The sequence below is a fragment of the Artemia franciscana genome, chromosome 13 (assembly GCF_032884065.1).
Source record: "Artemia franciscana chromosome 13, ASM3288406v1, whole genome shotgun sequence".
In the NCBI taxonomy this organism is placed as follows: domain Eukaryota; kingdom Metazoa; phylum Arthropoda; class Branchiopoda; order Anostraca; family Artemiidae; genus Artemia; species Artemia franciscana.
In genome coordinates, this window is record NC_088875.1 from 15933649 (window position 1) to 16005737 (window position 72089).

At 35.3% G+C, this 72089-nt stretch overlaps 1 protein-coding gene across 1 annotated transcript; it reads right to left on the reverse strand.

Moving 5' to 3' along the window:
* Window positions 1-1896: 1896 nt before the first annotated feature.
* On the reverse strand, window positions 1897-51858 carry LOC136035042 (glutamate receptor-interacting protein 2-like). Its single transcript, XM_065716641.1, has 11 exons — window positions 51762-51858; window positions 50593-50729; window positions 46667-46772; window positions 45160-45273; window positions 42177-42381; window positions 38783-39009; window positions 30014-30235; window positions 21242-21367; window positions 16757-16918; window positions 6037-6098; window positions 1897-2615 (listed from the first exon to the last, which is right to left on the reverse strand). Exons 1-11 carry the CDS (start codon window positions 51856-51858, stop codon window positions 2484-2486), a joined length of 1590 nt encoding a protein of 529 aa, XP_065572713.1. The 3' UTR covers window positions 1897-2483.
* Window positions 51859-72089: the final 20231 nt, after the last annotated feature.

The following is a 72089-nucleotide window of genomic DNA, read 5'->3' on the forward strand; positions in this document are numbered from 1 at the left end:
ACGATTTTGTCAACATATTTTTTAAATCCCTCCTTCAAACTCAAATTCTCGCTGTGGTCCTGTATCCAGTGTGACTAGCATAAATTCATTAAAAATCTTACGTTTCTTTCAATCAGATTTTCATGTATTTGAGTTTATGTAACTAAACCTTCTTCTTTGATGATTTTTTTTTATTGTTTCTCAGTTCCATAAATATCCATGGTCTTTTTTTGTTCACTCAAAAGCTTTTGATCAGAAAAGTTAATAAAAATCAACCGATCTTTGTAAATGGCGAAATTTTTGGAATCCAGAGCGAATTATTGAGGCTGCTCTTTGGTGTGTAATAGCCCAGGGAGACACATGTGAGTATGAATGTGGGCAGAAAATGGGGGTTTTAAACTTTAAGTAAGATTTTTTTTCAGAAGAGATTTTATCAACAAATTATATCTAATTTTAACCTGTGTGAGCGTGGTTCGCTACCACATGTTTTGTCGTTTCTATATGGTTGGTGGTTGATTTATATTATCCAGAGTCTGTTTACCGCCAAGTTTTCTGGGTAATAGCTTATTCAACACCGATTTACAAGAGTACTATAGCTAAAAGATGGCATGTCATCAGGTGGCAGTTTATTTAACGTTAATTTCTACGAGTACCAATTTACATCCTGACTCCAACTCAAAAACCCGACTTTCTGACAACTTTGACACTGGTTCTAAAATCTTGATAAATACAGTTCTAAGACTGTTTTTCTCACAGAAAATATTATTTATATAGTGCCCAAGCTTAGATTTTGGGGACAACCAAGGCAGGACTCTTGATTTTCAACATTTGTTTGTAGCAGCTAAAATACTAATTTAGGGTGGCATTTGTGACTCAGTCGGCCTTTGTGATTCAGGGGTCATTTTCAAGGAATTGGGATAAAATTTAAGCTTTATTGTAAAGAGCGAGGTATCGACGAGGGGTAAGTCCCCTCATATATGCAATAAAAAGATATGAATATAGAAGTTCGCTACGTAAGTTAATTTGTAAGTTACGTATATTTTTTACTTATGAAAACGTTAGTAAAAAATTAAAAGTTATAGTTGCCTTTTTAAGCAATCAAAAACTGGAGGGTAACTAGGCCTCTTCTCTCGCTCCTTTTTTTCTCAAAATCTTCCGACTAAAACTATGAAAAAGCCATTTAGCCCAAAAAATTAATATGCAAATTTTGTTTTAATTATTTATGCGCGGAGAGCCAAGATAAAAAAAAAATGCATTAATTCAAAAAAAAACATCCTATGAAAAACTATGAAAAAACATCCTGAAATTAAACAAAAAAAAAACAAGTTTTTTTAAATGAAAGTAAGGAGCGACATTAAAACTTAAAACAAACAGAAATTACTCCGTTTATGAAAGGTGCTTTTCCTCCTCAACGCCCTGCTTTTACGCAAAAGTTTGACTCTTTTTCTTAACTCTACATTTTAAAACAGTAAAAAATTTTAGTGTAAAGAGCGGGGCGTTGAGGAGGAAAAGCCCCTTTCATAAACGGAGTACTTTCTGTTCGTTTTAAGGTCGCAAGCTCGTAACTTTTGACAGGGAAGACTAATCTTGATGAAACTTATATATAATTAAAATCAGCATTAAAATGCAATTCTTTTGATGTAACTATTGGGATCAAAATTCCATTTTTCAGAGTTTCGATTACTATTGAGCCGGGTCGCTCCTTACTACAGTTCGTTACCACGAACTGTTTGATACTAGTCAAACAGCACTGCTTAATGCCATCTAGTTCAGTTCTCTCTTTTTAAGTATAGAAATCGCATTACGGTTTCTCCAGTTTAGACATCAGAAACAGTAAAATTCTGATGTGAAAAATAAGAAATGAATAGATGAAATATGAATTCTATTGTAAATATAATAAAAATAAAAGTATAGTACTTGAAAATGTAGATATTTATTAGCAACTCGCACATAAATATATAAACAGACCTTACATTGAGAAACAAAACTATACAATACAATGTAAGACACAAAACAACTCCGTGGAATTTTTATCAAACAAAAAGTGCGTCCCCCTCCCATCAAATTTCCGCCATACAGCTCCTTCTTCGCTGAGAATCCTCTCTCCCTTTGAAATTGTTTATGGACGGTTCAGCCTGAAAATTTTTCTTAGCGTTCTTTCATTTGAGTAATGCTTAGTCTCTAATCGGTTTCTCGATCCCCCAGAAACACCCACTTTCGTGGAAACTATTTCCAGGAAAACAAAACAGGCGGAATAAAAGCCCCTGCATAATTCCCCAAAAGATCTTAACATGAAAAGTTTGGCAAAGAGTATGTGAGAAAAGTAAAAATAATTTCGTATAGTGATTGTGTCAATTTTTCCAGGGTAGCTTATCCCCTGGAATATCCCCCCCAGAAATGTCCCTCCCCAAGAAAGATCCCCCCATAGACGTCCACCCAAAGCACTTTTGATTGGTATGACTAGACTTAATGAAAGTGATTGATTTACATTATAGAACATTACATTACATTATAGAACACATTGAAAAATTAGTTGTATTTGGTGGAAAACCATTCACTGAAACCTTGAAGCAATTTATTTCCTTGATGCAATTGCTTTCTTTGCATATACCCGATTTCCGAATAAACTTGGCAACCTTTAAAGAAAGAAAAGCTGATAAAGAACGAAAAAAAAAACAAGATAAGAGTACTTCGCATTCATTTCGCAAATCATTTGCATTTTGCTTAAATAAAGAACTGTGAATAGTTAGTTATCTATAGGTACCTTTTGATATTCCAGATACCAGAGTACTCAATACTTCACATTTAGCTAAAATAAAGAAATTTAACTGGTTAAATTTAGTAACATAAGCAACTTTTGATACTCCACAGACCAGAGTACTCTAGATACTTTTCATATACATACTTTAAACATAATTAAAAAGATGTGCAAATATTTTTTTTCACATTTATTTTGATGATCATCATCGCCCTTGATGATTATTAAAATTTCTCTCAAAAGCCCTGGTCTGTTGCTCTGTGATGTTTTGTTTTGCTCCCTCAAATTTTTACCCTCGTCATCCTTGATCTCTTAAATATCGTTGTTTATCTCTTTCATATTGCATTTAGGAAACAACTTGGTAGCTATGTTTATGTGTGCTCAAACTCTGTCCCCTTCAGCAGCTTTTTTTTATCTCTTTTCAATGTGCATCTCTTGTATTCTGGGATGCTATCTCTATTTCTTCTGTATTGCTGATTTCTTGAACTAGACAATTTCGGTTGCTCGGCTCCTATAGTTTTTTGAGTTTTTCTCCCGTTTAGCTCACTCGCATGAAATCATGACCAATCACTGAATAATACTGGTTATGCAATGAAAACCTAACACCTATGTATATCCTAATGGTGTAACGTAGTGTTGTAACAGGTAAAATTGGTCACTGAAAAATTGGGTATTTTGCGTGTTTTACTGTAATTTGACTCCCATAAAGTCTGCATTTTACCTATTTTATACAATTTACCTGTTTTACGTAATTTATGTATTTTACCAATTTTACTGGTTTTTTACGTATTTTACCGATATTTTGCAAATTTTACTGTCATATTTTATGACCCCTTGCAATTTTTACAGCCTAAAAGCACAAACAGGCGGGCAGAAACTGGCTTGGATGTCAATTTGCTTTGTGTATAACTGTATTACCTGGTTTAACAGGCCGTCTGTCTGACTCCAGTCTCTTATTATCAGAACAATAAAGTGTAATGTACAGGTAATAATAATTTTAAAATGTTGAGATTTTTCCTGAAATAAAATTATATTAATTCTGTGAGCTGTTAAAGACATAAAGAACTGCAAGCAGAATTGACATGTGACAAATAGGAAAAAAAAAATTAAAAATGAGGGCAATGTCAGCCAGTGGACTGAAAAGAAGCAAAAAAGACAGAAGTGGATATTTTGTTCGGAACTTTTGCCCAGCCGTCTCAGTGCTCAAAAGAAAAAAAGAAAGAAGGAAAACTAACCTTTTGAAGGGACTTTGAACAGAATAAAGACCAAAGAAAGAGGAAAGACTGAATAAAAAAAAAACTAAAATCATTGAAAGGCTATTCAACAATTAGATTGGGAGAGAATTGTCTGCTTATTGATTGACTTAGCTTGTCTACTGATCTAATTTTTATTAAAAGTGTGGTCAAATGGTCTTAATTTAAACTGAAGAAAAATGTTATTTGAATCCTTTAATTATAAGTAATTTTAAATTAGGTTTACAGGAATATCTACAGTATCTTTATTCAAAGAAAAGTATCTATTTATGGATTTTTAATTAAAATTTCCTATCTAAATGAATTTAGGAGGCTATGTGCTTCAGATGTGAGGAGCCTCAGATGCTTGACTTGCCTCATCAAACAGAACTGAATGAATGATTTTCAACAATATGGAGGGCCAAAGCAGAATCAATATCTTCACTTCTATCTTGAATTTCATATCTAAGAGAAATCTTGTGGTCATCTTGTTTTCCCTCTGGAGCCAATGAGAATACCCCCTGCGGAAAATTCTTTCTCCCCCATGGACCTACCCCCATTTCCCCTGGATAATTCTGGATCTGCATTAGAAGGGAAACTGAAATTTCTACTCTCCTGTTTAAGTAAGAGGTATTCGTATAGCATTGCCTATAGTAAAGACCCATAAGGCTTCAATGCAGAAATATTTGTCCTTTTTTTACTGCAGGAACTTAATTTAAAAGGGGTGGTCAAATAAGATTTGGAGGGGGCTCAGTGAATTAGAAATTGAAACTTCCTGTGGCCTTTTCCAAGTTTGAATAAACTTTGGAGGGGGCTCATTCAATCGGATATCAAGAGTTCTAGTGTTCTTTTCTATGATTTAGTCTTGTTTTCAACCAATTTCTACCAAATGAGTTCTTACTGACTCCAAGGACTTTAAGAAGTTCTTATGCTAGTTTAACGGGCCTTGTGTTTCAGAATGTTTGGAAAGAATCTTCAGACGAAAGATTATTTCTAAGGGAGAGACGAGGGAAGGGTGGTGGTAGAAATTGAAATATAATCCCCAGGGCCGTATCTGGAAGTTCTGTTTCAAGGGCTTCAGAAGAGGCACAGTCACCTGAATCTGAGTCGAAAGGAGACGAACTAGATTTGCCATCAGATCCTGTTGAAGACGGTCCTAATGACTAAGAAAATGACTGAACGTCATTTTCTTTGTTTTTTGGTTTTGATTATTGGTCAAAACCAAAACCAAAAAAATCCCCCTGAAAATGTCTGTTCATTTCCCAATAACCATTGCTTTATGTAAACACTGGTCAAAGTTAGTAACTTGCAGCACTTCCATGGGGATTGTGGGGGAGTGTATCGTCTACAAAGACATAGTTATTAGGTTTTTCGATTGTGTTGAATAAAATGGCTATCTCAGAATTTTGATACGGTGACTTTGGGAAAAATTGAGCGTGGGAGGGGGCCTAGGTGCCTTCCAATTTTTTGGTCACTTAAGAAGGTCACTATAAATATTAATTTACGTTAGAATGAACCCTCTTGCGACATTCTAGGACCTCTGAGTCGATACGATTGCCTCTGGAAAAAAAAAACAAACAAATAAACACGCGTCCGTGATCTGTCTTCTGGCATAAAATGCAAAATTCCACATTTTTATAGATAGGAGCTTGAGAATTCTACAATAGGATTCTCTGATACGTTGAATGTGATGGTGTGATTTTCATTAAGATTGTATGACTTTTAAGGAGTGTTTCCTCCTATTTTCTAAAATAAGGCAAATTTTCTCAGGCTCGTCAATTTTGATGGGTAAGACTAAACATGACAAATCTTTTGATGTAACTACTGGTATTAAAACTCCGTTTTTATAGCTTTCGGCTACTATTGAGCCGGGTCGCTCATTACTATAGTTCGTTACCGCGAACTGTTTGACAATCCAATCAGACTACAACTACACTATCAGAGTAGCCTAGTATAGTTCCATACTAGAATCGAAAACATGACAGCATGTTGTAAAAATTAATGATATAGAGATGTATAAAGAAATATCTGGAAACATGAAAGCAATAAAATCAAAGTTATACTTACTTTGGACATTTTGCCACCGTTGTTAGTAGTACCCAGATTAGGATCGGATATTGAGCAAGCATCTAAAACATTGAAAAATCTTATAAGTAATGATTTACTTCAACATGGGTCTTCACAGTTAAATTTGGAAGACAGAAATTCAAATATTTCTGAATTCTATTTTTACTAGTGTCCATCTAACCGATTAATTTTCAATTTTCTTGGTGAATACATATCTAATGGTGAACCAAGCTTCCAATAAGGACAATCGAATTGAAATGAATATGGACCAAAATTTTGAAATAGAAATACAGTTTTGAAGATTTTGGGAATTTATATGCTCAAAGTTCATTTTGATTTAATCAGCATCAGCTTAACTGTATGCACATAGTGTGTTTCAATTTACTCATTCAGTTTAAATATTCCCCAAGTTTTTTTTACATTAATGCCCATTGCCTTAGCAGCAGTAGAAGCTGCAGCATTGGGATGAAAATATAGTGTTTTGGTTAGTTCCACAACTTCAACAAGAAGCCCTGTAAGTTTCAACCTCACACAATAAATTGTTTCTAAGATATTACTGGTACAGCTTTTGGATGACCTACAAACAAAGAGCCTGCTTTGATTCGGTTTTCTTCCTCTCTCAATGTCCCCTGAAAATTTGATTTTCATACCCTTAGCATAATCATAATAGTAGTCACAGTAGAAACATTAGCACTAAAAATGCTCAGATTCTCATTTCAACATCATCAGCCTTGGTGACTATGCGCTAGAACTTTCAGTATAATAAAAAAAAATTATATGCCATGGGGCATAAGTTAAAATCTTTGCCCCTATCTTGGCAGGGTTGTATCAACCCTGGAGGAATGGTTATGTGATCTTTGGACTATTTTGAACAAAATGGCTACCTCAAAAACTGGAAGACAACGATTACGCTTCTTTCCACATCCATGCTTGTGACATTTGTAATCTTATGTGTGATAAAAAAAAGTTTAACATGACATTTAATGTCTTCGCCGAAATTGTACATTACATATAAAAATTAAAGAAGAGATTAGCCACTTTCCTAGAGTTCATAATAATTAACTAGCTTATAGTTAAATTAGTACTTAATTCGGAATTGAAAATTGGAAGGAACTATTTCAAATCTTCAAAAGATATACTAGTTCCGTGCCTGAAATTCCACCATCGTTTCAAAATTTCACCTTTTATTAGATTACACCCCCCCCCCCTATTACTAACCATATAGCATTCTTCTCCTGGAAAGTTTTTGTACTTCAGGTGTTCCGTAGAGTTTTATGCGTTTAACTGTTTCTTCAATTTTAAAGAGAGAAACATTTCCCTTTAGTTGCTCATCTTACCGACCCATTACTATCTCCTGCAGTTTTAGTGAAGTTCTTGAACATGAACTTTTTGTTACTAAAAACATGCTTGAGAAAAATAAAAAATTTGGATCTCGGCACGGAGCTGGTTGTCAGGCAGCATAATCGTGTATTATCTTCTTAGCTTCTTGAAAACTCTTCCAAGAGAGTATCTATCTTCGTGCTTTAGATCTATCAAAAGCAATCAATAGTGCATGTATAAGTCGGCTTTTCTCTGCTATTCATGGTTTTGGTGTTAATCTTTCGGTTATAATGCTTCTTCATTACTGGTAAATAATTTCTTAGACCACACTTATTTTCCATTTACGAAAAAATAATTGAAGAAAAAATGGGTTTAATTTTTATAAGGCAGTGAACGAAATAAAATAAAAAACTACACTTTAGCTAACAAAAATAAAAATACTCCGAATATTTCGGCCCCACGTCCGGGAGCCTTTCTCAGCGGAAAAAAACAACAAAAACAAAAAAGGAGAAAATTACAACAATTTAAGACTTTTTTAAAGACATTATAAAAATGCCACGACAACTAAACCAACATAAAAAATATAAACAATAAAATAAATAAGAAACAAAACTCATATTATAAAACAAACACTCCCGCACTTACTGTAACTTTAGAAAAACTGAAGTAATTGTTTATATTGACACTTTCCTCTGCCACAATTGGTGTAAATTAATTCAGTTTTTCTGAAGTAATTTACTACTAACAAAAATGTTTTTTTTACTGTTTTTTACAGTAATTTACAAACAAAAATGTTTGTACAAAAAACAAGAAAATCTATTTACATTTTTAAGTAACCAAAAATTGGAGGGTATCTGTGCCTCCTCCCCCGCCCGTTTTCATCAAAATCATCCGATCAAAACTATGAGAAAGCCATTTAGAAAAATAACTAATATGCAAATTTCGTTTTGATTATTCATGTGCGGTGAGCCAAAATCAAAACATGCATTAATTCAAAAACATTCAGAAATTAAATATAAAAAAACAAGTTTTTTTAACTGCAAGATAGGAGTGACATTAAAATTTAAAACGAACAATAATTTCTCTTTATATGAATTGTCCCCTCCGCAATGCCTCCCTCTTTACGGTAAACTTTTTTTATTGTTTTAAAAAGTAGAGTTGTGACAGAGTCAAACTTTAGCGTAAGGAGGGAGGTGTTGCGGAGGGGACAACCTCTTTTATATTCGGAGCAATTTCTGGTCGTTTTAAGTTTTAATGTTGCTTCTTACTTGCAGTGAAAAAAACTGTTTTTTTTTTATTTAATGCATTCTTAAATCGAGAAATTGGACAAGAAATTTTCTACAAAAAATTGCTTTTATATATCCTGACTTCTTCTGTAATATCTTCATTTAATTCGTTGTTTTAAGAAATGATAATTTCTTGTCAAACTTTTCAGAAGTGTCTAAGGTTTGCTTGCGCATTTATTTAGATGAATATGTCTTTTTATACCACTTTCTCCTAAAGTAAAGATAAATGTGAAAAATTAAAAAGTGTGAAAATTAAGGTTTGTTTTTCTTAAAAATGTTTTCATAAGCGTGCTCGCGCAACAGCAGTTTGTCAGAAGAATTAGAAACCTTATAACTGGCTCTATTTAAAAATTTTTTTTATACAATTATCCATGAAAAAAAAACAACAAAAAACAAAAAAGCACACATCCGTGACCTTACTTTTAGCAAAAAATATGAAATTCCATATTTTTGCAGATAGGAGTTTAAAACCTCGACATTTGAGGTCTCTGATACACTGAATCTGATGATTTGATTTTCATTAAGATTCTTTGATTTATGGGGGTGTTTCTCCCCCATTTTGAAAATCTTGTAGAATTTTTCAAGCTTGTATTGTTTGATGGGATACACTATACTTCATGAAACTTTATATACTTGGAATCTGCAGATGAAGCCAGTTCTTTTGATAAATTTATTGGTTTCAAAATAATATTTTTTAGAGTTTTGGTTACTATTGAGACGCGTTGCTCCGTACTTACAGATCGTTACCAGGAACTGTGTGATTTTTGCAAGGTACTTTTACAAACTAGATGCAAAAATGCTGTCACATTTTTTCTGTCATCACAGCATTATGTTAAACCCATTTTGAAGTTTTATTGAGAGTTTTTGATGATTTTCGTGATAAAAGCCACTAGTTTGTGATAATTTTCCCAGTTTAAGCTTTCGCTATGACTACCCTTGAAAGTGTAGTAAATGAGTTTGAAATTAGTCACTTCAAAATAAAAGAATATAAACAGATATAATTATCATGATAAGAAAGCTTAGCAAATTAATGCTTGGAAATGTATTCGATTTATGTAATTTATTATATTTCAGCACCATTTTCAAGAAAGATTGGAGAGCCATTTAGAATTAATGGAATCTGTGGAGGAAGTGCAGCTCATCGCTGTGGCGTAATAGCTGCTGGAGATTTGCTATTGGCTGTAAATGGCAATATGGTTAGCAATATGAATACCAAAGCATTGGAAGACATTTTGTCAGCAGCGTCGGCAGCTGAAGTGACAACCCTGCTAATACAAAAAGAAAATTCGTTGTCTGGTAAGATTTTAGCATAAAACAAGGGATGCGCAGGTGTGATAGCTATTATTTCTGTCTTCCTTTCCCCGCGTCTCTGGATTCATTACTCTTATGAGTATCTTTGTACCAGCTTTTTAGGTTGGCAATTGATGCAATTGCATCGGGCCCCGCACTAACACGACCATAATTTGTCATTGTGAAGATCTTAGACCGATACTGGAACTATAGGCAAAATACCCAGATGCCATTATTATGATGTCTACAACATTTGATGTCTACGACATCGATGCTTCAACAAAAGATGTGACTCTTCTTAGGGGAAACCGTGTCGCTGGATAGGAAGGATAGTTTAGCTCAGAAATGAGATTTACTACCAAAACAGAGGAATTTCTGTCGTGCAAAAAGAATAAATCCTATTCCGTCAATGTAGTTTCTGATTATTTACGAGGCAAAGGTTTGAGAACCGTCCAGGCTAAAGCTGATGCTGACTTGCTGATTGTGCTTACATTGGTTAAGTGCACAAATACTCGGGACACTGTAGTTATCGGTCCCGACTTGTTGGTGTTGTTATTTTATCGTTGTATTCCTCAACACCACAAGATCTATCGGGAGAATCAGCCTTAGCTAACCACTGCAGATGGAACTTGAAACATCGAAGCCATGCTTAAGGAGATTGGAACTGAAACCTGCAAACTGCTTGCTTTTCCCTGTGTAATTCTTGGCTACGACACAACTTCTCATCCACATGGACTTGGCAAAGGGTGCTCATGCTAAGGGTAGAGGGTGGGGTGTGTGTGCTAAATTGACATGGATTAGACTTCTTTTCTGCGCGAATAGTCCTGATATTTCGTATGAAAGGAGATAACTGCTTGACACAGTCAATAACTATTTGTTTGTTTTTGACTCTTGGGGTTTGTCACTTTTGTGATACGAAACATCTGTTCAAGTCAATTCATATCAATTCAGTCAGATCAATCATATTCAATCATATCAATTCAAGTCAGGCTGTAGGTACAGCCTCGCTAACTTTTTGTAATTGCTGTGACCAGCTGCTTTGAGGTAAGGGATTAGGTTTAAAATTGTTTTCCAGTGAAGTTTCCAAACACCAATGTTTAAGGTGTCAGAAAAAATTGACCTACCTAAAACTATTTTTGCAGTTTAACTTGTGAAAGGATCAACGAGCCAGACTAAGAATTCTTCCTTGAAACATGAAGACTAGATAACACTCTTACTGATTTTTTAAAAATATTTCCAAATGTTATCTGAGAAATTGAGAGTGTCTGGTTCAACCCATGTCCAGTTCAACCCCGATCTCTCCTATTGAAAACTGGGTTTCAAGTGTATTAGAGGCTGATCGCTTTATAGTATAAATTAAATAAAAAAAAACGAGTTTTTTTTAACTGCAAGTAAGGAGTGACATTAAAACTTAAAACGAAAAGAAATTATTCCATATGTGAAAGGGGCTGTCCTCTTCTCAACGTCTCGCTCTTTAAGATTAAGTTGTTTTTTTTTATAAGTAAAACTGTGACAAATAGTCAAACTTTAGTGTGAAAAAAGGGACATTGAGGAGGGGACAACTCTTTTCATATACGGAATAATTTCTGTCCGTTTTGTTTTAATGCTGCTCCTTAAATCCAGTTGAAAAAACTTTTTTTATTTATTTATTTTCTCTTTTGATGCACAGAAGTAGAAACTTCAGTTTCAGTTTTTTCTTTCACTCAGATTTTGTGTAATTGCAACACAATTATAAGATTTACACAAAAAACTTACAGCCCTTTACACTGAATGACAAAAAAAAACAAAAAAAAAAACTTTCCATATAGCAGTGATCCGTCCCTTTTTTCTCGCTTCTTTTTTTCATCTTTCGCGAGGGGCACATAGGAAACAGTGGCAAATGGGGAAGAATTGCCATTTGAATCTGATTCAGGAATAGCAACTGCTATTTTATCATCTTAAATGATAAATATTCGCTGTAAAAAAATATATGCCCCATACAGAAAATTTACAGCCCCCCCACTGAATGACAAAAAAAAGAAAAAAGTTATTGATTTGGTATCACTGGTTTGTCTAGCTTTTTTTTCTTCTTCTTCCTTTTTTTCCGCTTGTGGGTCGCTTAAACGTCATTGAGAGTTATTTAAGTGTTCATCTGAATGGAAATTATTATATCTAGTGCCTTTTTAAATAAGTCTTAAAAATATTATTAAAATAGAATGGTAATTTTTGACAAAACTAAGAAGACACTTAAAATAGCGTTTTTTTGTTTTTTTTTTGTTCTTTTACTGAAGACCATAGAAAAATTAGCTTTCCTCTTTTCTTCAAAATTATAATTCCCTTTACCCCACTCCCCCCCCCTCCCACCTCAAATAAATAATTTTCCAGAAAGTTCTTAATCAATTCTGTGGCGGAAAAGAAAATAAAGTATTCTTACTTAACTTCATGTAAATACAAATATTAGTGAGAACTGGGTTACAAAAGACTTTTCGAACCCTAGCCTTATACACAATAAAATATAGTCAGTTTTTTTTAGATAAAAAAAAAAATTATAGACTACGCTGAGAGTATCCAAAGCCAACTGAAAATGGAGCAGCAAAGACCCGGTTTCTGACGCCCGGAAAGATGAGAATTAAGGTAAATTAAATATTATTTTAGTGTTTTTAAATTAATGCTTATTTAACCTATGCGGACTGGTTGTATTCCTCATTGATGTTATTAAGAGTTTAAGGAGATGTGGTCAAACAGCTTGGAGTAACGAACGTCTAAGGAGCAACACGTCCGAAATTTCAAAAAACATAGTTTTAATGACAAAAGATATATCCTAAAAATCAAATTTTTATTCTGATACACCATTCAAAGTTCAAACTCTCAAATTTACGGAATCTTTATCTTCAAATAGCTACGAACCCATCAAAGCCCATCAGAAGCTACAAACCTGTCAAAGTTTAGGGATAACATCACAAAAACTTCAAGCAATATTATTAAGAATACGAAAACCCATCAAAAGCTACGAACCTGTTGTAGTTTAGGGATAACATCACAAAAAATTCAAGCAATATTATTAAAACTAAACCATCAAATTACCTTTATTATGGGAACAATAAACGAATTGAAATTGAAATAAACGAGATATATTCAAAATTTTCCTAGTAGGGATTAAGTCTGTGCTACGGTTTGTTGATTAAATCACAAGTTGCTATACCCTTGGGGTTCTTGACACCTGTACACTCGTTCTGTTGTTTATTTTTGGCCTTTGGCTTCCTCTGACTGTTAATGTGCTTGCTGAAAATTTTCCCAGATTCCTGCATATTGTAACAATCAAATTGCCTGAGAGTGCTTATTGCCTCCTTTTTTACCCTGCTTTGAAACTTACTGCTGTGCTTGCTTTTGATTTATTTTGCTTGCTTAATTTGATAGTGACTGAGGTCTTCCATCTCTTCTTGTAGCATATTTGTTTTATTTATTTGACAATTTACTTCTTTTTGTGATCTGATTTTCTTGTTTTATGTATTTGTTTTAACCCGTTGTGTTTTTAATTTAAATGCGATGGCTGACAGGAAAGTTAGTAGTCTTTTGACCCAAATAAGTGTAGTGTAAGGATGTTGGCTTTAGGTGTTGAAAGTTCAAATGAGACCAGTTGGCTGTTGACATTAGGTAGCCGATCAGTTATTGCAAAAAAAAACATACTGTTTGAACACCTCCAAAATCATGATTGCATGGGCCATTATGGTTCAGTGCTAGAAAGACCTTGACCAGATGGCTCAATTATCATAATAGCTGTGATCCAATCAGTAGCTACTATTATACTCTCTATTTAAGTTATAGTAGTAAATAGCTTTATGTTTAAGTCTGTGCTTGGTTCTAAGTGGTTCTAACCTGACTTTAATCAGAAACAGAAAAGGCATTGTATTCAACCCATCTGAGGATGTCACCAATCTGGAAGATTTTCCCAAGGAGGTCCAGGTTAATTATTAAATCCTACAACTGACATTGGCTTTTAAAAACACAAGCCCATCAGTTATTCCTTTAGTTTGCGCCTTCAATCGGGATGTTCAGTTCTCTCTGAAAACCTTTGTTTGGGATGCAAGGTATATAGTTAAACAGTTTATCCCCCGGGCAAGACAGTGCTTCAATTGCCAAGGTTTGGCCCCATGGCTTCAAATTGCCGCAGAGATAGAAGATGCCTAGTATATGGTGGAAAACACGCCCTTGAAGAATGTCACAAATCCAAAACACTAAAAGAAGATCAGGTCAAGAGCCTTAACTGCAATGGTAACCATGCTGTTAACTCTAAGGAGTACCCAGTATTCATGGAGAAAAAAGCAATTGTAACTTAATGTTTCACCAATGATTTCCCCATGAGGACTGCTGGTTAGGTCTTGAAGATAGAACTTCAAACACAAATAAAGCATGTCCCTAAATGTATATTCAGACTCTCTCCCTCCTATGACACCTAACTACCTTCCAGTTGAGGACTTGAAATGTTCTCTTTTCCCATTTCAGCTTCAGGAATTTAAAGACAACATTTCAAAACTCCAGCCTTGTGGAACTGGCCGTGATGGAATTCACAATTCGATTGTTGAAAAATTTTCAAGATACATTTATTGATATAGTGACAGTTATCCAACAGATCTGGCATAGAGTCATCAACACCATCTGAGTGGGATAAGGCAATATTGATCCCACTTCTCAAGGCAAGAAAAGACACTAAGCTGGTTGATTCATACCGCCTAGTGTGTTGTCACCTAGTGTATTTGTCACCTAGTGTGTTGCAAAACTAATTGAGAGGGTAATAAAACGAAGAATTTTAACCCCATTATCAGATCACATCCAAATTAAATAGCTGAACTTTCTCACTGAAAGGAGCACCACAGATGCCCTAGTTAGACAAGAGTATCTGATAAAACAAAGCTTCAAAAAGGAAAAGCAGTCCATGTAATGTTTTCAGATATGGACTCAGCATGTGGTAGAGTTGAAATAAGGTGACTAATCAGAAAATTATCTGTACTGGGTGTACCAGAGCTGCTCGTAAACTGGATTCATGAATTCTTAATGGGTAGGGACGTTCAGATTTCCCTGAGGGGCTCCTGCTCAGAGCTTAGGAAAAAAGCTTATGAAATCAGACTCCGTCAAGGTGCTGTTCTAACTTTTCACTTCTCTTTTCAATTATTTGTCATGATATAAGCCTGGAAAATGTTCTTGGAATAGAACTCTTTCTGTATGCTGATGTTATTGCTTTTGCAGCTGTGGGAAGATACCCTTTATGCTTACAGGTAGCCTCCCAAAATGCTGTAGACATTCTATCATTTCAGACAAATAGCAATAATATGGCTTTCTCAAGCCATTAGTCAGTAATTTTTCTACAAAATGCATAACCTGGCTGCTTTCAATCCTTTCGTGAAACTGACTAGACAAGCCATTGTAGTTGCAGAAGATACACACTTTCTGGGAGTTGTATTTGACCAAAAAATGATGTGGAAGCCCCATCTAAATGAGCTGATGGGCAGTCTCAAACAAAGACAAAACTCCATTAATGCTCCCTGCCTTGGAAGAATAGGAGCCCCCACAGTCTCTGCTTCAACTATTGTCAACTAGAATTTGTTAAAGGAAAGAAATTCACATTTAGCTACGTTAAAAGAAAGGCATATATCCGGAAAAAAGAGGAAACACGAGAAACAATGCTAGATAGACCAGTTTTAGTATGGCTTATATAAGCGGGTCATCAGCATGGACAAAATATGATACATCAGAAAAACCAGAAAGTTAGGTAGCTGATACATGTCTCAGAGCTCTTGAAATGCAATTTTAAATAGGGTCGGATTTAAAAATCCACCTTACCTTAAAACTTTTTTCAACTTAAGCATAGTAACTGGAGCTTATTTCAGCCTAAGAAATGAATTAGAACAGCAGTAATGAAGAAGCATTATAACCGAAAGATTAACACCAAAACCATGAATAGCAGAGAAAAGCCGACTTATACATACATAATATGAAAAAACTTCGTTTTCTTAAAGAGTTAAAGAGGCTGCGTCCCAAAGTCGAACCTTAAAACGTACAGGATTTAGGAAAGGCTGTAGGGGGGCTGCCACCCCCCAAATTCCCCGCTTTTAAAGACTCTTTTGTACAGGTTTTTTGATGAGGGGGGCTATCGCCCCCCTAACCCCCTGCTCTTGGCTTCGGAAAGGCCCTCTTTTAATTAACAAAAAAATTGAAATGAATGAATAATGGAATAACTTCGAAAAATGTTAAACACAAGAGGACAGGAGAACCATTGCGCCGAAACTAGTAATTAGTAACAATGAAGTCCCCCAACAAAAAAAACCTGTACAAAAGAGTCTTTAAAAGCGGGGGGTTTGGGGGCGGCAGCCCCCCTACTGCCTCTCCTAATTCCTGTACGTTTTAAGGTTCGACTTTGGGACGCAGCCTCTTTAACTCTTTAAGAAAACGAAGTTTTTTTCATATTATCGCAATAAGAAATCATTTCAGTTTTTAATAAATACAGCTAGTGAAATGAATGAACCTTTTTATCTTGTAAAATGTTAGCTTTTATCAGACAGTCTTGGCTGAACTTTTCGTTAAGAAGTAATGATGCCAAGGCTATTTTAAAATAAAAAATGGATTTTTAACTGAGAACTTTTATTGTAAGTGTTTTATTGTTTTTTATTTTTTCTTTGCTGAAGACGGCCCTTAAATATAGGGCCGAAATATTCAAATAGGTTTTGTTGGTTCACTGTCTTGGGAAAAAAGTCCTCATTATTCTCTCTTTTGTTGTTGCATTATGGAAAGGCAGTGTGGTCTTCGTCATCATTTATTGCTATCTATATAATTTCGGAACTTTTGCTTACTCTGTGTATTTATTTGCCTCGATATTTTTAATGTGATAATATCTGAAGCATCTTGCAACATAGCAATAGCATCAGAGAGCTTGACAGCACGAAGCGAACTGCCATTGATGGCAAGGAGACGATCACCAACATGAACTGCACCGGTCTGCTCTGATAGTCCCCCTAAAACGAAGAAGAAGACAATATGGAAACAAATAGAGTAAAGACCAATGAAAATAAGAAAATTCTAGAGAAATATAATTGAACTTTCATTACCATATATAGTACCATAAATGTAAATCAAACAGTTCGTGGTAAGGAACTGTAATAAGGAGCGACCCGGCTCAATAGTAACCGAAACTCTAAAAAACTCCGAATTTTTTTTATTGTTTTAAAATGTAGAGTTGTGACAGAGTCAAACTTTAGCGTAAAGATCGGGGAATTGCGGAGGGGACAATCCCTTTATATGCGGAATTATTTCTGTTCGTTTTAAGTTTCAATATCGCTCCTTACTTGCAGTCAAGAAACACTTGTTGTTTTTTTTTATTTAATCCCATTTAGTGTCGACTTTTTTCTTACTGAAGATCAAGAAGCTTTATATCATAATAATAATATAGCTTTAAATCATAATAATAGAAGCTTTATATCATAATATATCATATTATATTAGCTTTATATCATCAATCGTTTGAGATGCTAGATGAAGTCGGTTGAAACTGATACTTCTTGTCAAAAAGGAGAAGCTTGCTACAACAGACTTGTCCATTTTAACATACCCGCTGTATTAGCTTCCTCGCTATTGCTATTAAACATGTTCTCTGCTATGCTAGAGCCCCTCCTATGCTCTTTAGCATTTCTCTAGCAAGAACCCATAGTCAATATTTTTCCACCAAACTGGATATTCTACCACTAATTTGTTTATCATAACGAGAAACAGAATTACCTCAAAAGAGTGCCTTGTGACACATCACAGTTAATCTGTAGATTATCACAAAATTCATTCTAGTAATTAATTTTTTGCTTCCTGTTAGTAAGTAAGCTAGCAACTATTAATATCAAAAAAGGTTCAATGCAAAATTAATTGAATTGTTTCATTAGAAGGCCAATTGCAAGGTTAATTGACCGAAGCCAATTGCAATAAAGTTTAACCATATTGTCATTTCTCTAGTCTTAAATCGAGTTTAGACCTAGTTTTTTTCCAAGAGAGCCTCCTAAATCAAATCTTCCTTATCAAGAAGACCCATTATGTAATAAGCTGCGGAGAAGCGAGAAAGGCTCCTAAATCGGTCACCATCCTAGAAGGACAATTCTAGCTTTTAGCCATTTAGGACATATTGTTTATAAACTTCACAAAAATTGAGTTGGTATAGGATGGAAACCTGTAAATTAAGACACCTGCATTCTACATTCAATATATCTTTTTGTCTCATATGTTTTGCAAAAAAAAAGACAAAAAAGACAAAAAATCAAAAAAATGCAAAAAATGTGTCGAGCCTCAGGTTCTTAAAAACGTTGAAACGTGAAAAAGTGTGGAAAGAAAATAATTAAAGCTTAATTGTAACAGTCGAAGTACGTATCCTATAGTCATTTTTTCTAGACTTCTCGAAACTTTATTCTAGCTTCTGCAACCAGACCGTGCTATTTTTCAAACTGGCTGTAGTAGTATATTTAGCAATAGACTTGCAGAACAGATCAAGACCACCTACATATATATAAAACATACATTTATATCAGATTATATCATGTTTAAATATGTATATCATATTTTTACTTTTGCTCATGCTAAATCAAAGAATATTTTTCTAGTGAATGATTGAGCATCAAAATATGAAGGATGAGCTTAGCGACATTTTGTTGGTTGAAAGAAATAAATACATCAATATGAATATGTTTTACTTTATTGTTGTATAACTTTTTTATAGCTTTTTTTTTATAACTTTTTTTCAACTATTATAATTGAACAAATATACAACAAAAAAAGTTCTTAAAAACAATTGTTTTGCTCCTAACCCCTCACAAAAATATTATAATCACGACAAAAATCATCTCTCAGTAGTTTTGAAACCCCTATAGACCCACAGAATAAAACTTTTACCCTGAAGAGAATGAAAAACTCTTGTTCTGGGAGTAAAATCCCTAAGATGTAAACACTGGTTCCACCATCTTATGCTTTTTTCGCAATCCACTGGAGCAGCAAAATAGAGTCTACCAGATCCTATGTACTTACGGAAGCTCCAAAGTGGGACATATAAACCAGAAGTTAAAAATAAGATTATTACAACATCAAGATTCTATTTTTTTTTGCCTTAAAACAAAATTAAAAACTTGAAGACTAATCAGCTCCATCAGAAAACATTTTAATTTCCCAGACCATTTTATTATGTTCAAAAATGCCTCTTTGATATCTAGGGACCGGGGCTTAAAGCAAGCTTTCAGGGAAACAATTCGAATTAAGAGAACTCTATTCAAAAACCTAGGTTTAAATAGAAATGCCAGCATTAGGCTTAAGCTCAATCTATGATAATATACGACCGTCAAATAAAGTAAGATCAATTTTTCTCAATGATTTTGACCTCTGTTTACCTTATAATGAATCTTCAAATTCAAAAAAAGTCAATGAAGTGGAAACTAAGAGATCAAAGACATTTACTTCTGCAACTACGCTGAAAAAAATAAGAGCACAAAATAATGTGTAAATATTTTGTTTTGCATAAATGTCGATTCTTCATTCGTATTGTTTTAGTTTATCTGCTGAGTACGGTCACTGTGTATGTGACCGAAATATCCAGAGTTTTTTCTACTGTTTTCACTGTCTAATAAATGGACTTTTCCTATTGGACTGCTATTTGTATTTTGGGGTCATTTTAGCAACTTGGCGCCCATGTTCGTAATTTTGTTCTTCACGTCATTATTTTTCGTACAATTTTGTGCCTGTTTCCGTTGTAAATAATTTCTTAGACTACAATGCTTTTACATTTACAAGAGAGTTTAGGAGAGAAATACGCTTTTAATTTAAATAAAGCAGTGACAAACTAACTAAAAATAAAAGCAACAACAAAACATCAATTAATAAAAAAAATCCGAATATTTCGACTCCATATCCGGGAGACTTTATCAACAGAAAAAAAGGGAAAAAGAAACAAAATAGTTAAGCATATTAAATAAATAAATAAAGAAGAACACCAACAAGAGCAAAAGAAAAAAAGAGATTTAGAATTAGCTCAACTTACAATAGTTTAATAAAGGGGTAGGTAAAATTTTCTAATAGCAATAATTCACATGATAGTCCACGAATAGGTGACAACTGTGTTAGCGTAAGTCGGGATGAGGTTAATGCTGACAGGAGAGTCACGGAAGGCAGCTAAACTTGCAAATGAAAAAATTCACTCAAATTATAATGCATAAGTTCTGTTTACCTGTTTTGCCATATAGTTCAAGGATTTTAACCTGTAAATTTAATTATTGATGTTGACTTGGGTTTATCTTTTTTCAAATTAAAACAATATTTTATTTTTTATAGACCCAGTTCGACAATCCGATATTATAGAGGATCATTTTCTAAGAATTTGGGTGTCTTCTCTGTGATTACAGTACTTTGGAAGTTTTGTTAAGATGTGAGTTTTATTTATTTGTTTTGTCTGTTTTTCGTTTTTTTTTCTGTCTGTTTTTCTGTTTTTCGTATTTGTTTTCTCTGGTTTGTGTCGTTCTTTATCTTTTCTTCAAATAATTAACTATTTTTTTTTCTTTTTCCTGTTTTTTCGTTGATAAAGACTCCCGGATGTGGAGTCGAAATATTTGGATTTTTTTTATTAACTAATATTTTGTTGTTGCTTTTGTTTTTTGTACTTTTGTCACTGCTTTGTTTAAGTTAAAACCGTTTTTCTCTCTTAAACTCTTCGTTGTTTTATTTTTATTTATTACATTTTGAAACAATTGAAAACATAGAGTTATTATCGGTCAATTTTGATTCCAGAGCAACAAGGATGAAACAAATCCACCCGAGCGTAACCTTAAAGACCATTTCACTAACAAAAAAGAGGTTTTTTACTAGATTTAATGATTCTATACAGCGTCTAATATTGTTAAATCAACCCTAATCAACCCTAAAATAAAGAATAACATAACACTTTACAAGTGTAAAGAATAGAGTAGAAAACTGAACTTGTTATAAAATAAACTGAATTGGTAGACCATTGATCTTATGCTCTTGGAATTGCGTTACTATCTAGGTCTCCCCCCCCCCTCTGCCCCATCCTTCAGAAGAGCTCACATACTCTTATATAACCCGCTTTTTCTCCTACTTTCGTTCTTGTTGAAAGGATCGTCCTCAGTAGTATTAAAAGTGACTCTCAAGATCATTCAAAATAATATACGGTAAAAGAAAGAAATTCAATATAACATAGAAAGAGTCACAGGACATTAATAGCATGACTGCGCACAGCAGATATTGTGTCAATGTGTAAAACGAGTGAAAAAAAAAAAATCTAAACTGACTGATGAGCATACCTGGAGTTAATCCTGATATTAAAATCGGTTCAAAGGGGTCTTCGCTCCCGGATACTGTTATTCCAAGGGGGCCACCATGTCGAACCAACTCAACTGTGTAGACAACTGACGCACCCTCTGGAGACTCTTAAAGATAAGAATATTATTAAGCATAAAGTTGACCTAGGTAAAATTGATCTAGGCGACCTAGGTCTAACACATAATGTACATACTACACTCTAATAAAGACATTCCCCCATCCTTCAGAAAAGATCGCATACTCTTATATAACCCACTCTTCCCCCAGTTTTTTTGTCTTGTTGATAGGGTCGTCCGCAGGAGTATCAAAAGTCACTTTCAAGATCAGTCGAAATAATATGAAGTAAAATAGAGAAATTCAACATAACATAGGAAAAGTTACATAACTGTTTTTTTTTTGTTTTTTTGTTTTTTTTTAACCGGTCCGAATCAGGATAATTATCTAAAAAGAGGTAGTGTTCCAAGCCTAGTAGCATCCTTAGCTCATTGCTTTTTGTGACAGATATAAGCCAATACCACTTGTTATTTCTCAAGTTTCGATACGCCTACTAAATGTTTTCTAAGGCAAGAGCACTGTATTAATAATAATGATTTCAATAATTAAACTAAATAATAATATACAATATATAATTTTATAAATTGAAATTTATTTAATTTACTTCCTTCAAAATCAAGAAGTATAAAATATAAGTAAATAAGATTACGAAAATACTTTAACAAATCCAGACATATTGGCTACTTCTAACAGTTTATCATCTTAAATGTCGAGTCTAGTCCAGCGTTACTATTACGAATTGGAAAGCCAAATAAAAATTTGAAATAATTGAAACAACAAATACAAGTTGAACGAAATCACGACAAAGAAAGGAGTAATAAACAGCATGATGGAGGACTATTCCAATATAAAGAAAACACAAAATATCAGAACAATATAATCTACGTAGTTGTGTTATTGATCCAAATGACTTTCTAATTACTTTTTGAGTACAAACAACTAGTTTTGATTTAGTCTTAGTCTAGCGTCTCGAGTCTGAAGTGCAGTAAGACAACACAAGACAATCAGGAGCATAGAAGCCAGAAAGTGCCTCAATTGTTAATTAATTCAACATAATTATGAACATTGATAGGAAAATATTCTAACTTTTTCCACTATTAGAAAGGCTTCTATTAATAAGGGGATAGAAAGAAAATTAACATTGTTAATTAGACTAGCTTTAGAATAGCCAACAAAATAATTTCATCAACAAATACTGTAGAAGAATAGAAGTAACAACTCACCCCCTACAGATCAAGGTTGTAGAGAAAGAACAAGACACTTTGCTAAGTATGTATTAAAACTTTTAGAGGATAAAACTTAACTGGTATCTTTATATGGAGCAAGTAGTTTTGGGAAATTTTTCATACACTTTAAGACCTGTTTAGCAATTTGTCTCAAATATAACTGCCACGGGAAAACGCGCCGAAGGAGAATTTGCTGTAAAGAGTAATTTATCACATAAAACAATTTACCTTAAAAAAAACTTTTTTTACAACAAAATAATTTCATCAACAAATACTGTAGAAGAATAGAAGTAACAACTCACCCCCTACAGATCAAGGTTGTAGAGAAAGAACAAGACACTTTGCTAAGTATGTATTAAAACCTTTAGAGGATAAAACTTAACTGGTATCTTTATATGGAGCAAGGAGTAGTTTTGGGAAATTTTTCAGACACTTTAAGACCTGTTTAGCAATTTGTCTCAAATATAACTGCCACGGGAAAACGCGCCGAAGGAGAATTTGCTGTAAAGAGTAATTTATCACATAAAACAATTTACCTTAAAAAAAACTTGCTAATCGTAAAATTTATTTCATCAACCTGCTGAAAACTGTTCTTGAAAAGCATTAAATTCATAGTCGTAAAACTTGAGACAAAAGTAGAAACCTGGATTAAGGAATAAAAGCAGAAAAAAGATATATATGAATTATAATTTATGTTTTACCCCCTCCTCATTGATTCCATGATATAAATACTTAAGTAGCCTTCTGGCAAGTGGAGAGAAGAGGGGTGTGTTGTATGACAACGAATGACTATTATGAAGGGAAAGGTAGACAATACTTCCAAGACAATACTTCCAAAAAGCCCTAATTTTATACTAATTTAAAATTTCGAGAATACTAACCTCTTCTCAAATAATATGAAAAAAACTTCGTTTTCTTAAAGAGTTAAAGAGGCTGCGTCCCAAAGTTGAACCTTAAAACGTACAGGAATTAGGAGAGGCAGTTAGGGGGCTGTCGCCCCCCAAACCCCCCACTTTTAAAGACTTTTGTACAGGTTTTTTGTTGTGGGGGGCTGCTGGCCCCCTAACCCCCCGCTCTTGGCTTCGGAAAGACCCTCTTTTAATTAACAAAACAAAAAACCTGTACAAAAGAGTCTTTAAAAGCGGGAATTCCTGTACGTTTTAAGGTTCGACTTTGGGACGCAGCTTCTTTAACTCTTTAAGAAAACGAAGTTTTTTTCATGTTATTTCTGTACGTTTTTCTACAACCCATGGTGGATGTAATTTAATAATTCCTGTACTCCTCGTACAGGAATTAGGACTGCCTCTCCTAATTCCTGTACGTTTTAAGGTTAGACTTTGGGACGCAGCCTCTTTAACTCTTTAAGAAAACGAAGTTTTTTTCATATTTTGTGAAAAAAAACCGCCCGATAAGGGACTTGAACCCTTGACCTTAGGATTAAAAGTCACACGCTCTACCGACTGAGCTAACCGGGCATGTTTGAAGTCGAAATACCTGCATGTGTATAAATATAAGTTTTAAATAACTTTTAAGAATTTCAAAAATTAACATGGGCTCTTATGGAGAAATGGGTTTTTCTAAGCTAGAAAATCGGGGGGTTAAGATTTTCCGACGAAACTTTCCAGGAAAATTACGCGGAGAATTCCGCGTCGAATGAGTCTTCGTACACCCAGATCCGATTTCGGCTGTGACCTGTAGGCGTGGCGGAAAAGAAAGAACATGAACATTAAGTGGCTATGCGTGGTTTCTTGAAAACAGGGAAGGAGTTATCGGATCGAGCTGAAATTTCGCGGATAAGCTCCTGGGCCCTAGGGGACCTTAACTTGTGAATTTCAGCCCGATCGGCAAACGTTAAAGGGGTGGGGTGGGGTTGGGGGTTGAAACTTTCGGGGGGTTAAGATTTTCCGACGAAACTTTCCAGGAAAATTACTCGGAGAATTCCGCGTCGAATGAGTCTTCGTACACCCATACCCGATGTCGGCTGTAACCTGTAGGCGTCTCAGAAAAAAAAAGGAGAACATGAACATTAAGTGGCTATGCGTGGTTTCTGGAAAACAAGGAAGATGGGGCTTCCATATCATTTTTTGGTCAAATACAACTCCCAGAAAGCGTGTATCTTCTGCAACTACAATGGCTTGTCCAGTCAGTTTCACGAAATGATTGAAAGCAGCCAGGTTATTCATTTTGTAGAAAAATAACACTAACTGACTAATGGCTTGAGAAAGCCATATTATTGCTATTTGTCTGAAATGATAGAATATCTACAGCATTTTGGGAGGCTTCCTGTAAGCATAAAGGGTATCTTCTCACAGCTGCAGAAGCAACAACATCAGCATACAGAAAGAGTTCTATTCCAAGAACATTTTCCAGGCTTATATCATGACAAATAACTGAAAAGAGAAGTGGAAAGTTAGAACAGCACCTTAAAGGAGTCTGATTTCATAAGCTTTTTTCCTAAGCTCTCAGCAGGAGCCCCTCAGGGAAACCTAAACATCCCTACCCATTAAGAATTCATGAATCCAGTTTACGAGTAGGTCTGGTACACCCAGTACAGATAGTTTTCTGATTAGTCACCTTATTTTAACTCTAGCACATGCTGAGTCCATATCTAAAAACATTACATGGACTGCTTTTCCTTTTTGAAGCTTTATTTTATCAGATACTCTTGTCTAACTAGGGCATCTGTGGTGCTCCTTCCAGGGAGAAAGTCAAGCTGTTTAATTTGGATGTGATCTGATAATGGGGTTAAAATTCTTCGTTTTATTACCCTCTCAATCAGTTTTGCAACACACTAGGTGACAAATATAGGGTGGTATGAATCAACCAGCTTAGTGTCCTTTCTTGCCTTGAGAAGTGGGATCAATGTTACCTTATCCCACTCAGATGATGTTGATGACTCTATGCCAGATCTGTTGGATAACTGTCACTATATCAATAAATGTATCTTGAAAATTTTTCAACAATCGAATTGTGAATTCCATCACGGCCAGTTCCAGAAGGCTGGAGTTTTGAAATGTCGTCTTTAAATTCCTGAAGCTGAAATGGGAAAAGAGAACATTTCAAGTCCTCAACTGGAAGGTAGTTAGGTGTCATATGAGGGAGAGAGTCTGAATATACATTTAGGGACATGCTTCATTTGTGTTTGAAGTTCTATCTTCAAGACCTAACCAGCAGTCCTCATGGGGAAATCATTGGTGAAACATTAAGTTACAATGCTTTTTTCTCCATGAATACTGGGTACTCCTTAGAGTTAACAGCATGGTTACCATTGCAGTTAAGGCTCTTGACCTGATCTTTTTTTACTGTTTTGGATTTGTGACATTCTTCAAGGGCGTGTTTTCCACAATATACTAGGCATCTTCTATCTCTGTGGCAATTTGAAGCCATGTGGCCAAACCTTGGCAATTGAAGCACTGTCTTGCCCGGGGAAAAACTGTTTAACTATATACCTTGCATCCCAAACAAAGGTTTTCAGAGATAACTGAACATCCCGATTGAAGGCGCAAACTAAAGGAATAACTGATGGGCTTGTGTTTTTAAAAGCCAATGTCAGTTGTAGGATTTAATAATTAACCTGGACCTCCTTGGGAAAATCTTCCAGATTGGTGACATCCTCAGATGGGTTGAATACAATGCCTTTTCTGTTTCTGATTAAAGTCAGGTTAGAACCACTTAGAACCAAGCACAGACTTAAACATAAAGCTATTTACTACTATCACTTAAATAGAGAGTATAATAGTAGCTACTGATTGGTTCACAGCTATTATAATAATTGAGCCATCTGGTCAAGGTCTTTCTAGCACTGAACCATAATGTCCCATGCAATCATGATTTTGGGGGTGTTGAAACAGTATTTTTTTTGGCAATAACTGATCCGCTACCTAATGTCAACAGCCAACTGGTCTCATTTGAACTTTCAACACCTAAAGCCAACATCCTTACACTAGACTTATTTGGGTCAAAAGACTACTAACTGTCCTGTCAGCCATCGCATTTAAATTAAAAACACAATGGGTTGAAACAGATACATAAAACAAGAAAATCAGATCACAAAAAGAAGTAAATTGTCAAATAAATAAAACAAATATGCTACAAGAAGAGGTGGAAGACCTCAATCACTATCAAATTAAGCAAGCAAAATAAATCAAAAGCAAGCACAGCAGTAAGTTTCAAAGCAGGGTAAAAAAGGAGGCAATAAGCACTCTCAGGCAATTTGATTGTTACAATATGCAGGGATCTGGGAAAATTTGCAGTAAGCCCACTAACAGTCAGAGGAAGCCAAAGGCCAAAAATGCACAACTGAACAATTGTACAGGTGTCAAGAACCTCAAGGGTATAGCCACTTGTGATTTAATCATCAAACCGTGGCACAGACTTATCCCTATTAGGGAAATAGCAATTTTGAATATATTTCGTTTATTTCAATTTCAATTCGTCTATTGTTCCCATAATAAAGTTAATTTGATGGTTTAGTTTTAATACTATTGCTTGAAGTTTTTGTGATGTTAACCCCTAAACCACGACAGGTTCGTAGCTTTTGATGGGTTTTCGTATTCTTGATAATATTGCTTGAAGTTTCTGTGATGCTATCCCTAAACTTTGACAGGTTCGTAGCTTTTTATGGGTTTTGATGGGTTTGATGGGTTCGTAGCTATTTAAAGATAAAGAGTCTGTAAATTTGAGGGTTTGAACTTTGAATGGTGTATCATCAGAATAAAAATTTGATTTTTAGGATATATCTTTTGTCATTAAAACTATGTTTTTTGAAATTTCGGACGTGTTGCTCCTTAGACGTTCGTTACTCCGAGCTGTTTGACCGCATCTCCTAAAACTCTTAATAACATCAATGAGGAATACAACCAGTCCGCATAGGTTAATTAAGCATTAATTTAAAAACACTAAAATAACATTTAATTTACCTTAATTCTCATCTTTCTGGGCGTTAGAAACCAGGTGTTTGCTGCTCCATTTTCAGTTGGCTTTGGATACTCTCAGGGTAGACTGAAATTTTTTTTTCTCTTAAAAAAACTGACTATATTTTATTGTGTATAAGGCTAGGGTTCGAAGAGTCTTTTATAACCCAGTTCTCACTAATATTTGTATTTACATGTAGTTAAGTAAGAATACTTTATTTTCTTGCTCGCCACAGAATCGATTATGAACTTTCTGGAAAATTATTTTTCTGAGGTGGGAGGGGGGGGGGGGGGAGTGGGGTAAAGGGAATTACAATTTTGAAGAAAAGAGGAAAGCTAATTTTTCTATGGTCCTCAGTAAAAGAACACAAACAAAAACGAAAAACGCTGTTTCAAGTGTCTTCTTAGTTTTGTCAAAAATTACCATTCTATTTTAATAATATTTTTAATAGACTTATTAAAAAAAGCACTAAATATAATAATTTCCATTCAAATGAACACTTAAATAACTCTCAATGACGTTTAAGCGAACCACAAGTGGAAAAAAAGGAAGAAGAAAAAAAAAAAGCTAGACAAACCAGTGATACCAAATCAATAACTTTTTCTTTTTTTTTGTCGATCAGTGTGGGGGCTGTAATTTTTCTGTATGGGGCATATATTTTTTTACAGAGAATATTTATCATTTAAGATGATAAAATAGCAGCAGTTGCTATTCCTGAATTAGATTCAAATGGCAATTCTTCCCCATTTGACACTGTTTCCTGTGTGCTCCTCACAAAAGATGAAAAAAAAGAAGCGAGAAAAAAGGGACAGATCGCTGCTATAAGGATTTTTTTTTTGTCATTCAGTGTAAAGGGCTGTAAGCTTTTTTGTGTAAATCTTATCAGTGCGTTGCAATTATACAAAATCTGAGTGAAAGCAAAAACTGAAGTTTCTACTTCTGTGCATCAAAAGAGAAAATAAATAAATAAAAAAGTTTTTTCAACTGGATTTAAGGAGAAGAATTAAAACTTAAAACGGACAGAAATTATTCCGTATATGAAAAGAGTTGTCTCCTCCTCAACGTCCCTTTTTTCACACTAAAGTTTGACTCTTTGTCACAGTTTTACTTAAAAAAAAAGAAAAAAAACTTAATCTTAAAGAGCGAGACGTTGAGAAGAGGACAGCCCCTTTCACATACGGAATAATTTATTTTCGTTTTAAGTTTTAACGTCACTCCTTACTTGCAGTTAAAAAACTCGTTTTTTTTATTTAATTTATACTATAAAGTGATCAGCCTCTAATACACTTGAAACCCAGTTTTCAATAGGAGAGATCAGGGTTGAACTGGACATGGGTTGAACCAGACACTCTCAATTTCTCAGATAACATTTGGAAATATTTTTCAAAAATTAGTAAGAGTGTTATTTAGTCTTCATGTTTCAAGGAAGAATTCTTAGTCTGGCTCGTTGATCCTTTCACAAGTTAAACTGCAAAAATAGTTTTAGGTAGGTCAATTTTTTCTGACACATTAAACATTGGTGTTTGGAAACTTCACTGGAAAACAATGTTAAACCTAATCCCTTACCTCAAAACAGCTGGTGACAGCAGTTGAAAAAGTTAGCGAGGCTGTACCTACAGCAGATGAATTGACTTGAACAGATGTTTCGTATCACACAAGTGACAAACCCCAAGAGTCAAAAACAAACAAATAGTTATTGACTTTTTCAAGCAGTTATCTCCTTTCATATAAAATATTAGGACTATTTGCGCAGAAAAGAAGTCTAATCCATGTCAATTTAGCAAACACACCCCACTCTCTACCCTTAGCATGAGCACCCTTTGCCAAGTCCATGTGGATGAGAAGTTGTGTCGTAGCCAAGAATTACACAATGAAAAGCAAGCAGTTTGCAGGTTTCAGTTCCAATCTTCTTAAGCATGGCTTCGATGTTTCAAGTTCCGTCTGCAGTGGTTAGCTATGGCTGATTCTCCCGATAGATCCTGTGGTGCTAATACAACGATAAAGTAACAACACCAACAAGTTGGTATCATCACCGATAACTACAGTGTCCCCAGTATTTGTGCACTTAACCAATGTAAGCACAATAAGCAAGTCAGCATCAGCTTTAGCCTGGACGGTTCTCAAACCTTTGCCTCGTAAACAATTAGAAACTACATTGGCGGAATAGGATTTATTCTTTTTGCACGACAGAAATTTCTCTGTTTTGTTGGTAAATCTCATTTCTGGGCTAAACTATCCTTCCTGTCCAGCGACACGGTTTCCCCTAAGAAGAGTCACATTTTTTGTTGAAGCAGCGATGTCGTAGACATCAAATGTCGTAGACATCATAATAATGGCATCTGGGAATTTTGCCTATAGTTCCAGTATCGGTCTAAGATCTTCGCAATGACAAATTATTGTCGTGTTAGTACGGGGCCCGATGCAATTGCATCAATTGCCAACCTCAAAAGTTGGTACAAAGATACTCATAAGAATAATGAATCCAGAGACTCGGGAAAAGGGAGACAGACATAATAGCTATCACACCTGTGCATCCCTTGTTTTATGCTAAAATCTTACCAGACAAAGAATTTTCTTTTTGTATTAGCAGGGTTGTCACTTCACCTGCCGACGCTGCTGACAAAATGTCTTCCAATGCTTTGGTATCCATATTTGCAACCATATTGCCATTTACAGCCAATAGCAAATCTCCAGCAGCTATTCCGCCACAGCGATGAGCTGCACTTCCTCCACAAATTCCATTGATTCTAAATGGCTCTCCAATCTTTCTTGAAAGTGGTGCTGAAATAGAATAAATTACATAAATCGAATACATTCCCAAGTATTAATGTGCTAAGCTTTCTTATCATGATAATTATATCTGTTTATATTCCTTTATTTTGAAGTGACTAATTTCAAATTCATTTACTACACTTTCAAGGGTAGTCATAGCGAAAGCTTAAACTGGGAAAATTATCACAAACTAGTGGTGTTTATCACAAAAATCATCAAAAACTCTCAATAAAACTTCAAAATGGGCTTAACATAATGCTGTGATGACAGAAAAATATGACAGCATTTTTGTATCTAGTTTGTAAAATTACCTCGCAAAAATCACACAGTTCCTGGTAACGGTCTGTAGGTACGGAGCAACACGTCTCAATAGTAACCAAAACTCTAAAAAATAGTATTTTGAAACCAATAAATTTATCAAAAGAACTGGCTTCTTCTGCAGATTCCAAGTATATAAAGTTTCATGAAGTTTAGTGTAACCCATCAAACAATACAAGCTTGAAAAATTTTACAAAATTTTCAAAATGGGGGAGAAACACCCCCATAAATCAAAGAACCTTAATGAAAATCAAATCATCAGATTCAGTGTATCAGAGACCCCAACTGTCGAGGTTTTAAACTACTATCTGCAAAAATGTGGAATTTCGTATTTTTTTGCTAAAAGAAAGGTCACGGATGTGTGCTTTTTTGTTTTTTGTTGTTTTTTTTCCATGGATAATTGTATAAAAAAAAAATTGAAAATAGAACCAGTTATAAGGTTTCTAAATCTCCTGACAAACTGCTGTTGCGCGAGCACGCTTATGAAAACATTTTAAAGAAAAACAAACGTTAATTTTCACACTTTATAATTTTTCACATTTATCTTTACTTTAGGAGAAAGTGGTATAAAAGACAGATTCATCTAAATAAATGCGCAAGCAAACCTTACACACTTCTGAAAAATTTGACAAGAAATTATCATTTCTTAAAACAACGAATTAAATGAAGATATTACTGAAGAAGTCAGATATATAATAGCAATTTTTTGTAGAAAATTTCTTGTCCAATTTCTAAACTTTACTCCAAGTGTGAATCTAGTTTGAGTGTTTAATTTTGCTGTTAATTATTATAATATATTGTATATGTATAATATTTAAAATATTTCGGAAATTTGGAAAATTGTCAACCCATGAAAAAGAATTAACAGAACAGAAATAAAAATGTCGACAGGGATCTTTGCTAAAGCGTCTTCAGTACTTAACAAAAACTAACCTTCCAAACAAGTTATTATAGTTGTTATCACAGAAGGCAAAAAAGAAACAAATACCGAAAAGATACACAGAACAGAACGTCTTGTTTGCAATTGTTAGTCCTGTTCTTTGTTTTTTTTTATCCAAGCATAAAAATGTATCAAAATATAATTTTTTAATTTTGAATTCCTTGAAAGATCTAAAATAATATTAGTCCTAATTGAGAATTACATAATGTTACAATTGTAAAAATAAATAAATTATTTCAGCTTCCAAATTCATCTCAGTTGCACTCTCTTTTAATAGAAGTTTGGTTCAAAATTGGATATGTCTTCACCAAAATAATTCAAAAAATAGTACTAATATATCTTTTACATTACAAGCAGGAAACTTGGTTTTAAGTTTTACCTTCACTTTACTTTCCTCAAGAAACTTTGTTATTTTAGATTGATCTTTCTTTGTTTTAAATTTAAACTTCATTTAGAAGGGACACTGCTCTGATTTTTTAATAATTTTATTTTCTGGATGGAGGAGGAAAGCCCCTAGATATTCTCCGATTTTTTGGTCATAGACAGCGTAATAGCTTTCCCTAAGTAAAGAGCGATGTCGGCACAATGTTTTTTTTGGGGGAGGGGGTATTTTGGTTTTAGGCCAGGGCCTTTATATCAAGAATTTGTCGTAAAAACTGCAAAAATACTCACTTGATTTACAAATTGAAAAGGCTATTGCTTTTTTAATAGTCAAAAGTGGTTGGAGAGCATTAATAACCCTCCCACGCCTCCCCAAGCACAACCAGTCAAAATTTTGAGATGGTCTTTTAGTTTAGCGTAGTTGAAAGGTCCGGAAATCCGGAAGATGGTCTTTTAGTTTAGCGTAGTTGAAAGGTCCGGAAATTATGTCCTTGAGGACGACCATCCTCCCCCACCCCACAACCCTCCTGGCAGGAGATGTAAGTTATGCCCTGGGTGCACATAAGGTTTATACAGAAAAGTTGAGAATATAAATTTTGAGCGGCTAATTGGATTGGTTATCATGAGTTCTAGAGCCTTTTTAAGTTTTGGAGTGATCAGAGGGTTGATACCATTCCTTCCATAAATCATATTGTTCAAAAATTGTACCTGATAGAAATTTTTAAATGGCCATTTGTTGTCTGGAAAACTTAGAAAAGTATAGCCTTGAAAAAGTTTTGGTCATAAAAAAAATATAGTAGGACTGCATGATTAATGGGTGAGGTAGATTTATTCTGGATATTATCTATTATGAATTGTTTTCTAACTTAAAACTATCCAAACACTTTACCCCACCCCACCCCCCGTAATGTGCAAATATGTAGCACAAATTATATATTCTCGATCTATTTTGTCACATTTCTTTGTCTTGTCTTACGCTAAGCTGAAAGAAACTAACATAAAAAAAAAAAAAAAATTATATTGCGGTGTCTTCACTGCCGAAGATAATAACTTGACACCACATAAAGAATACCTTGTATCTTCGGAAACAAGTCACGATTTAAGAATGCATTAAATAAAAAAAAAAAAAAAAAAATTTTTCACTGCAAGTAAGAAGCAACATTAAAACTTAAAACGACCAGAAATTGCACCGAATATGAAAGAGGTTGTCCCCTCCACAACCCCTCCCTCCCTACGCTAAAGTTTGACTCTGTCACAACTCTAGTTTTTAAAACAATAAAAAAAGTTTATCGTAAAGAGGGAGGCATTGCGGAGGGGACACACTCATTCATATAAAGAGAAATTAATGTTCGTTTTAAATTTTAATGTCGCTCCTTACTTGCAGTTAAAAAAACTTGTTTTTTTATTTAATTTCTGAATGTTTTTGAATTAATGCATGTTTTGATTTTGGCTCACCGCACATGAATAATCAAAACGAACTTTGCATATTAATTATTTTGCTAAATAGCTTTCTCATAGTTTTGATCGGATGATTTTGATGAAAACAGGCGGGGGAGGAGGCATAGCTACCCTCCAATTTTTGGTTACTTGAAAATGCAAATAGATTTTCTTATTTTTTGTACAAACATTTTTGTTAGTAATAAACATACATACCTTACGAATTAACTTACGTAACGAGCTTCTATGTTTGTCTATTTGTATTACGTATATGAGGGGATTTACCCCCTCGTCAATACCTCGCTCTTTACACAATAACTTGAATTTTATCCCAAATCTTTAAGAATGACCCTTGAATCACAAAGGCCGTAGAATAATGTTGAAACTACTAAAAATACTTTCGCGTAAAGAGCAGGGTATTGTGGAGGAGACAAACCCCCTGATATACGCAATATTTTATGTTCGTTTTAAGTTTTGATGCTATTCATTACTTCCAGGTGAAAATCTTTTATTTATTTTCTCATTGTTTTCTTTAAATAATGCTAGAAAATCCTGCGTCCCCTTCATGGAAATTCTCTTCCCTCATGATAAAATCCTCAATGTATATATACTCCCATGTAACCCCCTTCCCCGACCCACTCCCACCCTAACTCGAAAAAGTCCCCCTGAAAACGTCTGTACACTTAATAATGACCATTACTATATGTAAACAATAGCTTGCTGCTCCTCCCCAGGGGACCTTGGCGGATTAAGTCGTCCCGAAAGACACATTTATTAGGTTTTCGACTAAGTTGAACAAAATGGCTATCTCAAAATTTTGCTCCGGTGACTTTGAGGAAAAATGTGAGTGGGAGGGGGCCTAGGTGTTCTCCATTTTTTGATAAGTTAAAAGGGCACAAGAACTTCTAATTTTCGTTAGAATGAGCCCTCTCGCAACATTCTAGGACCAATGGGTCGATACGATCACCCCTGAGAAAAAGAAAAAAAAGAAAAAAATATACACGCATCCGTGATCTGTTTTCTGGCAAAAAATACAAAATTCCGCATATTTGTAGATAGGAGCTTCAAACTTTTACAGTAGGGTTCTCTGATACGCTGAATCTGATGGTGTGATTTTTGGCAAGACTCTATGACTTTTAAGGGGTGTTTCCCTCTATTTTCTAAAATAAGTCAAATTTTCTCAGGCACGTAACTTTTGATGGGTGATGAAACTTATATATTAAAATTCAATATTAAAATGTGATTATTTTGATGTAACTATTGATATCACAATTCTATTTCTTAGAGTTTCGGTTACTATTGAGCCGGGCTGCTCCTCACTACAGTTCGTTACCACAAACTGTTTGAAAGTAACAGTGACCGAAAGTAGTTGAGCAATGCAACTTCATTAAGGTATTAAATAAAAAAAAAAGTTTTTTTTAATGAAAGTAAGGAGCAACATCAAAACTCAAAATAAACAGAAATTACTCCGTATATGAAAGGGGCTGTTCCCTCTTCAATGCCCCCTCTTTACGTTAAAGTTTGACTCTTTCTCTTAACTCTATTTTTAAAACAGTAAGAAACTTTTTTTTTACTTTTTTTTTAGACTGTAGGCTACACTAGTTAGATAAACATAAGAATACAAATAGAAAAGGAAACGCAAATAAAATAAGAAAAGGAAACGCAAATAAAATACATAAACTAAATATAAATAGAGTAAAATCAAATAGAGTAAAAATCAAACAGTTCCTCGTGACGATCAGTAAGTAGTGAGCAATGCGTCTCAATAGTAATCAGAACTGTAAAAGCGATCGTTGATTCTTTCTGCCTATTCCAAATATATGACGTTTTATTAACTTTAGTGTAACCCATTAAAGACTACAAGCGTGAGAAATTTTTCAAAAGAGGGAAATAACGCCCCCTAAAAATCAAATAATCTTAGTGAAAATCACATCATCAGATCCAGCGTATCAAAGAACCCTATTACAAAAGTTTCAAACTCCTATCTACAAAAATGTGGAATTTCGTTTTTTTTTTCCAGAAGGAAAATCGCGGATGCGCGCTTTCTTTCTTTCTTTGTTTTTGATCTTTTGATCGCATACGATCATATCCATGGGTGATCCATATTCTACAATTATCGTATTGATCCAGTGGTCCTAGAATATTGGAACAGATCTCATTCTGACGGAAATGAAAAGTTCTAGTGCCCTTTTAAGTGATCCAAAAAATTGAAGGGCACTTAGGCCCCCTCCCACGATAATTATTTTGCCAAATTCACTGGATCAAAATTCTGAGATAGCCATTTTATTCACCATAGTCAAAAAACCTTATACCTATGTATTTGGAGACGACTTACTCCCCCATACTCCCCATGGGAGGGGCTAAAAGTTACAAACTTTGGCCAGTGCTTACATAGTAATGGTTATATGGAAGTGTACAGATGTTTTAAGAATAATTTTTTAGTTAAGGGGAGGGGTTGAGAAGAGGGGAGTATGTTGGGGAGTTGAGGGGAGTTTTGATGACAAAGACGAAATTTGCTGAAACTTATATATTTAGAATCAGCATGAAAATCCGATTATTCTGATGTATCTTTTAGCATCAAAATTCCGTGTTTTAGAGTTTCGTTTACTATTGAGTCGGGTCGCTCCTTACTACAGTTCGTTACCACGAACTGTTTGATCTGTAAGCATTGATCAATGCGTCTCAATAGTAACCAAAACTCTAAAAACGTTTTTTGATTCATTCTGCTGAATCCAAACATATAAAGTTTCATTGAGTTTAGTGCAACCCGTCAACGACTACAAGCCTGAGAAATTATACGAGATTTTTAGAAAAGGGGGGGGGGGGATTCTTTGACCCCCTAAAGGTCAAAGAATCTTTTTAAGAATCAAACCATCGTATTCAGTGTATCAGAGAGTCCAACTGTCGAGGTTTTAAACTCCTATCTGCAAAAATATAGAATTTTGTACTTTTTACAAGAAAAAAAGTTCACGAATGTGCGATTTTTTTCTTTTTTTTTCCAAGGGAAGATTGTATAAATTTTTGTGAATTAAAATAGAACTAGTTTTAAACTTTCTAGTTCCCTGGACAAACTGCTGTTTGGCGATTTTTGCGAGCACGCTTGTAAAAACATTTCTAAGAAAAAAAAGGAAAATTCATTTTACTCTTTACAATTTTTCAAATTTATCTTTACTTTATGAGAAAGTAGCTAAAAAGGCATATTTATCTAAATAAATGAACATGCAAACACTTCTAATAAATTTGACCAGAAATTACAATTTCTTAAAACAAAAAATCAAATGAAGATATTACAGAAGAAGTCAGGATATATAATAGCAATTTTTGTAGAAAATTTCTTGTCTAATTTCTAAACTTTATTCTTGGTTCAAACCTACTTTTAGTGTTTAAATTTTGCTGTTAATTATTATAATTTATAACATAATGAATCTCTAAAATATTGTAAATCTTGCTAAAACTTGGAGAACAGTCAGCCCGTGAAAAAGAAATAACGGAGTAAAAATAACATTTCGAAAGGGATCTTTGCTAAACAGTCTTCACTGCTGTTAACAAAAGACTAACATTCCAAGCAAGTTATTATAGTTATTACTATAGACAGCCAAAAATGAAACAAATGATTGCAAATCTAACCGTAAATTAAACAGTTCGTGGTTTGTAAGGAGCGCCCCGGCTCAATAGTAGACAAAACTCTAAAAAACGGAATTTTGATACTAAAAAATGATTTGAAGGAATTATATTTTTATACTGATTTTAAATATATAAGGTTCATCAAATTTAGTCTTTGTCATCAAGAGAACGAGCCTGAGAAAATTTGCCTTATTTTCTCTAGAAAATAGGGGGGAAATGTGGAACTTCGTATTTTTTGCCAGAAGAACGATCATTGTTTTTATTTTATCTTTAATTTTTTTTTTCCAGGGGTCATCGTATCGACCAAGTGGTCCTGTTGCAAGAGCGCTCGACCATGTCGCAAGAGGGCTCATTCTAACAAAAATGAAAAGTTCTAGTTCCCTATTTAAATGAACAAAAAATTGGAGGGCACCTAGGCCCCCTCCTACGCTCATTTTTCCCCAAAGTCAACAGATCATAATTCTAGGATAGCCATTTTGTTCAACTTAGTCAAAAACCATAACAAATATGTCTTTGGGGATGACGTACTCCTCCACAGCCCCTGGAGAAGGGCTGCAAGTTACAAACTTTGACCAGTGTTTACATACAGTTATGGTTATTGGAAAGTGTGCAGACGTTTTCAGAAGGATTTTTTGGTTGGGAGGGGGGGTTGAGGGGAGGGGGATATGTGGGAGAATCTGTCCTTGGAGAAATATGTCATGGGGGGAGACAAATTCAATCAAGGGGATTTTGTTTTGTGGCCAGGTATCTCTGTATCTTTTTTTCGAAGGGTAGATTTCATTGTCCATTTTTGTTCATCTTTACATATGAAACTTTTTCAAAACCTTTTGCTTTAACAATTTAGATTCATATATCATCTCACTTCTTTTTTAATGCATTACAGATAACAAAACACAACTTTCCCAGTTTCCAACCGCAGATTACTGTTCAAAATTTTGTTTACAATTCAATATAATTCTCCCTGTCGTTTTTCCATGTGATTTTCTTTAGATGTTGTTATTCTCACTTTCACCAATTTTCTTATCATATTTATCCATGCTACATTTTCAACAGCCAACTCTTTAAACATTTTAAATGACTTTAAATTAGAGTTAACGCCCTTCTAAAATTGTGTTTTTTTATTGGACCTTTAACTTTGGCCTTGACTTGTCTTTTGTAATTATTACTGATGTAGTACTGCCACTAAAGCTAAGAATACTAATATTCATTAATATTTAAGTTTTTATGAGCCAGCTTTCGTATTTATTATAATAAAATACTACATGATATTCTCTTCACTGAAACCATTCATAATGAACTATATTCATTTTTTTTGTAAAAACACATTCATCAATATTTTGTAAAAATGAACTTTTTTTCTGTAGAAGATATATATATATATATATATATATATATATATATATAACATATATATATATATATATATATATATATATATATATATATATATATATATATATATAGGTTATATATATATATATATATATATATATATATATATATATCTATATATATATATATATAATATATTGTATGCATATATATATATATATATATATATATATATATATATATATATATATATATATATATATATATATATATATATATATATAAATATATGTATGTATATATTTTACCATAACCATAATTTTGGTGTTGATATCAAACACAGACCTAAAGGGAAGCTTCCACATAATTTAGTTCAAATAAAGTTCAGGTAACCTTACAAAGTCACCTAGAATTAGATGACTTTAAACACTATAATATTTATGAGTTTTGGACAAGAGTAAAGCCTTTCGGAGTCACGTAATTACAGACTAGTTCAAATAGAAGGAAAATTCCGGTTCCCTTACTGCGCATATCCAATCCAAGTATTAATCCATTGTTTGCCACATTGGCATCAAAGACTTGGCCAGGTTTAGGGACTAAGCTGTGAGCCACATCGCATTCAACGAGTAAATCTAAAGTATCCTCAGGACGAAGATTTGCAAGGATTCGGGCAGTATTGACAGGACTTAAACTCGCTGTTGTTCTGCCGTTTAGGGCCAAAACCCTGTCTCCAGGTTGAAGACATCCTGATCTATAAATTAGTATCAATAAATTACTTTGATAAAATTCAAACCTGCAAGCAGACTATTCAGTACTAGAATGCGAATAAATAGGTCAATAAGTACCAAATTCCCTTAGGACATTTTGGACAATTCTTTACATGATTTTTTTTTAATTTGTCTTTTAAATGAGTGATTAAACAAATAAAAACTGCTGATTTCCAATGCCTGTTCTCGTTCACTTTTGGTCTCCTTACGAGTGTTGCTGAAAGTTTACGTTTGATCTAAGGACTTATACAAGGATTGTATAGTAAAGATTTAAACTAAAGGTATGAATTTGGGTACATATTAGCAGTCCCAAGAAAACTAGTTTCACAGCTTGAAGTTACAGGTTTTTCTACAAATTTTAAAGTTAGATGGTCTGTTTTTTTTTTTTTTTTTTTTTTTTTTTTTTTTTTTTTTTTTTTTTTTTTTTTTACAAAGGATTTCCCCCCTAAATCTCTAGAAACTAGGTAAATTGATTGTAACTTAATAAATATACATATCAATCAATCAATGAATTTGTATCTGACTCATCAACAAAACAAAAGAAGGTTTGCAGCTCTAGTGACGGAATAAGACGAAAAAAAAAATCAAAAGACAAAATAAACAACAACAAAAAGAGAGATTACAATCAACAAACACAAACAACTGCATACTGTACGAAGAGGGAAGACCACTGGTGGTTGAGTTTTATAGCAGAGGATTTGGTAGGCAGAATCAATTAAAATTTTTGTCCTAGAGAAGAATTGTTGGTCCAAACAGGTAGATGCAGCAAATACTTTGTGAATTTAAAATAAGTATAATTAATATTTTTTTATTTGAAGCAGAAAAAATTCAAATGGGGAAGAAGATGGGACACATTTAGACTGTTGAATTGTGATTTAGACTGTTGCAATGGGCATATCAAGATATATAAGAATATCAGAAAGTCGTATGTCAGAATTAACCTAAGGATTGAAAGCAATTGAAAGCTACAGTTTTATCGAACTGAAAGCTACAGTTTTATGGATATTAAAATTCATACCGATTTGAAAAAGTTCTCTTACTTCCCAAAAAGGTGGGACTTGTATTCAAAATATCATCAGAGTAGGTAAATAAAGAAACATAGATTCCAACATAAATATACGTGCACTCGACAGAGCATTGAGCAGTAGAAACTGAGCTATTAAAAAGAGCAAGTGAAGTTAAACCACCCTGTCTGATACCCTGAAATACATACCCCTGAAATACAACTTACGAATTAACTTATGTAACGAACCTCTATATTCGTATGTTTTCATTATGTATATGAGGGGGTTCATCCCCTCGTCAATACCTTGCTCTTTACACTAAAGCTTAAATTTTGTCCCAATTCCTTGGGAATGACCGTTGAATCACAAAGGCCGTAGAATAAATAGTTGAAATTAATAAAATTACTATAGCGTAAAGAGTGAGGGATTAGGAGGAAGTGAACCCCTCATATGCATAATAATTTCTGTTCATTTTAAGTTTTAACGCTGCTCCTTACTTTCAGTTGAAAATACTTTTTCATATTCTATTTTCCGTTTTTAGAGTTTCGGTTACTATTGAGCCTGGTCGCTGATTAATAAAGTTCGTTACCACGAACTGTTTGTTACATATGGAGGAGACATTTAATAACAGAAGGATCAACCTTTCTTTTTATAGCTTCTGACAGAATTTTACAGAACCTGAGAGAGAAAGAGAGAGAGAGAGAGAGAGAGAGAGAGAGAGAGAGAGAGAGAGAGAGAGAGAGAGAGAGAGAGAGAGAGAGAGAGAAAGAGAGAGAGAGAGAGAAAGAAAGAGAAAATAGTAAAATTCTTATCAGTTACATTTCCCTCACTAATTCAGGCTTAAAATACTGTATTAAAACCTCCGCTGATTTTGTTTTCAAGTTAAAGCAAGTTTTGGTCAAACCAAATATAAGAATGCGCAGTTTCGATGCAGATTCAATGTATTCCAATTGGGATCCTCAAACATCCGAAAGGATTTGGAGCACAAACTCAGTTCTAATCCATCCATATAAAAAACAATCTACACTTTGGAACCAGGCACTTCCTTCCCTTACAGCTCTTTTAACAGAACTTCTTTTTACTTCCATCATAAAGACATTTCTTACAGGCAGGAATATTTAGAGAGAGAGAGAGAGAGAAAGAGAGAGAGAGAGAGAAAGAGAGAGAGAGAGAGAGAGAGAGAAAGAGAGAGAGAGAAAGAGAGAGAGAGAAAGAGAGAGAGAGAGAGAGAGAGAGAGAGAGAGAGAGAGAGAGAGAGAGAGAGAGAGAGAGAGAGAGAGAGAGAGAGAGAGAGAGAGAGAGAGAGAGAGAGAGAGAGAGAGAGAGAGAGAGAGAGAGAGAGAGAGAGAGAGAGAGAGAGAGAGAGAGAGAGAGAGAGAGAGAGAGCTGAGTTATTCTATCCGTAAGCCCAGAGATTAGTTACCATGGCCCCACAAAAAAACTATCATTTTTAAAACGAACCCGAAAATCCGGTTTACAAATTTTTTGCAAAATAGCCTTTTTTCAAGGTTTTCAATGAAGATATTAGCCTCAATTGGTGAAAAGGGTGCCCATTGAAAGCCAAATATTTCTGCCTGTAAGAAATGTCTTTATGATGGAAGTAAAAAGAAATTATGTTAAAAGATTTGTAAGGGAAAGAAGTGCCTGGTTCCAAAGTGTAGATTTTTTTATATGGATGGATTAGAACTGAGTTAGTGCTCCAAATCCTTTCGGATGTTTGAGGATCCCAATTGGAATACATTGAATCTGCATCGAAACTGCACATTCTTATATTTGGTTTGACCAAAACTTGCTTTAACTTGAAAACAAAATCAGCGGAGGTTTTAATACAGTATTTTGAGCCTGAATTAGTGAGGGAAATGTAACTGATAAGAATTTTACTATTTTTGCTCTAGACGAATTAATTGAGAAAAGAATGGATCGAAATGGATTACTAGGGTTGTGAATTTTAGGAACACCATAAAAGCAAGGAGACGTGCACCCACCTGGGTAAAATTGTTTGTACAATTGATCTGAGATTTCGCCTTTTCCTTTTAGATAATAAAACTCTTTTCGTGCTTCCTTGACAAATTTTTCCGTGGGATCAGTAATGAATTGTATATGTGTGTTATATGTTCTAGCCATAATGTGATGTATCTTAACCATACCTTGCTGCTGGTGTTCCGATAACCATTTCCCCCAGAATCCATTTTTTTTCTTTACGAGCTTTAATTGCTCGTCCGAGCCCTGTCCTTCCATCCGAGTCTGCCGTAAGGGTTAATGCGAATGACTCAGGATAAACGGCAAGGGAACGGCAGGAACAGCAAAGGGTTCTTGAAGTTCCATTTATCATAGGCAGATGATTAGAGAGATCTAAAAATAGAAATAATGAAGGAATTAATGAATCAGTATTTTAACTTCTACGAGAATTCATAATCATTAAAATAAAAATGGTTCAAGTAGTTTCACTTAAACACTTCAGGATAGTAAAAATGAGTCCAATAGGCTAATGAAGGTCCACTATATACAGGAAACTATTAAAGAGATCTAAAATGGAAATAATAAAAGAATCAAGGAATCAGTATTTTAACTTTTGTGAAAATCAAAAGTCATGAAAAAATAAAAGTACTTCAATTAGTTTATGGGATCGGCAGTGCTTAAAGAAGAAGTTAACTTATTGTGGGTTTTGTAACATCTCACCTTCAATAGATCTAAGAATCAGCCAAAAGAACTGTTTTAAGCAAGGCGTTGAAGAGGGAACAGCCCCTTTCATATACGGGGTAATTTCTGTTCGTTTTAAGTTTTAATGTCACTCCTTACTTATAGTTAAAAAAACTTGTTTTTTGTTTGTTTAATTTCTGAATGTTTTTTAGTTAATCCATGTTTTGATTCCGGTTCTCCACAGGTGAATCATTAAAGCGAAATTTGTATATTTATTTATTTGGTTAAATGGCTTTCCCATGGTTTGATCCAGTGATTATGAGAAAAGGGGAGGGGGGAAGAGGCCCGGTTGCATTCCAATTTTTTGTGTACTTAAAAAGGCAACTAGAACTTTTGTTTTTTACGAATGTTTTTATTAGTAATAGATATACATAAAAAAGAATTAGCTTACGAAAAAAACTTCTATATTCGTATGTTTTTATTACGTATATGAGAGGGTTAGCCCACTCGTCAATACCTCGCTCTTTACACTAAAGCTTAAATTTTGTCGCCTGAATCACAAAGGCCGTAGAATAAATAGTTGAAATTACTAAAAATACTTTAGTGTAAAGAGTGAGGTATTAGGAGGAGGTGAACACCTTATATGCGTAATATTTTCTGTTCGTTTTAAGTTTTAATGCTACTCCTTACTTTCAGTTGAAAAAAAAGAATTTCATATTTATTTTTTCATTGGGGTTTTAAATAATGTTAGAAAATGCTGCGCCCCCTTGATGGAAATCTTCTTCACCCATGACAAATCCCTCCATGGAAAGTTTCCCCCACGTAACCCCTCTTCTCAACCCCTCCTACCAACCAAAAAATCACCCTGAAAACGTTTGTACACTTCCCAAGAACCATTACTATAGTGCCCTCCAATTTCTTAGGTCACATAAAAGGGCCCAAGAACTTGTCATTTCCGTCCGAATGAGCCCTCTCACAAAATTCTAGGACCACTTCAGCGATACGACCACCCCTGAAAAAAAACAAAAAAACACGCATCCGTAATTTGTCTTCTGGTAAAAAATACAAAATTCTACATTTTTGTTGATAGGAGCTTGGAACTTGTAAAGCAGGGTTTTCTGATACGCTAAATCTGATGGTGTGATTTTCTTTAAGATTCTCTGACTTTTTGAGGGTGTTTCCCCATATTTTCTAGAACAGGGCAAATTTTCTCAGGGTCGTAACTTTTGATGGGCAAAACTAAACTTGATGAAACTTATATATTTAAAATCAGCATTAAAATGCGATTCTTTTGATGTAACTATTGCTATCAAAATTTTGTTTTTTAGAGTTTTGGTTACTATTGAGCCGGGTCGCTCCTTACTACAGTTCGTTGCCACGAACTGTTTGACAAGCATATTTCAAACATTCTGGACTCTACAGACAAAGGATAGTTAACAATAAAATGTTCTAAAGTGTATTAAACTGGTAGATTGACTTTGGAATGGTCAAATTTTGACAACATTTTCATCAAGTATGCAGTATCAAGTATATGCATCAAGTAGATGCAGTATAGATTTGTATATAATTTCTAGACAGTATAGATTTTGCATTAAGTATAAACTTGATGCAATTTTTTAAGATTTTTGCTTCCACTATCTGAATAGTGTTTATACATTTACAATTTCAAAAAGTTGAAGAGAAATAGAGAAATAAAGTAAAAAAGAATAGGCAGGTGAAATCCACAGGGATCTACCGATACCCTAAGTATTTCGACACGTGTCGAATTGGGCTCCGACTTACAATGAAAACAGGTAATTTTTCTATTCTGTCGAATTTATAGGTGAAAACGCTCCAATGTAATAAAATTGGAGTTCGTACCCTTTTCTGATAAAACTTCCAACTTTTAATAAAACCTTTAGATTTGTAGATATTGTTCATACACACTGAAACCTTTTTCAAACCAAAAGTCTTTAAATTAAGCCTTCTGGAGTAGAATTTATTATAATTTTTTTTTAATACAAAAACTGTCGAATTGTCGGTACCTTTACCCTACTCTAGATTGCAACAAATAATCAGACTAAGCTAATTTTTAGTATTTTTGACGGATTGCATTCTGCTCAAGGAAATCCTGACAGGCTGTGTATTGGTAAATTATTCTTAAAGGGTTTACTCTTCTAAAAGTAAGCTTAGATAACTCATCTGGTGGAGGGAATACATGTGTTTGTAAGAGATCAACGTTTTTGCAAGGTCAAAACAATCATCTTCAGGGATTTGACAACAGGATTTTTAATAGCTGCTGTTAAAGCTGCTTGAATTTGAGCTTCTTGGAAGAGCACTATGGCTTTTTTGACGCACTGGCAAAAAGAGACAATTGGCATGTCAGGCCATTAAGCATAACATTCAGGTCAAATCAATATATGATCAATATATGAGGGCTATTGGCGATAGGAGTAACCATTAAAGCAGGAACTGATCGGTTTCAAAACCAAAGAGTTATTGCAGTCTTACCTTTTATTTCTGACAAGATTTCCTCGTATTCGTGTTCAGTTGACTGAGGAATTGAATTACTGAATCTTGCCAGTAATTTAACTTTCCTTGGAGGCTTCCATGAATTAACACATTCTTCGAAAGAAACAGAAATCAATATTTATAGAGACGACTTAAAAAACTAACAACTATAAAACAATAAATACGGCTGTTTTCTAGCTTGAAAGACAATATGTTTTTCTAAACCCCATAGAAACTGTATGATACAAATGAGATTATTCTTGCAGAATATTAAAAAAAAGACAAAGAGAAAAATATTGTGTCATATTAACAAGAAAATAAACTTGTGACATCAGTTGTGTCCCAAACAGAAGTTTCACGATTTTTTTATATTTATAGGGGGGAGGGACAAAAATTCCATTGCTAGGCAACAAATTTAAATTTTTCAAGACTAGTAACCTCTAAATTTCAGGATTATAGCTCTAGAAATTATATAAAGTAGAGGAAGAAAATTACCAAGAAATTTAACAATAAATTCACCGGGCAAAAAAGAAGAAACAAAGCATTAAAGGGAGAATATTGATGGGAAAAGAAAAAGAAAGGAGAAAAAGTTAAATCAGAAGATACACACTGACTATATTGTTATTTTAGTCACTATATCGCTCATCCAATTCACGCATTCATTGATTCAATCACTCGTTCATTCAAATAAAATGTTTACTTTACACTACCACCAGATTAGAGCGGAAAAACAGAGAAAAGGGGAGATAAAAAAAATCGCATGCAGATAATTATTTGCGACACACCATACATATGCAGTGCAGTTAAAAATTAATTTCAAATGCAGCTTCTAAAGGTTCCTTTTTAACAATTTTTCTTGTCTTTTTGGAAAAGAAAAATTATGATTAAGATTATATTACTCATAATGGTCCTTAAATAAATACATACACTTTTGATACCAATAACATTGTGATGATACCATATCACCAGTGACTATAAGCTGTTCAATCTCCTCTTCCCCTCCACTCTGTTATGATATATATTTGTAGGCTAATTGAAAAAGGGATCCATTTGAATGGAGGTAATTGAAAGTGAGGGCCCACTTTGGCCCAAATGTGGTTTTTGGCACTTGAAAATAACAAAAATACTGAAAGGCAAAACGAACATGCTACTTTCCAAATCCATGCTTATGATATCTATAATTGTAACGCAACTGAAAAAAAGCTTAATATGATATTTGATGTCTCTACCAAAAATATAGCGTTACTAAGATAAGCAGTGGTATTCAGCAAGTCCGCATAATACGATTTCAGAAAGGCGGTGACAAATCCTACCACCTACAATTTCGAAAACGACCAATTAATATTTCCAGTTTTGAAACTTATCACTAATTCTATCAAATCATCAAGGGGCAAAATATTTCAGTTTATTTTACCGGCGCTCATGCAAGAGACATGCCTGTGAAATAGCAATACATTCACTGGCAATACTGACTTCTGACTGGCAACCGAAAATAATGAAAACTTACTTGACTCTACCGTATCAGTTATTTCCGTGCCTTCCCTTTTATCGAAGCGTCTGGAAAGAAATCCATCAAAATTTTCCTCAAACTGAATACATTCTGTCTCTGTTTCCTATAAAAGAAGGTACTCTGAATCCTGAAAGTAAGAAGCAGCATTGACACTAAAAACAAACAGAAATTATTCCGTATAGGAGGCCGCCATAGGGCCCTGATAAAATTTTCCAGGTGGGGGGCAGACGCTAAAACAGAAGGGGTGGTTGGGTGACAGGGAATATATATTTCAGGATATTTTTTTTTTGAAGGAATAAGTTTATTTTTAAATACTTTTAGGAAAAAACTCTCAAATGAAAAGAACACTTGAATAGCATGCAAAATGTATAGGTGAGTCATTGTTTAGGTGGGGGTAGGGTAGATTCTTAAAAAAAGTACATTTTCATGGACAAACTGCCATATCTTCATGAGGCTTCAGGTTAATCCTGAAAGACGTAGGGGGGTAAGAATTAATTAAAATGTCTTTCTATACAGCTAAAATGTTACATTCCCATGTCTAAATGCAAAAAGGTGGAAAAGGCAAGGCAGGCTATCATCAACCCCACCAGGATATTTCTTTGGGGTGGGAAATTCTACTGGGAACTTAGTTTTCTACAATTTTAAATGGTAATTTTTTTCTATTTATATGAAGTACTTCAATCTTTTTAAACTAATATATGTAATGTATTTATCGATAAGAAAATACTGCCGTAGAGATTGTGATGGCTTCAGTTATGTAGAAGATCAAAAGTTTCATAGAATTTACATCCATAAAAACAATAATACTCCTTTCCATCCAACCAAAATCCTTAGTAGCAATACCAACAAGGACTTTTGACCAAAGTTTTGTCATTCATCGCGATTTTTTTTTTCAAATTAAAGATGCAAATTTAAACATAGGACGGTACTAATAAACTTACAATTACTGATTTACACACTTAAAAAGCAATTTACCAGGGATTTTATGGACCACTACCTCAAATTATATGTTGGTTCGGCCTGGGTACGATTTGAAAAACAATGAGAAATTAAATAAAAAAAGAAGCTTTTCAACTGAAGGCAGGTAACAGATTTGAAACCTATTTGAGCAGATTATCCTTTATATGAGGGTGACTATCTCCTCTTTAGCTCCTTGCCCTCCACTCTGAAATTTGGCTTTTTTAAAATAAACATGTTTCAAAGTTCTAAAAAACATTCATTTGATGAGCAAGGTGTCCTATATAAGGGTGCAATCCCCCTAATATACAGAGTAATCTCAATTTGTTTTAAGTTTTAAGTTGCTTCTTACTTTAGAAGAATGCTTTTTCCATTCGTTTAATTTTTTAAAGTTTTATGAAAGTTTAATGAATATAATGCTTTGGTAATACAGAAAAAAAGATCAATATGTCAATGATCTCAGTTAAGGTTTTGAAACGTAATCAAACAGTTTGTGGTAACAAACTGTAAGTAAAGAGCGACCCGGCTCAATAGTTACTGAAACTCCCATAAAAAGCTCTTTACGCTACTGTTTTTTTTACTGTTTTAAAAGTAGAGTTGCGAGTAAGGGTCAAACTTTAGCGTTAGGAGCGGGGCGTTGAGGAGGGAATACCCACTTTCATATACGAAGTAATTTCAGTTCGATTTAAGTCTTAATGTCGCTTCTTACTTTCAGTTGAAAAAACTTGGTTTTTTAAGTTTAATTATTTAGAGCGACCCGGCTCAGTAGCAATTCTAAAAAATGAAATTTTTATTCGAATTGTAAAATCAAAAGAATCACATTTTTACGATGACTCTAAATATATAAGTTTCATCAAGTTTAGTTTGACCCATCAAAAGTTACGAGCCTGAATTTTTTGCATTATTCTGAAAAATAGGGGGAAACACCCCCTAAAAGTCAAAGAATCGTAACAAAAATCATAACATCAGATTCAGCGTAGCAGAGAACACTACTGTAGAAGTTTCAAGCTCTTACCTACAAAAATATCGATAAAGCCAATATACTAAGAAAATCAATTAAAAGAGAAATTCGTAAATTGGCGCGATCCTACTACAAAAATAAGATCGAAGAATTGTTCACTAATAAGCCAAAAAACTGGTATTCCGAGGTTAAAAAGCTATGTGGCAGGAGTCTTGACCAGCTGAATTTCAATTTACCAGAGCCCCCTGATGTTACTGCAAATAGTCTAAATAAATTTCTCGCTTCCATTGTCCAGAGCCTTCCAGCATTGCCAATCCAATTATCAACAGGAGCCCCATCCCCCTTTTCCCGACTGTTTCGCCGTCTGAGATTGAAGCATAAAGAACGAGGTATTTAGGAGGTGATAAATACCTTGCTCTTTATGCTAAAGTATTTTTTAGTAATTTCAACTATTTATTCCCCGGCCTTTCGGATTCAGGGGTTATTCTTAAAGAATTGGGACAAAACTTAAGATTTAGTGTAAAAGGCGAGGTATTAACAAGGAGGCAAACCCCCTCATATGCATAATAAAAAATATAAGAGTATAAAAGTTTGTTACGTAAGCTAATTCTTAAGTTACGTATATTTTTTACTAATAAAAACGTCCGTTAAAAATTAAAAGTTCTACTTGCCCTCTTAAGTAACCAAAAAATTAGAGGGCAACTAGGCCTACTTCCCCATCCCTTATTTCTCAAAATCGTCTGATCAAAACTAAGAGAAAGCCGTTTAGCCAAAAAAAAAAAAATAATATGAAAATTTCATTTTGATAATTAATGAGCGGAGAGCCAAAATCAAAAATGCATTAATTCAAAAACATTCAGAAATTAAATAAAAAAAACTAGTTTTTTAAACCGAAAGTAAGGAGCGATATTAAAACTTAAAACGAACAGAAATTACTCCGTGTATGAAATGGGTTGTCCCCTCTGCAATCCCTTGCTCTTTACGCTAAAGTTTGATTATTTGCCACAATTGTACTTTTTAAAACAATTAAAAACTTTAGCGTAAAGAGCAAGGGATTGCGGAGGGGACAACCCATTTCATATACGGAGTAATTTCTGTTCGTTTTAAGTTTTAATATCGCTCCTTACTTTCTGTTTAAAAAACTAGTTTTTTTTTATTTAATTACTAACTGAAATAACTGAAGTAATCTTAGATGTAATTGTTACTAACTAAAGTAACATGGAATAGAACCGCAGAGAGAACAGGATTTTTTTTCTAAGAGTAGCAACACTAATATTATGGGTTGTAATCCAAAGCGTTTGACGTCAATGCGGTCAAGTTTTATTAGCGCCCTAATATATCGCTGGTTATATCATCGAAATTCATTAAATGTATTGTTAACAAAATCTATTATCTTGAAAGTGCCGCTATTAGGATTCTCAAAGAAGCTCAATGTCTTGTGATAAAATCCGACACATTACTATTACCAGCCAGGGGCTACTCGCCAACACTGGATGGTGCCACATCTAGAAGAGCAGTGTACAAACCGAGTGGTGCCACCCAAATGTAGATCAAGTCGATATACGGATTCTTTTGTGCCTTTTATTGTCAGTGCCCTTAATAGAAGATGAAAGATGTCATTAGCGGTTTTGTACCTCATAATCTGGCGGAGAGAGCAAGGTATAACCCAGGAGTGTAAAAATATAAAATAAAAGGAATTTAATATCAGATTTCAGAAAAAATTATGGAGCAGCTGCTCCCCCACCTTGGCCTAGAACCACCGCTGACCTATGTGTTGGTATATTTTACTTACAAAAAATGGCATTTAGTCTTGATTCGGCCAGTCTACGATTGATGTTTTATTAATATTTGGTTCAGATTTTTTTAGAAACAAAAGTAATAAATAATTTCAGTAAAAATAAAAATAAAAGAGAAAAAAGTAAAATCAAAGCAAATTGAAGTAAAATTAAAGTAAAGGCGAGAAAGTAGAATGTAAATTCAGGAATAAGCTGTATGCAAAACTTACAATTTGTAATTTTTTCTTCGACTCTTCAAGCCTTCTTAGGAGTTCTTTTCTGTCTTTAGCTGCAGTTGGGTCTCTTTGTTGAGCCAGGGTTGAACTTATATATGACGCGTTAGCCACAGCAGGCGATTCTCCAAAACCTGAAACGAACAGAAATTATTACAAACGGGATGGGTTTCACCTCCTCCTAATACTTCACTCTTTACGCTAAAGTAATTTACTGATGTCAACTTTTTATTCTGCGGCCTTTGTGATTCAGGGGTCATTCTTAACGAATTGGGACAAAATTTAAGCATTATTGTACAGAGCAAGGTATTGACAATGGGGTGAACCCCTCATATACGTAATAAAAACATACAAATTTAGAAGTTCGTTACGTAAGTTTGTTTGTAAGTTACGTGTTCGTAAGTAACCGTTCTTAAAATTAAAAATCCTAGTTGCCTTTTTAAATAACCAAAAAATTTGAGGGTAACTAGGCCTACTCCCCCACTCCTTTTTTTAACTCAAAATCGTTCGATCAAAACTTTGAAAAAGCCATTTAGCCAAAAAAAATAAATTAATCTGCAAATTTCCTTTCAATTATTCATGTGCAGAGAGCCAAACTAAAAACATGCGTTAATTCAAAAGCGTTCGGAAATTACTTAAAAAAACTGTTTTTTTTTACTGAAAGTAAGAAGCGACATTAAAACTTAAAACGAACAGAAATTACTCCGAATATAAAAGGGGCTGTACCCTCCTCAATGCCCCGCTCTTCACGCTAAAGTTTCTTACTGTTTTAAAAAGTAGAGTTGAGAGAAGGAGTCAATGGGTTACACTGACAAAATCATTTACAATAAAGAAATATAAAATGCCTTTAGAACCGTGTTGCTGCTAATAACATCAAGAAGTTTCTTAATCCTAAAAGTCTTTTTAAGTACCTCCATGACACATCAAAATAATTACGGCATAAAAACTTCCTTTCCCAAACATTGTTTTGCAGCACTGCAATAATAAACTTCTTTCAAAAGGAAAAGATAAAAAGATGAAGAAACTTGGCATCTTGAGAACTGGACATAGCTTATGCTGAGCCTGGCTCTCAAACTGAACGTTAACTGAATCAGTTGTCCTTAAGCTGTCCTTTAAGAGTCTAGTTTCTTAAGGCAAAACATATATTAAATACATCCCTTACTAACCTTCTCTATTGAAGCCTGCAACTGGGGAGTTGTCCTCAGAGGGTCTGGAAGGCCCAGCTTCTACAACCAGCTTCTGAACTAGTAGAGAAAAATTCATGGCGTATTTATACTTTAACTGTAAAATGAACAAATTACAATAGCTTTTAGGTCTGCAAAAGAATTTATAAATATAATTGAGAATTTAAGAATATAACCATTTGGAATAAATATAATTTTGAATTTTAGAATATAAAAAATTAGAATTTATAACCTTTTAAGTAAAAAAAAAACACCTAAAACGCACTAAAACTTGCTGAAACCACAGGTGCCAATATTTGACAGTTTTTGTGAAAAAACACTTTTTCTACTTCGGAAAGCTTAATTTAAAGACTTTGGGTTTGAAAAATTTTTCAGAATGTAGAGAAACACCTAGAAATCTAACTGTTAGATTAGGAGTTTGAACTTTTATCAAAAAAACGGTACAAAGCTCCAATTTTCTGAAATTGGAGTGTTTTCACCAAAAAATTTGACGGAACAACAAAATCCCTGTTTTTGACAAAAGCGGGAATCCAATTCGACATGTGTCAAAAAACTTGTTGATAGATAGGTTGGGGGATACTTGTTGACAGATCCAGGTGTATTTGACATGCCTCAAAAATGACGTCACTTTTGTTATGATGTATTTGAAATCATTTTCAGCCTCGTTTTTAAAATTCCAACTGAATTACCAATCTTAAATCAGCAGCAAATGACGATTTTTTCTCAATAGATATTTTTTTTCATATATTTTGTATATCTTTGATTAGGCCTGCTATTGACTGTTCTACCTTTTGAGGCACTATTAAGAGCTCAAAATGGAATTTCCCCCAGAAATTATAATTGAACTATGAAAGAGGATAAGAAAAGGAATCAAGTGATGTATCCACTTTCATCCTAGGTAAATTATTTTGAAAACCGCAAACTTATCCATGTCTTCTTCTCAGTAGCCCCTAGCATAGACCTTTACGAAGTAGAATGTTATTAAAAAAAATATAGGAAATTTTTAAGAGCCTCAGGTCCCTCGAAAATAGCATCACAGCAGAACAAAATCAATCCATTGGAATTACCATTGTTGAAAACCCACACAGAAAACATATAGTCACTACCTTGGAAAATCACGCTTTGGCACGGATAGCAGTAATCTCTTTTTTTCTGTTTTTTTTTCTTTATTGTTGGCAGGGCACTAAAACACCATAGAGTTGTTTAAGGGCTTATTTAAATATATATCTAAGCCTAAATAGTTTTTAATTATTTTTTAAACTTGATGTCACAGGCCTAGTCTAAAATATAGCCTATACATTACCTTTTGGTAACTTATGGAAGGTAACCTTTTGATAAAAGGAACAGATGAGGGTCTGGCTATGGAAATATTCTTTGGTAGGCTATACCCGTTCCTTAGATTTCCTTTTATTAAGGCTAACTTAACAAGCCTACACCCTAAGATTACAAAAAAGCCTAATATAATATATTATACCTCTTTGCCACAATTTTATCCAAAATATCGCCTTAGACAGCTCACAATCATTTAACGACACAAATTAATCTTAGATGCCTTTCAAACAGTTCGTGGTAACGAACTTAGTAAGGAGCGACCCGGCTCAATAGTAAACGAAACTCTAAAAAACGGAATTTTGATGCTAAAAGATACATCAAAAGAATCGAATTTTTATGCTGATTCTAAATATATAAGTTTCATCAAATTTAATCTTTGTCATCAAAAGTTACGAGCCTGAGAAAATTTGCCTTATTTTGGAAAGTAGGGAAAAACACCCCCTAAAAGTCAAAGAATCTTAACAAAAATCACACCATCGCATTCAGCGTATCAGAGAACCCAATGGCTAAAATTTCAAGCTCCTATCTACAAAAATGTGGAATTTCGTATTTTTTCCCCAGGGGTCATCGTATCGACCAAGTGGTCCTAGAATCTAGCAAGAGGGCTCATTCTAACGGAAATGAAAAGTTCTAGTGCCCTTTTTAAGTGACCAAAAAAATTGGAAGGCACATAGGCCCCCTCCCACGCTCATTTTTATCCCAAAGTCAATGGATCCAAATTTTGAGATAACCATTTTGTTCCGCATAGTCAAAACCATATTAACTATGTCTTTGGAATGACTCACTCCCCCACAGTCCCTGGAAACTTTGTCCAGTGTTTACATCCTGTAATGGTTATTGGGAAGTGTACAGACGTTTTCAGGGGGATTTTTTTGGTTTGGGGTTGAGGGGAGGGGCTATGTGGGAGGATCTTTTCTTGGAGGAATATGTCATGGGGGAAGAGAAATTCAATGCAAAGGGCGCAGGATTTTCTAACATTACTATAAAAAAAACAATGAAAAAATAAACACGAAAAAGTTTTTCAACTGAAAGTAAGGAGTAGCATTAAAACTTAAAACGAACAGAGATTATTACGCATATGAGGGGTTCTAAAAATACTTTAGCATAAAGAACGAGGTATTTAGGAGGTGATAAATACCTTGCTCTTTATGCTAAAGTATTTTTTTGTAATTTCAACTATTTATTCCCAGGCCTTTCTGATTCAGGGGTTATTCTTAAAGAATTGGGACAAAACTTAAGATTTAGTGTAAAAGACGAGGTATTAACAAGGAGGCAAACCCCCTCATATGCATAATAAAAAATATAAGAGTATAAAAGTTTGTTACGTAAGCTAATTCTTAAGTAACGTATATTTTTTACTAATAAAAACGTCCGTTAAAAATTAAAAGTTCTACTTGCCCTCTTAAGTAATCAAAAAATTAGAGAGCAACTAGGCCTACTTCGCCATCCCTTATTTCTCAAAATCGTCTGATCAAAACTAAGAGAAAGCCGTTTAGCCAAAAAAAAAAAAATAATAATATGAAAATTTCATTTTGATAATTAATGTGCGGAGAGCCAAAATAAAAAATGCATTAATTCAGAAACATTCAGAAATTAAATAAAAAAACTAATTTTTTAAACAGAAAGTAAGGAGCGATATTAAAACTTAAAACGAACAGAAATTACTCCGTGCATGAAATGGGTTGTCCCCTCTGCAATCCCTTACTCTTTACGCTAAAGTTTGATTATTTGCCACAATTCTACTTCTTAAAACAATTAAAAACTTTAGCGTAAAGAGCAAGGGATTGCGGAGGGGACAACCCATTTCATATACGGAGTAATTTCTGTTCGTTTTAAGTTTTAATATCGCTCCTTACTTTCTGTTTAAAAAACTAGTTTTTTTTTATTTAATTACTAACTGAAATAACTGAAGTAATCTTAGATGTAATTGTTACTAACTAAAGTAACATGGAATAGAACCGCAGAGATAACCGGATTTTTTTTCTAAGAGTAGCAACACTTATATTATGGGTTGTAATCCAAAGCGTTTGACATCAATGCGGTCAAGTTTTATTAGCGCCCTAATATATCGCTGGTTATATCATCGAAATTCATTAAATGTACTGTTAACAAAATCTATTATCTTGAAAGTGCCGCTATTAGGATTCTCAAAGAAGCTCAATGTCTTGTGATAAAATCCGACACATTACTATTACCAGCCAGGGGCTACTTGCCAACACTGGATGGTGCCACATCTAGAAGAGCAGTGTACAAAACGAGTGGTGCCACCCAAATGTAGATCAAGTCGATATACGGATTCTTTTGTGCCTTTTATTGTCAGTGCCCTAAATAGAAGATGAAAGACGTCAATAGCGGTTTTGTACCTCATAATCTGGCGGAGAGAGCAAGGTATAACCCAGGAGTGTAAAAATATAAAATAAAAGGAATTTAATATCAGATTTCAGAAAAAATTATGGGGCAGCTGCTCCCCCACCTTAGCCTAGAACCACCGCTGACCTATGTGTTGGTATATTTTACTTACAAAAAATGGCATTTAGTCTTGATTCGGCCAGTCTACGATTGATGTTTTATTAATATTTGGTTAAGATTTTATTAGAAACAAAAGTAATAAATAATTTCAGTAAAAATAAAAATAAAAGAGAAAAAAGTAAAATCAAAGAAAATTGAAGTAAAATTAAAGTAAAGGCGAGAAAGTAGAATGTAAATTCAGGAAAAAGCTGTATGCAAAACTTACAATTTGTAATTTCTTCTTCGACTCTTCAAGCCTTCTTAGGAGTTCTTCTCTGTTTTTAGCTGCAGTTGGGTCTCTTTGTTGAGCCAGGGTTGAACTTATCAATGGCGCGTTAGCCACAGCAGGCGATTCTCTGCTTAAGAATCTTGAAGACAAGCTATTCTTGTACGAGTCACACGTGGGATCTAAAGTAGTTTTTGCTGGTGTACTATCGACAAGATTTTGGAGAGTTTCATATTCGTTTCTCAGGTACTTTTCACGCTTGCCGACCAGATCAATGGCATCCATGCTAAAAAATAAGTAACATCAGAAAAATCACTTAAACATTCCAAATCTACTGTAGCACCCAATTGGTGGGTAATTCTTACCTTAAAATTCTTACTAAAGTTTAAAAATTAATTGTTTCACGTGTCCTTACCTTAGACTTTTGTTCAACCTGTCCTTCAGAGGCACTTAAGAAGGAACCACCATTAATCCCTTTGATTCTCTATTGGGACAAATTCCTCCCATTGAGAATGGAAGGGGGTGCGGAGTGTTTCTGGAGCTATATATACGACCGGTTGCCTGCGACTGCCCAATATAGAGCTACATTTCAGACTTTGCTATTATTCGTTTTTAGAATAGAGCCTAAATATCTCCATCGGCGGTGTTTTGTGACAGTTACCTTTGGATTTTTCAATATTTGAGTTAAAATCGATCATGTAACGGCCATTTTTATTGTATCTGTAAGAAGGCGCAAATGGATGTACCCAGGAATGCCGTTTCGGTGGGGGCATGGGAGCAGTCCCCCCCAATAATTTAGAGAGAAAATGATTATACACCCCAAGCCCCTTGACTATCTGGATATGGACCCCCCGTGCCCCCTCAATAAAAATGCTGGAGCTAAACCCCTGGAGATACTATGGACATGGCTTGCGCACCCCATGATTTTTCAAAATTATTCATTTAGCTCCAAAATAGTCAATCGTAGAAGAACGCCCAATAAATTTACCTCAGATGTGCCCCAGCATTCCACAGAACTGAAAGTTCACATTCAGACATGATAACGTACTGGTCGCAATGCATATTCGTTTTAAAACTCTTAAAAGAAGAGGCTAAGGACATTTATGATCATATTGAAAATCTATTATCATTATTCCTTTTTAACATTACTAAATTCAAATGATGCCTTATGGTGCAGTATCTAAAGCTTGGAGTTTAGTGGAACGCAGTAGGCGAAAAATATTTCTAATATACATAACATAATATTTCTAATATACAAAAATATTTCTAATATTTCAATTTTCTAATATAATATACTAATCTAATATTCTAATATACAGTATTGAAGATTTTAGATGCTTCTAAAGTAGTACGTGTTTCAAATAGATTATTAACGTAAACGTTAGATAGCGTATTTAGACTGATATTTCCAATGCTGATTGAAGACTAAATCGCTTTTGATACTGACGAACTTGCATAATCTATATATATATATATAAAATCTAGCTGTTGGGGTGGCGCTTCGCGCCCCCCAAGCCCTCCGTGCGCGTAAGTCGTTACGCGCCATATTAGTTACGCGCCATTGTAGTTGTGTCCCTGTGTCCCACCTGTGAATTTAGATAGATTTATATATGTGTATCAAACTACGTAAAAATTGCGAATATACAACATTCTTGGCTTTCCAATTGTCTGTGCATATACAAAGCCGTTGCAAAAGAATCATTTTTGCATAGCGAAAAGAAAGCAGTTAGCTTTGTATCCGGTGGATTCAGGGCTCTTTGTTGCACGTTGATTTCCGAGAAATAAACACGTTGACCATTCTGTAAATGTACCGCTAAGTGAACAACAGCTGGGCTACGTTCATGTGTCGGAAATGAAAGAATTCGCCAAACAGCTTCATTACTGCTTATGTATCTTCCAGCCTGATATTGTACGATTTCGTCGATATCTTTGATTTCGGGCTGCAAGCCAAAAACTGCCATGTCACTGCCTTTGTTGACGTATTTACATATGTATTTGATTGCCTTTACGGAGTTACAGTATTCAACGTTTATGTGTGTATTAAATGTTTTTGATAATAATGGGATATATGGAACAACCCACTGGTTATCTACTTCGATGGTGGTACCGTTACACTTCTTTATTATTGCTGTTTTACCGCCATCTTCAGTAGATCCTCTTCTATATTGTGGGTAACCATCATTGCCAGTAATTGTGTTGGATACTAAAAGTCGAGGATATTGCTTTGTGCACCTTCCTTTGGCCATGCATGGTGAATTTTCGTTCAGTGCACCGCAAGGTCCATGTATCATATTTTTTACAATAATATCATGTAACCCCTTATCGACATTTCCATCAGGTATTTCAGCGGAAATCACATCATCAATTTCGTTCGAAGTAATTTTTTTATGTAGCCAGATTAGTATATGTGCGTGTGGCAAACCTCGTTTTTGCCATTCCACTGAGTACATCCAGCATCGCACTGACCGTATTTATCAGTACAAATAGTTTATCTATTTGTAGTTTATCAGTGATTTCAACTTTTGCCGGAAGACACGGGCCGTAATGTCATGTCTATGAACCGCCGATTGTCCTTGAAGTAAAAGCTGCAGTATCTCGTCCCAAGATTGATTACATGTAAATGTAATAAATAAATCTGGACGACCATAGAGACGAACATACGCAATAGCATCTTGAGCATATTCATGCATATGACGGGGACTGCCAGCATATGACGAAGGTAAAATTGTTAATTTTCCAACGTTTGTGGTATTACCGTCATTTATAACTGCATCTCGCAAATGAATGTATTGTTCAGAGTGGAACTTGGTCTGATTCAGGCGGATATATAGCAAACGTTCTGATTCAATTTTAGCATACATATCAACGACGAATTGGTGAAACAATTCACGGCATTTTAAAACATAATTTTCTTCATCCTGCCGAATCATTAGTCTATACGAATAATAATGCATTGCATTGCATTTCTTTTTCATTTCTTTGTTAGTGGCTGGATTCATCCATTTAATATTAAAGTGATAGCCGTCGGCTAAATCCCAAATAATGATAGGATATTGTAGGGCATCGTAGCATCGATGAGTTTCAGCAATTCTTAGCAACTGAGCGTTTCGCTTATGAAGAATAGTATCTCGAGGTAAAAACTGATCACCGACCATAACGATTGCCACTTCGTCGATAGTTGGAGCATTGTATCTACGCACATGTTGGCAAGGAGGCGTTTTGTCAGCGGAAATGACAATTTTATGCGTATCAGTAGGCATCAAATCGATGGCTGTTTTGAACAGACGGACTAAATTATTATTTTCATGGAAAAGATGTTGCAATTGGGAAACGATAGTCCTTTCAACGTTGGGAGAAATTTCGAAACCTGTATTCAATTCAGAATTTCTATCACTGATGAAGTATAGTTGTAAAAATTTATGATTCTCGCCTGAGAATGGTAGAAGGGACCCTGCTCTATGATAAATTTGCCCTTTTACTTTGAAAGTAGGCATAAATTGATCTGGATTTTTGATTTGGGCTCCAAACGACGTCATTTGGAAACATGAGTTGTATTTTCTGATTTGTGACAAAAAACGCCTAGATTCTGACGTAGTTCCAGTAAGGAAAGTCTTCAATGGCTCCGGTGGTGCACCCAATAGAGGAATTTTAACTTTTCCTGAGGCGCAACACATTCCCATTGTTTCACCATTGAATTTCAAGGCCTTGCAATAGGGACAAATTTTAGACATTGTCCCGATTTGAACACATCTACTCAAGCTATAATCATCGACTGGGCTGTACCTGAATGCCAGGCGATAACTTTCAGGTTGCTCTGATTCCTCGGCACGCTTTCTATTCTTACTTTCTCCTGTTCTTGTGATTCCTCGGCACGCCTTCTTTTTTTCACTTTCTCTTTTAGCAACAAGTCTGGTTTCATGGTGCTCTGGTAGTTCCTCGGCATGCCTTCTTTTTTCACTTTCTCTTTTAGCAGCAAGTCTGCTTTCGCGTTGCTCTGGTAGTTCCTCGGCCCGCTTTCTGTTCTTTCTTTCTCTATCAGCCTCAAGCCTGTTTCCTTGCTGTTCTTTTGATTTCTCGGCACGCTTTCTTTTTTGACTTTCTCTATCAGCAGCAAGTTTTTTGGCATAGACTCTTTGAGCATCTTCCTCGGCTGTTGCCATTGTAAGTTCATCACTCATTTTAAAGTTAAACATTAATAGATTTCTACGTGAACGCATGTCTTAAATATCTTTAATGACGTCACCGTCATAACAAAATGACGACAACTAACTTCATGACGTCAGTCAACACACAAACATAACGTCACCTGACAGACACATCCACAGACAACTTATTTTTATGTATATAGATAAGTTGTCTGTGTGTCGAGTGACGTCATGTCATCAGGTCGTCTTTAATATTAAAATGACTGAAAAACCTACAATGTCAACAGCCAAGGAAGCTGCTCAAAGAGTGTATGCCAAAAAACTTGCTGCTGATAGAGAAAGTAAGAAAAGAAAGCGTGCCGAGGAATAACAAGAGCAACGTAAAACCAGACTTGCTGCTAAAAGAGAAAGTGAAAAAAGAAGGCGTGCCGAGGAATCACAAGAACAGCAAGAAAATAGGTTTGCAGCTGATAGAGAAAGTAAGAACAGAAAGCGTGCCGAGGAATCACAAGAGCAACGCGAAACCAGACTTGCTGCTAAAAAAGAAAGTGAAAAAAGTGTCCTTGTCGTCATTTATATATCCCCCTGTGCCCACCGGCATCCCTGTTGTAGTTGTGTCCCTGTGTCCCGGTCGTCATTTTTTTCCCTGTGTCCCGGTTGCCATTTGTGTCCCGATCGCCATTTGTGTCAGCGTTTGACAACTGTTCGGGATTTGAAATAAGACCACTGAGGGATGAGTTCCTTCTAAAAATCAAATTTCATTAAGATCCGATCATCTATTCGTAAGATAAAAATACCCCAATTCCCACGTTTTCCAAGAATTCCGGTTTCCCCCTCCAACTCCCCCCAATGTCACAGGATCTGGTCGGAATTTAAAATTAGAACTTTAAAGCACAAGATCCTTCTAAATATCAAATTTCATTAAGATCTGGTCACCCTTTCGTCAGTTACAAATACCTCAATTTTCAAAATTACCCCCCACCCCCAATTCCAACAAAGAGAGCAGATCCGGTCCGGTTATGTCAGTCACGTAACTTAGACCGGTTTATATTCTTTCCACCCAGTTTCAACCTGATCTCACCGTTTCAAGTATTTTCTAAGATTTCCGGTCCCCCCAACTGCCCCCCCCCAATTACGCTTGATCCGGTTGCAATATAAAATAAGAGATCTGAGTTACGAGGTCCTTCTAAATATGAAGTTTCATGAAGATCCGATCACTCCTTCGTAAGTTAAAAATACGTCATTTTTCTTATTTTTCAGAATTAACCCCCCCCCCAATAGAGCGGATCCGTTCCAATTATGTAAATCACGTATGTAAGACTTCTGCTTATTTTTCCCACCAAGTTTAATCCCGATCCCTCCAATCTAAGCGTTTTCCATGATTTTAGGTTCCCCCACCCCAAACTTCCCCCAATGCCACCAGATCTTGTCAGGATTTAAAATAAGAGCTTTGAGACATGATATCCTTCTAAATATCAAATTTCATTGAGATCCGATCACCCGTTCATAAGTTAAAAATAATTCATTTTTTAATTTTTTTAGAATTAACCCCTCCCCCAACTACCCCAAAGAGAGCGGATCCGTTCCGGTTATGTCAATCATGTATCTAGGACTTGTGGTTATTTTTCCCACCAAGTTTCATCCTGATCCCTCGACTCTAAGTGTTTTCCAAGTTTTAGGTAAACAAATGCTGTTATATTTTTACATGCAAACGCTCTTTTTAAAAACAAACAAACATGCATACACACAACTCATTCTTATATAGATAGATAGATACAATACAAATTAACTGCGTAAAACTTGCGGAAATACAACATTCTTCGCTGTCCAATTGTCGCTGCATATAAATAGATTGTCAGGTTTACCGACCCTCGAACATGCAACGTACAATTGTCCATGGGAAAAACAATCAGTATTAAGATCTATACCACATTTTTCTAATGATTGACCTTGAGCTTTGTGGATGGTGATTGCAAATGCTAATCGAATCGGGAATTGCAATCTTTTAAAATGAAAAGGCAGATCCGTTGGAATCATGGGAATGCAAGGAATAAGAACAGCCTCACCCTCAAAAGGCCCTGTCAAGATTGTGGCCTCTATTACGTTTTCCATTGTTTTTTTTTTACGGCGTGTCGCGTGCCATTGCAAAGCTTTGGTGGGTTGATATTTCTTAACAGTATTATTGGTACGCTAAAGTGATATGGTACTTAGAAATAAGAAAATCAGCTCTTGCCTGTAGTTGCTGGATGAAATTACGTTTTGACTCGATATTTTGATTTGGGGTGTAATAGAAAACAGCTATTGGAATAATATTAAATGGACGAGGGAGTACTTTTGGTCTAACACTTAGCCAGAGGATTTCATCATACTCGGATAAGTTAGGGACTTGAATAACCTTTGGGTAAAAGTGACTCTTAGTAAAAAACAAAACTCCGTCACCCTTTTTCCCGAGTGGGTGGTCTGAAGGACGGAGTTTAATAAACTCTGAATAATTTGTCAGGCGTAGGGACCCTGGGTCATGGGATTGAACTTCAGTAACAGCTATAATATCTATCAAATTTCATTCTGAAACCACCTCGAGTTCAGTAAGTTTTTCAAAATTAAGACTTTCAGCATTAGTAACTAAAAGTTTAGGAAAAACAAACTGGTTGGGGGATCGCGACAGGGAGACTTGATGTGTTTGAGAATTTCCTGGGTAGGGTTTTAATTTAATTTTATTATGCTTTGGAGAAGAAGGGTAAGAGAAGGATTTTCTTTGGGGATTTGGATGTGGGGGGACGGGCAAGGATATGGACGAAGCACGAGGACTTATTATATGACAATTATTGAATGCAAAAAGTATCAGAACTGAGTCACGTTTACAGGGTAAGCACGAGGGATAAAACGAATGGGCTGGGGGTGGGGTTTCGTAAGGTGCTGGGAAAGGGAGGCTGGGTGGGATTAGTGATTCATGTCCGTCAAGAAATTTCTGGTTTGTGGCAGAGTAGGGAGGGTATGGGGCAGCACACTGTGAGGGGGGAGGAAATAGGACTTCTGTATGCGGGGAGGGGAGGAGGTAGCAAAGGATAAGGGAGGAGAGTTCGGGTTCGGGAAGGGTTTGTCAATTTTTGAGCTTTGCCTGATGAACTTTGATGAGAAATTTTTGCTTGAGTGCGGTGCACTAAAAAAGGACGGTGGAAGGGAGATGAATGGCTCTTAAAATTTTCTCTTTGGACAGGGACACTGGAACAGGGTCCCAGGGAGGAGAATTAACATAATCTACTTTTGGTGCACGGGCAAAACTACAATATTTGTTATTACAAGCTAAAACTGGACAAAGCTTCACATGGTCAAAACTGCACTTAACGGAACCACAACTACCTGAAATAAAATTACGACATATATGTAAAAATTTGCACTGCTTACTAAATTTACAACGATTATGATTAAAATGTTTGCATATCACATTTTTTTTGTTGGAACTTTTTTGCTGGAACTTTGTTGATGCACTTGGTTGAAAATCACTGTGCTCATTTTTTTTAGTGTCATTTGCCTTAATACTATTTTCGAAATACTTTTTGGCTGGAGCTTCGTTGAAGAAAAAACGTGTTCAAATACACAATTGTCTCCTAATTGGTAAGAACCTGCCAAGATTATATTAGCACATTTTAGTTTATTATTAGAAGAGAAAGTCTTATTATGCAGGCTATTCCCCTTGTTTATGTCCACACGTTTTTGAGCATCTGTAATGTGGTAATCAAGGTTACCATTATAATTAGGCTGTATCAAGGGTGGATTGAGGTCAATGAAAATTTCCGGATTTGTGTCACTTGTTGTGACAGGTATCACTGGATTTTATCCTCTAAGTTCTTCATCAATATTCATTTGGTTTATGGACATTGCCCTTTTTTTATGGTCAGAGATGAAAGTGTTATTAACCTCATTCAAAATGGAATTATATGCAGGTTGATTTGCTAGATCGCTTTGGTGAATTGTCCAAAAATTGGAGATGAAAGTTAATGCATCCGTTAACTTTTCTTGTAAAACCAAGATTTTGGTAATATGTTGTAAGATGGGGGGTGTAGGGACAGTGTCCGTTTGAACTGATTTATCAATGCTACAGTCAATGGTTTGGCAAGATGCATTTGTTTTCCCTTCAGAACAGCCTCGGCGCTGGGGAGGGACAAGGGAAATTGTAGGATCACACAAACTAGTGCCAGCCTTGTTAGAAACGGTTGGTTCTTCAGTCAATAGAGGACACTGGCTGAGCGAAGTGTCTGGAAAATGTTTAGGGCTGCTGAGATCACTTAGAATGCTAAGAATCCTTCTTTTAACAGGGGTACGGGGTGTCCGAGAAGTTCCGGATGGGGGGATAGAAAGCACTGGAGAAGAAGTACAATTTACCTTAGACTTAGTAGAGCGATCTAGGCACATCCAGGAGTAATTCCAACTAGTAATTTCTATCCTAGAGGCAACATTAAAGAAACGTTGCCTCTTACAGTTGGAGTTTTTTGATGTTGCTCCTTTTCTGTTCTAGTTTTCAAGCTGCATGATTGAGCCGTGTTGTTCAGCAGTTTCTTTGATATTTGATTATCTTCAAGACATCAAAGAAAGTTTGTCTGGAAAGTGATAAGGTCCCTTTATCACTTTAGCGTACCAATAATGCTGTTAAGAAATATCAACCCACCAAAGCTTTGCAATGGCACGCGACTCGCCGTAAAAAAAACAACAAAAAACAATGGAAAACGTAATAGAGGCCACAATCTTGACAGGGCCTTTTGAGGGTGAGGCTGTTCTTATTCCTTGCATTCCCATGATTCCAACGGATCTGCCTTTTCAATTTAAAAGATTGCAATTCCCAATTCGATTAGCATTTGAAATCACCATCAACAAAGCTCAAGGTCAATCATTAGAAAAAAGTGGTATAGATCTTAATACTGATTGTTTTTCCCATAGACAATTGTACGTTGTATGTTCGAGGGCTGGTAAACCTGACAATCTATTTATATGCAGCGACAATTGGACAGCGAAGAATGTTGTATATTCGCAGGTTTTACGCAGTTAATTTGTATTGTATCTATCTATCTATCTATATAAGAACGAGTTGTATGTATGTTTGTTTGTTTTTAAAAAGAGCGTTTGCATATGACGTCATTATAAGTACATAAGGCTTTGTATATGCACAGACAATGGGAAAGCCAAGAATGTTGTATATTCGCAAGTTTTACGTAGTTCAAAACACATATATAAATCTATCTATATTCACAGGTGGTACACAGGGACAAAACTACAATGGCGCGTAACGACTTACGTGCGTGGGGGGGGGGCTTGGGGGGCGTGAAGTGCCCACGCCAACTAGGAGTTGGGGTGGCGCGAAGCGCCACCCCAACAGCTAGGTGTATGCATGTTTGTTTGTTTTTAAAAAGAGCGTTTGCATGTAAAAATATAACAGCATTTGTTTACCTAAAACTTGGAAAACACTTAGAGTCGAGGGATCAGGATGAAACTTGGTGGGAAAAATAACCACAAGTCCTAGATACATGATTGACACAAAACTTCATATTTAGAAGGACCTCGTAACTCAGATCTCTTATTTTAAATCTCACCCGGATCAAGCGTAATTGGGGGGGGGGGCAGTTGGGGGGGACCGGAAATCTTAGAAAATACTTAAAGTGGTGAGATCAGGATGAAACTGGATGGGAAGAATAGAAACCTGTCTAAGATACGTGACTGACACAACCGGACCGGATCTGCTCTCTTTGTTGGAATTGGGGGGGGGGGGGTAATTTTGAAAATTGAGGTATTTGTAACTTACGAAAGGGTGACCAGATCTTAATGAAATTTGATATTTAGAAGAATCTTGTACATTAAAGTTCTAATTTTAAATTCCGACCAGATGCTGTGACATTGGGGGGAGTTGGAGGGGGAAACTGGAATTCTTGGAAAACTTGAGAATTGGGGTATTTTTTTCTTACGAATAGATGATCGGATCTAAATGAAATTTGATTTTTAGAAGGAATTCATTTCTCAGAGGTCTTATTTCAAATCCCAACCAGATGTCAAACGCTGACACAAATGGCGACCGGGACACAAATGACGACCGGGACACAGGGAAAATAAATGGTGACCGGGATACAGGGACACAACTACAACAGGGACGCCGGTGGGCAAAGGGGGATATATAAATGACAACAGGGACATAGGGAATGTTCGATTAGCAATCACCATCAACAAAGCTCAAGGGCAATCATTAGAATAATGAGGTATAGATCTGAATACAGATTGTTTTTCCCATGGATAATTATATGTTGCATGTTCAAGAGTCGGTAAACCTGACAATCTATTCATATGCACAGACAATGGGACAGCCAAGAATGTTGTATATTCGCAAGTTTTCCGTAGTTAAAAACATATATATATCTATCTATATTCACAGGTGGGACACAGAGACAGAAATACAATGGCGCGTAACTAATATGGCGCGTAACGACTTACGCGCGCAGGGGGGCTTGGGGGGCACGAAGCACCCCCAACAACTAGGTGTTGGGGTGGCGCGAAGCACCACCCCAACAACTAGTATATTGTCTGTCTGTCTGTCAGGTGACGTCATGTTTCTGTGTCGACTGACGTCATGAAATTAGTTGTCGTCATTTTTGCTATGACGGTGACGTCATTAATGGTATTTAAGACTTGCGTTCACGGAAAAATGTTTAATTGTAAAATGACTGAAGAACCTACAATGGGAACAGCCGAGGAAGCTGCTCAAAGAGTCTATGCCAAAAAACTTGCTGCTGATAGAGAAAGCAAGAAAAGGAAGCGTGCCGAGGAATCACAAGAACAGCAAGAAAACAGGCTTGCAGCTGGTAGAGAAAGTAAGAAAAGAAAGTGTGCCGAGGAATCACAAGAACAGCAAGAAAACAGGCTTGCGGCTAAAGAACGCAAAACCGCGCAGTTAGATGAAAATCCACCTGGAAAGCGAGAGTCAAAACATACCAAAACTGAAAATGATAGCGATGATGATTGGGTTTGGGATTTTGACTTGGATAAGGTCATCAATGCCTACCAGATTTAAGTTAAAAAACAAAGGTTCGGCGATATGTACTTCATAGTGACGTTGAAAAATAAAGAAGAAAAAAAAACTGAAAAAATGTAAAAAACTAAAAAAACTAAAAAGAAAAAACACTCAAAGATAAATTACAGACCGGAACACAAATGACGACCGACACAGAGGGAATATAAATGACGACCAGGAACCTCAAAGAAAAATTACAGACTGGGACACCCGGACACAAATCACGACCGGGAATATAAATGACGACCGGGACGCAGGGACACAACTACAACGGGGACGCCGGGGGCACAGGCGGGATATATAATTGACGACTGAGACACAGGGATTGTTTGAATAGAAATTACAGACCGGGACACCGGGACACAAATGACGACCGGGACACTGGGACACAGGGAATATAAATGACGACCGGGACACTCAAAGAGAAAATACAAACTGGGACACCAGGACACATATCGGTTCGGCGATATGTACTTCATAGTGACGCTGAAAAATAAAGAAGAAAAAAAAACTGAAAAAATGTAAAAAACTAAAAAAAACTAAAAAGAAAAAACACTCAAAGATAAATTACAGACCGGGACACAAATGACGACCGACACAGAGGGAATATAAATGACGACCAGGAACCTCAAAGAAAAATTACAGACTGGGACACCCAGACACAAATCACGACCGGGAATATAAATGACGACCGGGACGCAGGGACACAACTACAACGGGGACGCCGGGGGCACAGGCGGGATATATAATTGACGACTGAGACACAGGGATTGTTTGAATAGAAATTACAGACCGGGAAACCGGGACACTGGGACACAGGGAATATAAATGACGACCGGGACACTCAAAGAGAAAATACAAACTGGGACACCAGGACACAAATGACGACCGGGACACAGGGAATACAAATGCTATTTATATGCACAGACAATGGGACAGCGAAGAATGTGGTATATTCGCATGTTTTACGTAGTTAAAAATATATATTTATATCTATCTCTATTCACAGGTGGGACACAGGGACACAGCTACAATGACGCGTAACTAATATGGCGCGTAACGACTTACGCGCGCGGGGAGGCTTGGGGGGGCGCGAAGCGCCCCACCAACTAGGTGTTGGGGGTGGCGCTTCTATATATATCTATATATATAAAAATAAGTTGTCTGTCTGTGTGTCTGTCTGTCAGGTGACGTCATGTTTCTGTGTCGAAAGACGTCATGAAGTTAGTTGTCGTCATTTTTGCTATGACGGTGACGTCATTAAATATATTTAAGACATATATGTTCACGTAGAAATCTATTAATGTTTAGCTTTAAAATGATTGATGAACTTACAATGGCAAAAGCCGATGAAGATGCTCAAAGAGTCTATGCCAAAAAACTTGCTGCTGATAGAGAAAGTCAGAAAAGAAAGCGTGCCGAGGAATCAAAAGAACAGCAAGGAAACAGGCTTGAGGCTGATAGAGAAAGAAAGAACAGAAAGCGTGCCGAGGAATAAAAAGAACAGCAAGGAAACAGGCTTGAGGCTGATAGAGAAAGAAAGAACAGAAAGCGTGCCGAGGAACTACCAGAGCAACGCGAAAGCAGACTTGCTGCTAAAAGAGAAAGTGAAAAAAGAAGGCGTGCCGAGGAATCACAAGAACAGCAAGAAATCAGGCTTGCTGCTGATAGAGAAAGTAAGAAAAGAAAGCGTGCCGAGGAATCACAAGAACAGCAAGAAATCAGGCTTGCTGCTGATAGAGAAAGTAAGAAAAGAAAGCGTGCCGAGGAATCAGAGCAACCTGAAAGTTATCGACTGGCATTCAGGTACAGCCCAGTTGATGATTATAGCTTGAGTAGATGTGTTCAAATCGGGACAATGTCTAAAATTTGTCCCTATTGCAAGGCCTTGAAATTCAATGGTGAAACAATGGGAATGTGTTGCGCCTCAGGAAAAGTTAAACTTCCTCTATTGGCTGCACGACCAGAGCCATTGAAGACTTTCCTTACTGGAACTACGTCAGAATCTAAGCGTTTTTTGTCACAAATCAGAAAAATACAACTCATGTTTCCAAATGACGTCGTTTGGAGCCCAAATCGAAAATCCAGATCAATTTATGTCTACTTTCAAAGTAAAAGGGCAAATTTATCATAGAGCAGGGTCCCTTCTACCATTCTCAGGCGAGAATTATAAATTTTTACAATTGTACTTCATCAGTGATAGAAATTCTGAATTGAATGCACGTTGCGAAATTGCTCCCAACGTTGAAAGGACAATCGTTTCCCAATTGCAACATCTTTTCCACGAAAATAATAATTTAGTGCGGCTGTTCAAAACAGCCATCGATTTGATGCCTACTGATACGCATAAAAATGTTATTTCCGCTGACAAAACGCCTCCTGGCCAACATGTGCGTAGATACAATGCTCCAACTATCGACGAAGTGGCAATCATTATGATTGGTGATCAGTTTTTACCTCGAGATATTATTCTTCATAAGCGAAATGCTCAGTTGTTAAGAATTGCTGAAACTCATCGATGCTACGATGCCCTACAATATCCTATCATTTTTTGGGATGCAGCCGACGGCTATCACTTTAATATTAAATTGATGAATCCAGCCACTAACAAAGAAATGAATAAGAAATACAGTGCAATGCATTATTATTCCTATAGACTAATGATTCGGCAGGATGAAGAAAATTATATTTTAAAATACCGTCTGTTCGTCTCTATGGTCGTCCAGATTTTTTTATTACATTTACATGTAATCAATCTTGGGACGAGATACAGCAGCTTTTACTTCAAGGACAATCGGCGGTTCATAGACATGACATTACGGCCCCTGTCTTCCGGCAAAAGTTGAAATCACTGATAAACTAGGTAGCAAAACTTGAAGTATATGGGTCAGTGCGATGCTGGATGTACTCAGTGGAATGGCAAAAACGAGGTTTGCCACACGCACATATACTAATCTGGCTACATAAAAAAATTACTTCGAACGAAATTGATGATGTGATTTCCGCTGAAATACATGATGAAAATGTCGATAAGGGGTTACATGATATTATTGTAAAAAATATGATACATGGACCTTGCGGGGCACTGAACGAAAATTCACCATGCATGGCCAAAGGAAGGTGCACAAAGCAATATCCTCGACTTTTAGTATCCAACACAATTACTGGCAATGATGGTTACCCACAATATAGAAGAAGATCTACTGAAGATGGCGGTAAAACAGCAATAATAAAGAAGCGTACTGAATTTATTGGAGAATGACCAACACTGGGATAGCTGCATCAATGACGCGTGCGAAACGTCAACTCCAAGTCAAATTCGTGCTTTGTTTGGCATCATTTTAACAACTTGCTCTCCATCAGCTCCTACAGAGTTATGGGAAAAATATAAGTCAAAAATGTCCGAAGATATACTCCATTGAAAACAGTTAGAGACGTCAGATATGACTTTTGATTTTACATCAGAAATTTATAACTACACTTTAGTTATTATAGAAGATTTGTGCGTACGTATGGCAAACAAACCTCTTCGGGATTTCGGAATGCCTTCACCTAACCGTATCGCTGCTGTTTCGACATGTGTAGAATTGGATCGTGAACAAAGTTACAGTACGAGTGATCTATTGTCGTATGTACAAAATAACATTTCCAAGTTAACATCGGAACAAAAAGGCATTTATAATACGATAATGCATTGTGTCGATAACAACGTTGGAGAAATTTTCTTTTTGGATGCGCCAAGAGGTACTGGTAAAACATTTGTGATAAAACTGATTCTGGCATCAATTCGATCAAAAAATGATATAGCGTTAGCAATTGCGTCGTCCGGAATAGCCGCAACATTGCTGCCTGTTGGAAGAACTGCTCATTCCACTTTGAAATTGCCTCTGAATTTGCATTTACAGAAACTCCAACGTGCAATATTTCCAAATCATCTGGGATGGGTAAAGTATTGCAGCAATGCAAATTTATTATTTGGGATGAGTGCACAATGGCACACAAAAAATCGCTCGAGGCTCTGGATCAATGCTTGAAAGATTTGCGACGGAAGTCGAAACCGTTTGGCAGCACATTAATATTGCTTGCGGGAGATTTCAGGCAAACATTACCTATAAAACCTAGATCAACCCCTGCAGACGAAATGAATGCTTGCCTGAAAAACTCTAATTTATGGACACACGTAAAAACACTAAAATTAACTACAAATATGCGTCTCCGATTGCAAAACGATGACTCTGGTCAAACATTTTTAGATCAATTGCTGGCAATTGGAAACGGAAAGTTCCCAGTAGACTCAATTTCAGGACGTATACAACTACCTGCTGATTTCTGTAATTTAGTGACATCCAAAAATGAATTGATTGAAAAAGTATTTCCGAATATTCTAAACAATTATAAAAATAATAAATGGCTAAGTGAAAGAGCGATTCTTGCACCCAAAAATATAGACGTCCACGAAATCAACAATATTGTTTTGACCAAGATTCGAGACCAGGCAGTCCTTTACAATTCAGTTGACACAGTTTTGGAACCAAATGAAGCGGTTAATTATCCATCTGAATTTTTAAATTCTGTGGATCTTTCAGGGTTTCCACCACACGTTCCACAACTAAAAATAGGCGTACCAATAATACTTTTAAGAAATATCAACCCACCAAAATTTTGCAATGGCACGCGACTTGCCGTAAAAAAAAAAACAATGGAAAACCTAATAGAGGCCACAATCTTGACAGGGCCTTTTGAGGGTGAGGCTGTTCTTATTCCTCGCATTCCCATGATTCCAACGGATCTGCCTTTTCAATTTAAAAGATTGCGATTCCCAATTCGATTAGCATTTGCAATCACTATTAACAAAGCTCAAGGTCAATCATTAGAAAAATGTGGTATAGATCTTGATACTGATTGTTTTTCCCATGGACAATTGTACGTTGCATGTTCGAGGGTCGGTAAACCTGACAATCTATTTATATGCAGCGACAATTGGACAGCGAAGAATGTTGTATATTCGCAAGTTTTACGCAGTTAATTTGTATTGTATCCATCTATCT

What these genes read in the sequence shown, in the direction of transcription:
- LOC136035042 (XM_065716641.1), bottom strand. Translation starts at nt 51,858, where the DNA reads ATGAATTTTTCTCTACTAGTTCAGAAGCTGGTTGTAGAAGCTGGGCCT. An exon ending in AACTGATACGGTAGAGTCAA is followed by an intron (nt 45,274 to 46,666) that starts GTAAGTTTTCAT and finishes TTTCTTTCGAAG; the next exon opens with AATGTGTTAATTCATGGAAG. An exon ending in ACGGTGGCAAAATGTCCAAA is followed by an intron (nt 2,616 to 6,036) that starts GTAAGTATAACT and finishes CTTTCTTTAAAG; the next exon opens with GTTGCCAAGTTTATTCGGAA.